This window comes from Lissotriton vulgaris, chromosome 3_1, assembly GCF_964263255.1.
Source record: "Lissotriton vulgaris chromosome 3_1, aLisVul1.2, whole genome shotgun sequence".
Lineage (NCBI taxonomy): Eukaryota > Metazoa > Chordata > Amphibia > Caudata > Salamandridae > Lissotriton > Lissotriton vulgaris.
The window spans coordinates 385134772-385206860 of record NC_141689.1 but is presented as its reverse complement, the minus strand read 5'-3'; positions in this window follow the sequence as shown (position 1 = coordinate 385206860).

Below are 72089 nucleotides of genomic sequence, written 5' to 3'. Positions count from 1 at the left end.
CATGTATCAGTTCTGTTCCTATTGTGAAGTGCTCTGATGCCTTCGGGTAAAGTCTGCGCTACATAAAAACGCATGCATAAATAAATAAATAAATAAATAAATAAATAAATAAATACCTTCCTATCAAAAGTAGTTTGTAGGCTGGGTTGCTAGTTCTACCAATCCGTGGATTGTAAACTGAAGATTGAGCTTGAGGGTCTGACTCTGTGAGGGGGTTACTTAGCAAAACCAAAGGGGATGATGGACGGAGTGTTGAACATTGCAAGCACTCACTCCCTGTCAACTGATCTGGGTTTAATCCATCCTTATTCTTTAGCTCACTCCACCACCTCTGTTCAAGACATGGCCATATGCAAATCAGTCTGACCCTGTGCCTCATGGGAACAGTCCAGCCCAAACTGTCAAGATTTGTCTTCCCTGGATCGGAAACAAGCATCCTGAGACAGGTTTTGGGTTCATATCGTCATCAGCCAGGCTGTCTTGAATCCAGTGGCAAAGGGAGCAAGGGACCCACGTCTAGGCATACCCTGCCAACTTAGGGTGAACTTAGCAAAACCAAAGGGGATGATGGACGGAGTGTTGAACATTGCAAGCACTCACCCCAAGTCAACTGATCTGGGTTTAACCCATCATCATTCTTTAGCTCAATCCTCCACCCCAGTGCAGACATGGCCATATGCAAATAAGTCAGACCCTGTGCCTCATGGGAACAGTCCAGCCCGAACTGCCAAGCCATGTCATCCCTGGACTGGAAACAAGCATCCTGGGACCGGCGGTTTCAGGTTCATAACTCTCATCAGCCAGGCTATCTTGAATTGAGTGGCAAAGTGAGCAAGGGACCCACGTCTGGGCATACCCTGCCAACTTAGGGTGAACTTAGCAAAACCAAAGGGGACTATGGATGCTGTGTTGAACATTGCAAGCACTCACCCCCAGTCAACTGATCTGGGTTTAATCCATCATCATTCTTTAGCTCACTCTGCCACAGCAGTTCAGACATGGCAATAAGCAAATCAGGCTGACCCTGTGCCTCATGGGAATAGTCCAGTCCAAACTGCCAAGCCATGTATTCCTTGGACCAGAAACAAGCATCCTGGGACTGGTTTCGGGTTCATAACCCTCATCAGCCAGGCTATCTTGAAGGGGTTATCTGCCTTGGGGATAGCTGTAGTCTGAAGTGTTTATACTCCTGGATGGTTAGAAAGCTGGCTGATAGTGAGTTCCAGAGCTTGGTGGCTTCTATAGAGAAAGAAATGCTGCCTCCTTCGGATTTGTTTTCGTAAGGTGGTATGTTGATAAGTGGTCCAATCCTGGAGCGCAGTGCCTCATTTTGGTTGCATTGTTTGAATTTAGCTTGTAGGTATATCAGTCCTTTTCCTTGAAGGCTCTCCAGACAATATAAAGTGCCTTGAGCCTTGCCCTTCTTGCTATAGGTAGCCAGTGTAGTAATTGGAATACTGGAGTCATGTATTTTATTGTTTGATGGTCAAGAAGACATCTTGTGGCAGCATTTTCGATGAGTTGTACTTCGTGTATGATGAATTCAAGTGCACCACGGTATAGGCTGTTGGAAAAGTTAAGTTTGAAGGTCACTTGCAATTTCTATTGGCATTCAAGGTGTGGTAGGATGCAGCATAGTGTTTTCATTGTGCAGAAGGCACTCTGTTTGACATTATTAACCCCTTCGGCGCTGCACACATTTTCGCCCTGTGGGGGCGATTTAAATAGTGGCCGTCCTCCGCACACGCCCACTGGGACGCATGGCGGCTGGGGGCCGTCATGCCCACCGAAGGGGTTAACATATGGTATCAAATAGGTATCTGAATCCATGGTTACCACTAGGTTTCTGACTCCGCTTGTGGAACAGGAGCCCATAATTCTATCGGTGCCCAGGCCGCTGGCGCAAACCGCCTCTTAGTTCCCATGTTGAATAGTTACCAAAATAAAGAGACGGGCGCTGGAAGCAGGAATCAAGAACAGAGTTTAATTCTCATGAGGAGAGCCAGTCATTTCGGACACGAAACACGGTGTCTTTCAGGAGGTGCTCTAACAAGTGAGCTGAGACTCTTTCTTTTATACCTTACAAAACACTTGATAGTACAATCAGGACAGTGTGACGCAAAGGAAAAGATATCCCTATAATCCTCGTGTCAATCCTACCCCACATATGTTCACAATAGGGACCCTTGACCTGCTGATAAGAGGGGAGGGCAATCACGCAGCTGAGTGTTCCGTCAGCTGTTTAGGATGTGTGCGCCTGATCATAGCCCAGGGGGTGGGGTGGCTAGGATCAATAGTGGGTCTTTTGAAGAGGAGTGACTTCATACAATAAGGGCAGTAAATGGTATCTCCTGGCTTAGGCGATGGCCTCGGACATGTGTGGTCAGCCGGACTCGGGGGAAGGGGTCATCAAAGGAGTGGTATTCATGCTGCGTGGACAATCGAGCGCGGAGGGAAGGCTTGTCAACAGAGGGGCATTCATGGAAGGGAAGGAGGTGTTGGTCAGGCGCGGCCGTGGCTCTCAAGGACAGGGTCTTGCAGAAGAAGAAGGTTAACGGCTTGCCCATGTGAGGAGAAGGGAGGGGGAGCCAGGGTGGACACGGGGACAGAGTCACATAGAGAGAGAGAGAGATCTTATGACCCGTACATGAGAGAGCGGGGGCAGTCAGGTGCAGCTGGGGAGGGCTATGTCAGCTAAGGCGAAGGATGCCTCTTCAAGAGGGAATGGGGGGGGGTTTGTGCGGGTCAAGCAGGAGAGTTGCCTTTCACAGCAGGGTCGCGCAGCGGGAGAGGGTTTCATGGTCTATGCATGAGAGAGGGGGTTTAAGATACGCGCAGGAGGGAAGCCGGGGATTCCAATGGGTAAAAGGCCATGGTGCCTAGAATGGCTGTACATATGTATATAGGTATGGGCTCTTACTGGCAGAGTGATACGGTCAATAGTGTACGGTATTCATGGTGCTCACAGGGAGAGGAGTGGGAGAAGAAGGGAAATGAATGCTGTTTATGTACATCAATTTCTTCAATTTTCACAGTCGCCCCTTTTTACATTACAGCAGTCATTTTTGTAATTGATGGGGTTACAGGTAGACAGGTATCGTTGATGAATTAGCATTTTGTCGATACTAACATTTGGCGTACAATCATAGACAGTTGAGGTGATGGGCAGAATGCAGCACATAGGAAATTGCATTTCGTTGAATTCCTAACAATTAAACGCACTACATAGCATAAATCTTTCTGACTTAAAAATGTGACCAATGAACAGTTTCGACCAGGTAGTTGAGAGCGGAATTCAGTTCAATACACAAGATTTCTTCGTCACAGTGTCTTTTGATCAGTGAGCCATCACTGGTAGGCTCTAGTCCGTGTACTTTCGTTGGCGCTGTTGAGCACCGGCGGTGGAGCTATAGGTCCAGCTCGGTTCTATCCTTACGCGTTGCAGGGTGCGGTCAGTCCTCTGCTGTTAGACCACAGTCCTGTTCCCTAAACAATCCGTTTGGCGGCGCCTTATGCTCAGCACCTACATTTTCCGTGGCAGCACCCTATTCCCACTGAAATGCAGTTCTTTCCTTTGGCAAAAAGTCACGTGGAAAAGAGGGTGAGTGTGGTTCAAATAGTCGATAGGAGAGGGCGGAGTTGGGCCAGAGTTCCTGGGACACACAAAAGGGACCAAGGGAGCAAAGGATAACAAGCAGGCAGGCCCATCAATCGGGCCCAAAGAAGGGGGACGGAGACTCCAGGCACACGTGGGTTAGCAGACGGAGGGCTTCAAGGCGGCCCGTCATTTTTCATTTTCCACGTTGAAATTGCGGTCTCGTCCCGTATCTTGTCGTTCTGCAGCTCCACCTTTTGTCGAGGTCACACGTGTCCCAAGATCTGCAGTCAGGCTGTACGTCACATCTGACCCATCTCCTTCGGTGATCGTGAATCTTTGAATAGGTACAAAACAAGGTTTTAGAGAAATGGCAGAAGAAGATATCTACGTATGTGAATTCCTCCCTCAATTCTATGCATTTGGGAGATACGCTCATTGGTCACAGTCAGAGGTCCATTACCAAGCAGTGCATGTGTCAGCATTCCTACTGAGTTCATGGCAGGTTTATTCATCGTCCTATTTATAACTCAAGTGAGGATAAATATGATTCCCATCAACTGTGCATTTCATCATATTCAACATTACGGATCATTTCCCTTCAGGACTGGCTAACCTTTTCAAACAGGGCGGGGGTGCCATCATCGAGAGTCAGGCAAAACAAGGTTTTCTCGAGGGTCAACAGTTACTCATGGTCATCATGTTTATATCCGGGACAGCAACTGGGGTCTATCAAAATGGGGTGGGGATGCTTCGGGCGCTCGCGCTTGGGTGCAAAAGGGGGGTGGGGCAACCTGAGCATTGGGGGTCAATCTAGACGTTGGCGTTCGTCTCTGAAGAACAGACATAAGGTGCCATTGACATACAGTTCCCCTATAAATGGCCAGATTTGGGGGACTTTAGTCGTCTTACCTGTCCTTTCCTTCTCAGCCAATTCAAGTTCATTCATTTTGCAGAAAGGAGAGGCAGTAATATGGCGAGATACAATCATTTTAGTTTCGGTCAATTTCGCTGAACACCTTCGCGTTCAATATGTATCAAATCAGACTGGTGCCGGTGGGGCACAATTTTACCACAAAGAGGGAGAGAAAATAGGAGACTCTCATAGAGAGTGAGAGTCGTCCGCAATCTAAACGAGCCATTCGGTACACGTATGACATGTAGAGAGAGGGAGAGAGAGAGAGAGAGAGAGAGAGAGAGAGAGAGACGTGTACGAAAATAGGTCATTTAGTGCGCTCACAACACAGAACAGCAAAGGTCAGGTAACACGCGAATACAGACAGAGGGAATGTAGGAGAGTAGGGTCTGCTATCCTATGGTCACCCCAAATTTTTGCTTTTTGCTTCACTGGTTTCTGACTTAATGTGGCTGTGGGCCTGCTAATCAGACCCACAGCCTGCTGTTCTCTCTCTAAATTACTGCCAATGCACTTTAGGTGCATTACGAATTGGAACTGGTTCACCTTATGAGCCCCTGTATTAGTGCACCCTAGGTGCCCAGGGCATAGGTGTATCCAAGGCCTACCAGGGGCTGCAGCATGTATTGTGCCACCTTGTGGGACACCCCCGCGCCGCACGGCCACCAGCTGCTGCGTGTGTTCCCCTCTGCCTGCCTTCTGCCTCGCCGCCGGCCTCGCTGACGCCGTGGTCGCTCCCCTCTGGTTTCCCAGTTGTTTTGCCCTAAATTTGTGCTTGTCTGTTTCTGCCGTCTGCTCGCGTATTTTGCTGTTTTTCCTTGTTTTGCCCTAAATTTGTGCTTGTCTGTTTCTGCCGTCTGCTCGCGTATTTTGCTGTTTTTCCTTGTTTTGCCCGTAATTTGTGCTTGTCTGTTTCTGCCGTCTGCTCGCGTATTTTGCCGTTTTTATTTGTTTTGCCCTAAATTTGTGCCTGTTAATTTCTTTGTATCCCCTGTGCCGTGTCCTGTTTCCTTCCTGATTGGCCGCCTACCTCGCCGCCCTCCGCTCTCGCTTCCCGCCACCGACATTGGCCCCGCCCCTTTTTCTCTTCTGTTCCCTCCCCGCTCCCGCCTCCCAGCTGCTCCGCCCACCCGCGCACTTGGCCTTAAATGGCGACCGTGCAGCGCAGGTGAGTGTGACCCACTTGTGGGACACCCCCGCGCCGCACGGCCACCAGCTGCTGCGTGTGTTCCCCTCTGCCTGCCTTCTGCCTCGCCGCCGGCCTCGCTGACGCCGTGGTCGCTCCCCTCTGGTTTCCCAGTTGTTTTGCCCTAAATTTGTGCTTGTCTGTTTCTGCCGTCTGCTCGCGTATTTTGCTGTTTTTCCTTGTTTTGCCCTAAATTTGTGCTTGTCTGTTTCTGCCGTCTGCTCGCGTATTTTGCTGTTTTTCCTTGTTTTGCCCGTAATTTGTGCTTGTCTGTTTCTGCCGTCTGCTCGCGTATTTTGCCGTTTTTATTTGTTTTGCCCTAAATTTGTGCCTGTTAATTTCTTTGTATCCCCTGTGCCGTGTCCTGTTTCCTTCCTGATTGGCCGCCTACCTCGCCGCCCTCCGCTCTCGCTTCCCGCCACCGACATTGGCCCCGCCCCTTTTTCTCTTCTGTTCCCTCCCCGCTCCCGCCTCCCAGCTGCTCCGCCCACCCGCGCACTTGGCCTTAAATGGCGACCGTGCAGCGCAGGTGAGTGTGACCCACTTGTGGGACACCCCCGCGCCGCACGGCCACCAGCTGCTGCGTGTGTTCCCCTCTGCCTGCCTTCTGCCTCGCCGCCGGCCTCGCTGACGCCGTGGTCGCTCCCCTCTGGTTTCCCAGTTGTTTTGCCCTAAATTTGTGCTTGTCTGTTTCTGCCGTCTGCTCGCGTCATTTGCTGTTTTTCCTTGTTTTGCCCTAAATTTGTGCTTGTCTGTTTCTGCCGTCTGCTCGCGTATTTTGCTGTTTTTCCTTGTTTTGCCCGTAATTTGTGCTTGTCTGTTTCTGCCGTCTGCTCGCGTATTTTGCCGTTTTTATTTGTTTTGCCCTAAATTTGTGCCTGTTAATTTCTTTGTATCCCCTGTGCCGTGTCCTGTTTCCTTCCTGATTGGCCGCCTACCTCGCCGCCCTCCGCTCTCGCTTCCCGCCACCGACATTGGCCCCGCCCCTTTTTCTCTTCTGTTCCCTCCCCGCTCCCGCCTCCCAGCTGCTCCGCCCACCCGCGCACTTCGCCTTAAATGGCGACCGTGCGGACGCGCAGCGGTCACGCGCAGCGGGCGCGCCGATTGTGCGCCGAAGGTGCACCAAAGGTAAGCCCGTCTACGCCCGTCCGCGACCGGATCGCGACCAGCGCCAGGACCCCTGGCCCACGAAGACCCCGACCGACCCGCCTGACGTACTCCGCCGCCACCCTCACCGCTCTCAACACCGGCCGACTCCCAGAATGCCATCAAGCCTCTCCACGACGTACCCACGGACCCTTCAGCTGCCACGCCTGCAAGTTCACCTGCATCCGGACCTGCCTCGCACCAGCACCCACCAAGCCGAACACCAGCAGTACCCACCTCAAGTGCATCCTGCTCAACACCCGCTCCATCCACAGACATGCCATCGAACTCTGGAACCTCCTCGACACCACAGCTCCAGACGTTGCCTTCCTCACGGAGACCTGGATGAACGCCTCTTCAGCTCCCGACATCGCCATCGCCATCCCAGAGGGCTACAAGATCGTCCGGACGGACCGAAACGCCAACCAGATGGGAGGAGGCATCGCCATCATCCACAGGAGCACCATCCGTCTCACGACCAGCACCGACAACTCCCTGACCACCGCCGAACACCTGCATTTCCAGATCCACACCAACCCGAACACCACCCTCAGAGGCACCCTGATCTACCGACCCCCTGGACCACGCACACAATTCAGCGAGGACATCGCCGACTTCGTCAGCCCACATGCCCTCCCCTCCGCTGACTACATCCTCCTGGGAGACCTCAACTTCCATCTGGAGAACAACAACGACCGCAACACCAGCACCCTGCTCGACAACCTCACCAACCTGGGACTCAAGCAACTGGTGTCCACCCCCACCCACCTCGCCGGACACACACTCGACGCTGTCTTCTCATCCAGCAAGGACATCAACTTCAGCCACACCACAGAGCTTCAATGGACGGACCACAGCTGCGTCCACTTCACCTTCAAGAAAACAACGACCCACCACCACCAGCAACAGACCGCCCGCAGAAGCTGGAACAAGATCACAGCAGACCAGCTCGCCACCTCCCTGAGCCAGCACCCTCCTGCCAGCTCAGCGAACCCCAGCCAGGCCGCCGACAACCTCACGAAGTGGATCAGCAACTGCGCGGACGAACTCGCCCCACTGAGGACCCCGCCCAGCAGACCCGGCAGCAAGAAAGCCCCATGGTTCACCGACGAACTCAAGAGCTCCAAGAAGAACTGCCGAGCCCTCGAGAAAGTCTGGAGAAGGGAACCGACACCGGACAACAGGACCTCCTTCAAACTTGCCACCCGGAAACACCACCAGCTGATCCGCGCCGCCAAGAAAACAGCATTCAAGGACCGGTTGGACAACAACGCACACAACTGCAAGGAACTCTTCAACATCGTCAAAGAGCTTTCCAACCCCAGCGCAGGAAACAACGACATCACCCCATCGCAAGACCTCTGCAACTCCCTGGCTTCATACTTCCACAACAAGATCGCGGACATACACAACAGCTTCAACAACCAACCAACGCACACCATGACCGAACAACCACCCCCCACCACCACCCTCCACGCCTGGACCCCGATCAGCACCAAAGACACCATCCGCACGATGAACTCCATCCACTCCGGATCACCGACCGACCCCTGCCCTCACCACGTCTTCAACAAAGCCGACGCTGTCATCGCACCCCACCTGCGAGACATCATCAACACATCCCTCGACACCACCATCTTCCCCGAGAGCTGGAAACACGCCGAACTCAGCGCCCTACTCAAGAAACCAACAGCGGACCCCACCGACCTCAAGAATTACCGCCCCATCTCGCTCCTCCCGTTTCCAGCCAAAGTCATCGAGAAGACCGTCAACAAGCAGATGGCCGCTTTCCTCGAGACGAACGGATCCCTCGACCCCTCACAGTCCGGCTTCCGAGCCAACCACAGCACCGAGACCGCCCTCATCGCCGCCACCGACGACATCCGAGCCCTGATGGACAATGGAGAAACAGCGGCCCTCATCCTCCTAGACCTCTCCGCGGCATTCGACACGGTCTGCCACCGCACCCTAGTACGGCGCCTCAGCAACGTCGGAATCCAGGACAAGGCGCTGGAGTGGATCACCTCCTTCCTCGACGGGAGAACACAGAGAGTCCGCCTACCACCGTACAAGTCAGAGGCCACCGAAGTCATCTGCGGCGTCCCCCAAGGATCATCTCTGAGCCCCACCCTCTTCAACGTCTACATGAGCCCCCTCGCGGCCATCGTACGCAAACACAACCTCAGCATAATCTCCTACGCCGACCACACCCAGCTGATCCTCTCCCTGACCAACGACCCCGCCGCCGCCAGAGCCAACCTGCACGAAGGGATGAAAGAGGTAGCCGAGTGGATGACGACCAGCCGCCTGAAACTGAACTCGGACAAGACGGAGGTCCTCATCCTGGGCTCCTCTCCCTCCGCCTGGGACGACTCCTGGTGGCCTCCCGCCCTGGGCACCGCACCCAAACCGACAGACCATGCACGCAACCTGGGCTTCATCCTGGACTCCTCCCTCTCCATGACCAGGCAAGTCAACAACGTCTCCTCGGCATGCTTCAACATCCTACGCATGCTACGGAAGATCTTCTGGTGGATCCCCACCGAGACCAGGAAGACCGTCACCCAGGCCCTCGTCACCAGCCGACTGGACTACGGCAACGCCCTCTACGCCGGGACCACCGCCAAGCTCCAGAAGAGACTCCAGCGGATCCAGAACGCCTCAGCCAGACTCATCCTCGACATCCCACGAACCAGCCACATCTCCGGACATCTGCGAGACCTTCACTGGCTCCCCGTCAACAAAAGAATCACCTTCCGCCTCCTCACCCACGCACACAAAGCCCTACACGACCAAGGCCCGAGCTACCTCAACAGCCGAGTCAACTTCTACGCTCCCAACCGCCACCTCCGATCAGCCAACCACGCCCTCGCCGCCGTCCCCCGCATCCGAAGAGCGGCTACAGGAGGAAGGTCCTTCTCCCACCTGGCCGCCAAGACCTGGAACTCCCTCCCGACCGACCTACGCCTGACCCAAGACCACCTCTCCTTCAGGAAGAAGCTGAAGACCTGGCTGTTCGAGCAGTAGCGGCTCCCCCCCCCCCAGCGCCTTGAGACCCCACGGGTATGTAGCGCGCTTTATAAGTGTCACTGATTGATTGATTGGCCTGGCCTCCATATTTGACACAACTGGCTGATCACTCAGCTGGGGTAAGTCGGTGTAACCACCTCTTACTTAGGTACAGTATGTCTGTGCCTAACCCTAAACTGGACACATATGTTCCTATCAGCCACTCCTATGGAAGGCCTCATCAATCCTGGAGGCAGAGTGCTTGGAAATATGTGAGATGGTGCTCTAGCATGAGCTGAGCCTGTCTGCAGCTGTCGGGAACAACTCCCTAAGCTGTTCCGGGATATTGCCATACCATATACTCTTAAGTGCATTATAATCCTCGCGGTTAAATGCTATCTTTGGTTTGGCTTTATCAAAACATGTCGAGTAAGGTGTCATACGAATTGGAATACTATCCCCTCGCCAATTCTGGCGACGGGGATAGCATTCCACCCTTCTAGAGGGACACGACATGTGTGTAGCCTTAACCCCGGTTAAAGTTAAACAGAGCCTCAGCTTCACAAAATGGACGCTGCCACCACAGACACAAGTCTGGCCTCCTGCTGCTGACCGAAACTCGGCAGATGGTGGCCTGGACAAAGGGTTTCCTGCCTTGGGAGGTGCGAGCACCACCCCAGACAGGATTTTGTGTATTAGGTAGGACAGGGCTGAATAGAATCAGACATGCCCGGGGCACACAAGGTGTCCCCGTGCATAGGCCAGTCCAAACCGGTTCTGGGGCCTTCCAGCCCCAGTCCTGGCGCGGAGCTGGACAAAGGAAAGGGGGTGTAACCGCCCCCCTTCCTGGTTCCTCCCAGAGGAGGGACCTAGTAGGTGATCCACCCCCAGTTTGGGAATAAGAGGGGGAGCAGTGCCATTGCACAGGAGATCATCCCGAAATCAACTTTAAACAAGAAGAAGACTGGACTTCGACATTCTGCTGCACAGAAGACTGAAGAGAATCTCCCTTGTGGCCTAGGAGTGGCCACCCTGTGAACACAGGTACCAACCAGCAACTCGACGTCTGCTTTGCCGCCGCCTCCCGCCGGAGACCGAGCCCAGAGCCCGACAAGAACCAGACTCCCAGACCTCTTAGAGCCCGATCCACAGTCCCTGCGAAGAAGGGACCCGTGGAGGCACCGAGTGACGTGGGACCGGACCTCTTGAAAGACACTCGAAAAGCTGACTGCGCAGCTTCTGAGGCATCCTCGACGTTGTGCTTTGGGGATTGAGAACCCCCACCACCGAGCAGCCCTTGCACCGAAGATCAGCCCTCCAGCATCTCCACGATCTGCGTGGGGCCCTTTTGCATTGTGCCACTCGACGCGCCATCCCGGCCACTAGCCACGCGGCCAGCGGCCATCTTGGCGACGAACCCGAAGATTTACACAGCAGGTCTGGTTGCTCCAGACCTACCCAAGCTCCTGTAAAAAGGAGCACCCGCTCTGACCTTGCTGGTCCGAGTGAACAGCATCTTTCAACTTCTGCGTGGCTTGCATTTGCCAAGGCCTGTTTGCTCCGATCAGGTCGCCGACACCGCCAACAGCGAGAAGCCTACGTGGGACAGCTCGTGACCGACTCCTGGACGTCCTCGACCCCGGGTATCCACGTGGCTGCAGAGAGAAGCTACCCGACAACGCCTGTTTGCACCCGACATCGCCTGGTTCCAATCTGGTTCCACAGTAGTCACTGGCTAGTGACTTTGAACACTGTCCCCTCTGCTTTCAGGTCTTCACATCTTCAGATCCACCCTTGGATCCACCGGAACTCTTCTCATCGAGCCGCCTGCAGCATCTTCAGCTCCAAGCACCATCGACCAGCGTGACGAAACCCGACACATCTTCGACCCTGTGCACCCGCTTCCTGTGGGTGAGGTAACTTAGCTCCGCCGGTGCTCCTGCACTGGTACACATCCCAAGGGCCTGTGTTTTAAGTTTCAGCTCCGTAGGTCACTCGGAAGGTTCCTAACTTTCTAACTTTGTGCTTTTTACGCACCATAGACTTTGTATTGAGAAGTGCGTGCACTTTGAACACTGCACCCGAGTCCCGTGGGCCTTTCCCGACTTAGTCATTGCCAGTCTCGAATAGCTCCAGCGATTCCCAAGGCCCTAGGCCTCTTCACTTTCCTCCTGGTATCTCTTATACCACTTTCTTAGTATATGGTTTAGGTGGCCCCTAGGGCTCATCCATATTGTGCAACTTTTGTGTATTTTAAACTGTCTTGTGATTTAACGCTTGTGCTTCTGTGCTCATAAAGAGTCCAGGGGATTTTATAGTTAATAAATCAATATATATTTTCAATATATATCTGTGTGGTGTCCCTTTCATTTGGTATTCAAGGGGGTTGTGTATGGTATAACAGCTGGCTTCACATGCCTTTCAGAGTTTAGCCTAAGACTGCTTTGTCCACGTTACCACTAGGATAACTGGTCTACAAGGTTGAATTACAACCATCATCATAAGGGTTGCTTGGCATGGTACAAAGTGATCACTAAGAATTAGTGAGCATTATATACCAGGCCAACTTCTCACATTGGTGAGCAGCGGATTGGGATCTGAGCTTGCTGTTGTTTTACCATTGCAATCTTTGAGATTATCATTTGAAAGATCATACAGGTACCTGCTAGGTACATATAAAACAAGACTAGTATACTTAAGTTCTACTGAACTTAGTTGTTGTAGAGCAAAGGGAGTAGCACACCCTAGCTACAACTACTAGATAGGTTTAGTAGGTAAACACCAGTGTAGGTAGATTGCAACACATCCACCCACACTAGAGCAATGTCTGGAACAGAGGGGTCCAGTGGACTTACTCCTGTTGAGAGTGACCCTCCAAGGGCACCATCCCAGTTTGCTATTTTTCCCTTTAAGGAATTAAGACAGCTTTGTGTCTTAAGGGGTCTGAAGACAGGGCCTTCCCCTACTACAGACCACCTAAGAGAGCTCTTGGATCAGTCTGAGGCTCTAAAGACCTCTAAAGCAAACCCCACAGGGGATGCTGAAGGAGGCCATCCTTCAGAGGATGACACTGTAGACCCCCCTGCCCCTATCATCCTGGTAGATGAGGAAGCCTCCACCACTGGAGCTCCTCAGGTAGATGAAGAGGAAGAAGAAGAGGAGGAGGAGGTGGAAAGCAGTGAGTCAGATGATGACAGAGATAGTCAGGTGCTGGTCAGTAGACTGAACCAGGCTAACTTAAGTCAACTTGGGAATGAATCAGGTAACAACCCATTCAGACCCCCAGGTGGACTTAACCAGGAGCCTAGGAGGAGAAGGATTCACTCAGGTGACTCTGACAACTCCTATGCTTCTAGAGGTTCTCATGGTCACTCCAGAAGGAGGATGACTAGCCCTCAGAGAAGGGAACATGAGACCAAATTGAGAGAATCTCAAATTAGAGAGGCTGAATTGAGAGTCCAGAGACAAGAGTTAGAGATTGCCCTGGCCCAAGAGAAACTTGCTAGAGCAAGACAGCCTAGAGAGAGTGGGGTAATAGAACCCACTGGTGGCAGCAATATCCACAAGGATAAAGACAGGTCTTTTGATAATAGAAACCTGAGTAAGATTGTGCCCCCCTACAAAGCTGGGGATGATATCCATAAATGGATTACTGCAATGGAGAGAGCCTGCAGAGTACAGCAGATCCCTCAGGAGCAGTGGGCAGCAATCTTGTGGCTCTCCTTTGAAGGTAGAGGCCGAGACAGACTCCTCACAGTTAGTGATGGGGATTCTAGAAACTACCTGGTCCTGAAGAGTGCTCTGATTGATGGGTTAGGCTTAACCACTGAACAGTACAGGTTAATGTTCAGAGATACCCAGAAGACACAGACTCAGGACTGGTCTGAATTTGTTGAGTGTGCCACTAAGGCTCTGGAGGGATGGTTGCTGGGAAGCAAGGTTACAGACTATGAAGGATTGTATAATTTGCTGATGAGAGAACAAATTTTAAATAATTGTCAGAACCAGCAGTTGCATCAACATTTGGTTGACTCAGATTTGACCTCTCCCCAAGAATTGGGAAAGAGGGCAGATAAATGGGTAAGAACCAGAGTTAAGCAAAAGAACCAGAACCAGAACCAGGGTGGTGACCAGAAGAAAACAGACCAGAAGGGTGGGGAGCAGAAAGCTAAAGACCAGAAGTCTTCAACAGGGCCCCAAACTGAGACAGAGGGTGGGTCCCAAACTTCCAAGAAGAAGAAGAAAGAAGGTCAGAAGAAACCCTGGTGTAAAACTTGTAAGAACACCTCTCACTGGACAAGTGAGTGTAAAAAGGGTGGAGCCCCCAGCACTGCAGCCCCTAAGGCACCTGCACCCACTAGTACAGTTAGCAGTGTTGGTCCTCAAGCCAAGGGATTAGTGGGAATCACTTTGGGAACTGAAGGAGATTCTGACCTAGTCAGAACTCTTACACAGGCTGTTCTGGTTTGTGAAGGGGACATAGATTTGACCCCTGACATAAGTCCCAGTAACCTGGGCAAATACAGACAGACACCTTTGATTAACAACAAAGTGGCTCAAGCTTACCGGGACACATGTGCCAGTGTCACTATGGTGACACCTAACTTTGTGGACCCTGGACAATACATGCCAGGCGATGATTACCTGGTGACCAATGCCAGCAATGTCACTACTACACATAGTGTGGCACTTGTTAACTTTTCCTGGGGAGGGGTAACTGGCCTAAAGAAAGTTGTGGTTAGTGCTGATCTCCCAGTAGAATGTTTGTTGGGCAATGACCTGGAGAACTCTCTATGGTCAGAAGTTGAGTACAGGACTCATGCAGAGATGTTAGGGATATCATCACATGTCCTTGCTGTGACCAGGTCACAGGCCAAAAAGTGCCTCTCTGAACCTCAGGTCTTGGATCCTGGAACAATGGACCAAGTACCTCCCAAGAAGAAGAACAGGAGGGTTAAGGCTGCGCCTTCCCAACTGCCTACAAGTGAGGATCAGGCTTCACAGGAAACTGATCTGGAGACCCCTGAAGGAACTGTCCCTGAAGAACTTGAACCTGATCAGGTTGAGTTTCTGGGGACAGGGGGACCTTCTAGGGCAGACTTGGGGCAGGCTCAGTTAACCTGTCCTTCTCTTGAACCCCTCAGACAGCAGGCTGCTGCTGAGGCTGCTGGGAATGCTCAAGGTGCCCATAAAGTATATTGGGACGATGGACTCCTTTATTCAGAGGCTAGAGACCCCAATCCTGGTGCTACCAGGAGGTTGGTTATACCTCTGCAATTTAGGGGCTTCCTACTCACCTTGGCCCATGATATTCCTTTAGCAGGACACCTAGGCCAGAACAAGACTTGGGACAGGCTTGTCCCTCACTTTCACTGGCCTCACATGTCTGAAGACACCAAGGAGTTTTGTCGCTCCTGTGAAACCTGCCAAGCCAGTGGTAAAGCAGGTGGAACAACAAAGGCCCCCCTGATACCACTACCTGTGGTGGGGGTTCCCTTTGAGAGAGTGGGGATTGATATTGTTGGTCCAATGGATCCCCCTACAGCATCTGGGCACAGATTCATACTGGTGGTAGTGGATCATGCCACCAGGTACCCAGAGGCAATTCCCCTTAGGACCACAACAGCTCCTGTTGTGGCCAGGGCCTTACTTGGAGTTTTCTCCAGAGTGGGGTTTCCTAAGGAGGTAATATCAGATAGAGGTGCCAACTTCATGTCTGGATATTTGACAGCTATGTGGAAGGAATGTGGTGTAAACTACAAGTTCACCACTCCTTATCACCCACAATGCAATGGGCTTGTTGAAAGATTTAACAAGACCCTAAAGGGCATGATTAAAGGATTACCTGAAAAGCTCAGGCGAAGATGGGACATCCTTCTGCCCTGCCTTTTGTTCGCTTACAGAGAGGTCCCTCAAAAGGGGGTTGGCTTCAGCCCCTTTGAATTGTTGTTTGGGCACCCTGTAAGAGGACCCCTGTGTCTTGTGAAGGAAGGATGGGAGTTACCTCTCAAAAAGCCTAAACAGGACATAGTGGACTATGTACTTGGTCTCCGCTCCAGGATGGCAGAGTACATGGAAAAGGCATCCAAAAACCTTGAGGCCAGCCAAGAATTACAAAAAGCTTGGCATGACCAAAAGGCTGTCCTTGTTGAATTTCAGCCTGGACAGAACGTATGGGTGTTGGAGCCAGTGGCCCCAGCAGCACTCCAAGACAAATGGTCTGGACCCCATACAATTCTGGAAAAGAAGGGAGAGGTTACCTACTTGGTGGACCTAGGAACTCCCAGGAGCCCCCACCGGGTGCTCCATGTGAACAGATTGAAGGCATATGTCAGCAGGGCAGACATGGGCTTGCTCATGGCTACAGATGAGGGACAGGAGGAAGAGAGTGACCCTCTCCCAGACCTGCTCACTCAGAACCCTGAGGATGGCTCAGTTGATGGTGTGGCCTTAGGTGGCAGCCTCACTGAACATCAGCAACATGACTGCAGACAAGTTCTACAGGCATATAGGCATATGTTCTCCTTGACACCCAGTCAGACTAACTGGTGTACACATGTGGTGGACACTGGTGACAGTCTTCCTGTAAAGAGCAAAATTTACAGGCAACCTGACCACGTCAGGGACTGTATAAAGACTGAGGTGCAAAAGATGCTGGAATTAGGTGTCATTGAGCCTTCAGAGAGCCCCTGGGCTAGCCCAGTGGTTCTGGTCCCCAAACCTCACACCAAAGATGGCAAGAGAGAGATGAGGTTCTGTGTGGATTACAGAGGACTCAATGCTGTCACCAGGACAGATGCACACCCTATTCCAAGGGCAGATGAGCTCATTGACAAGTTGGCTTCTGCCAAATATTTGAGCACATTTGACTTGACAGCTGGCTACTGGCAAATCAGGTTAGCTGAGGAGTCTAAAGCCAAGACAGCATTTTCTACCCCTAGTGGGCATTATCAGTTTGTGGTGATGCCCTTTGGTTTGAAAAATGCACCTGCCACCTTCCAAAGGTTGGTGAATCAAGTCCTCACTGGGTTGGATGACTTTTGTGCAGCTTATCTGGACGATATTGCTGTCTTTAGCTCCACCTGGGAGGATCACCTGGTCCACCTGAAGGAAGTGCTTGAGGCTCTGCAGAAGGCAGGCCTCACTATCAAGGCAACAAAGTGCCAGATAGGGCAGAGCAAGGTTGTATACCTGGGCCACCTTGTAGGTGGAGGCCAAGTTCAACCACTGGAGAGTAAGATCCAGACCATCAAGGACTGGTCCCCTCCAACTACCCAGACTCAGGTCAGAGCTTTCTTGGGCCTGACTGGGTACTACAGGAAGTTTGTTAAGAACTATGGGTCCATTGTGACTCCTCTTAATGATCTGACATCCAAGAAGATGCCCAAAAAGGTTCAGTGGACAGAAATCTGTCAAAAGGCATTTGATGACCTGAAGAAGGCCATGTGCTCTGCACCTATCCTGAAGAGTCCTGACTACTCAAGAGAGTTCATTGTCCAAACAGATGCTTCTGAGTTGGGAGTGGGAGCAGTGCTTTCACAGCTTAATGTAGATGGCCAGGACCAGCCCATTGCTTTCATTAGCAGAAGGCTGACCCCCAGAGAGAAACGTTGGTCAGCTATAGAGAGGGAGGCCTTTGCTGTGGTGTGGGCCCTGAAGAAGTTGAGACCATACTTATTTGGCACTCACTTCAAGATTCAGACCGACCATAAGCCCCTCCTATGGCTTAATCAGATGAAGGGTGAAAACCCCAAACTACTCAGGTGGTCCATTTCCCTACAGGGGATGGACTTTACAGTGGAGCACCGCCCAGGGACTGACCATGGCAACGCAGATGGTCTCTCCAGGTACTTCCACTTAGAACATGAAGACACAACTGGTCAAGGTTAGTCTAATGTCCCTGCGTTTGGGGGGGGGGTTATGTAGGAGAGTAGGGTCTGCTATCCTATGGTCACCCCAAATTTTTGCTTTTTGCTTCACTGGTTTCTGACTTAATGTGGCTGTGGGCCTGCTAATCAGACCCACAGCCTGCTGTTCTCTCTCTAAATTACTGCCAATGCACTTTAGGTGCATTACGAATTGGAACTGGTTCACCTTATGAGCCCCTGTATTAGTGCACCCTAGGTGCCCAGCGCATAGGTGTATCCAAGGCCTACCAGGGGCTGCAGCATGTAATGTGCCACCCCTGGCCTGGCCTCCATATTTGACACAACTGGCTGATCACTCAGCTGGGGTAAGTCGGTGTAACCACCTCTTACTTAGGTACAGTATGTCTGTGCCTAACCCTAAACTGGACACATATGTTCCTATCAGCCACTCCTATGGAAGGCCTCATCAATCCTGGAGGCAGAGTGCTTGGAAATATGTGAGATGGTGCTCTAGCATGAGCTGAGCCTGTCTGCAGCTGTCGGGAACAACTCCCTAAGCTGTTCCGGGATATTGCCATACCATATACTCTTAAGTGCATTATAATCCTCGCGGTTAAATGCTATCTTTGGTTTGGCTTTATCAAAACATGTCGAGTAAGGTGTCATACGAATTGGAATACTATCCCCTCGCCAATTCTGGTGACGGGGATAGCATTCCACCCTTCTAGAGGGACACGACATGTGTGTAGCCTTAACCCCGGTTAAAGTTAAACAGAGCCTCAGCTTCACAAAATGGACGCTGCCACCACAGACACAAGTCTGGCCTCCTGCTGCTGACCGAAACTCGGCAGATGGTGGCCTGGACAAAGGGTTTCCTGCCTTGGGAGGTGCGAGCACCACCCCAGACAGGATTTTGTGTATTAGGTAGGACAGGGCTGAATAGAATCAGACATGCCCGGGGCACACAAGGTGTCCCCGTGCATAGGCCAGTCCAAACCGGTTCTGGGGCCTTCCAGCCCCAGTCCTGGCGCGGAGCTGGACAAAGGAAAGGGGGTGTAACCGCCCCCCTTCCTGGTTCCTCCCAGAGGAGGGACCTAGTAGGTGATCCACCCCCAGTTTGGGAATAAGAGGGGGAGCAGTGCCATTGCACAGGAGATCATCCCGAAATCAACTTTAAACAAGAAGAAGACTGGACTTCGACATTCTGCTGCACAGAAGACTGAAGAGAATCTCCCTTGTGGCCTAGGAGTGGCCACCCTGTGAACACAGGTACCAACCAGCAACTCGACGTCTGCTTTGCCGCCGCCTCCCGCCGGAGACCGAGCCCAGAGCCCGACAAGAACCAGACTCCCAGACCTCTCAGAGCCCGATCCACAGTCCCTGCGAAGAAGGGACCCGTGGAGGCACCGAGTGACGTGGGACCGGACCTCTTGAAAGACACTCGAAAAGCTGACTGCGCAGCTTCTGAGGCATCCTCGACGTTGTGCTTTGGGGATTGAGAACCCCCACCACCGAGCAGCCCTTGCACCGAAGATCAGCCCTCCAGCATCTCCACGATCTGCGTGGGGCCCTTTTGCATTGTGCCACTCGACGCACCATCCCGGCCACTAGCCACGCGGCCAGCGGCCATCCTGGCGACGAACCCGAAGATTTACACAGCAGGTCTGGTTGCTCCAGACCTACCCAAGCTCCTGTAAAAAGGAGAACCCGCTCTGACCTTGCTGGTCCGAGTGAACAGCATCTTTCAACTTCTGCGTGGCTTGCATTTGCCAAGGCCTGTTTGCTCCGATCAGGTCGCCGACACCGCCAACAGCGAGAAGCCTACGTAGGACAGCTCGTGACCGACTCCTGGACGTCCTCGACCCCGGGTATCCACGTGGCTGCAGAGAGAAGCTACCCGACAACGCCTGTTTGCACCCGACATCGCCTGGTTCCAATCTGGTTCCACGGTAGTCACTGGCTAGTGACTTTGAACACTGTCCCCTCTGCTTTCAGGTCTTCACATCTTCAGATCCACCCTTGGATCCACCGGAACTCTTCTCATCGAGCCGCCTGCAGCATCTTCAGCTCCAAGCACCATCGACCAGCGTGACGAAACCCGACACATCTTCGACCCTGTGCACCCGCTTCCTGTGGGTGAGGTAACTCAGCTCCGCCGGTGCTCCTGCACTGGTACACATCCCAAGGGCCTGTGTTTTAAGTTTCAGCTCCGTAGGTCACTCGGAAGGTTCCTAACTTTCTAACTTTGTGCTTTTTACGCACCATAGACTTTGTATTGAGAAGTGCGTGCACTTTGAACACTGCACCCGAGTCCCGTGGGCCTTTCCCGACTTAGTCATTGCCAGTCTCGAATAGCTCCAGCGATTCCCAAGGCCCTAGGCCTCTTCACTTTCCTCCTGGTATCTCTTATACCACTTTCTTAGTATATGGTTTAGGTGGCCCTAGGGCTCATCCATATTGTGCAACTTTTGTGTATTTTAAACTGTCTTGTGATTTAACGCTTGTGCTTCTGTGCTCATAAAGAGTCCAGGGGATTTTATAGTTAATAAATCAATATATATTTTCAATATATATCTGTGTGGTGTCCCTTTCATTTGGTATTCAAGGGGGTTGTGTATGGTATAACAGCTGGCTTCACATGCCTTTCAGAGTTTAGCCTAAGACTGCTTTGTCCACGTTACCACTAGGATAACTGGTCTACAAGGTTGAATTACAACCATCATCATAAGGGTTGCTTGGCATGGTACAAAGTGATCACTAAGAATTAGTGAGCATTATATACCAGGCCAACTTCTCACAGGGAAGACATAAATCCGTACATTACACACACAAACTCAGACAGGGAAGACGGCACATTCATTACACATATATAAGACATTCACGACAAAACAGAAAACAACAGGTGGCCAACAAAATCTATATTATATCCTACGTATCTTTACTATCCTATTTATCTATGTGCTTAGCTCTTTCTACCCTTCCCTCCTTTTCCTTCTCGCTTGTTATGTCTGCGAGCGTTCTCAATTGCCAATACTTACACCTCGGTTAGTCGATCAGAAATTAACCTGGTCGCGCTATTTACCCATGGCTGGATCTTAAACCATTTTTCAGTTCCTTCCTTTGGTGGGAAGTTCTCCAGGCTGAGGCAACGGCAAGTATTGATCGGGAGAGCAGTCGGACAGCTTGGCTATATCTATAAGAGTGTGAGAAAGGGGGGGCAGTGCATTTTGAACATCAGCAACATTTCTAACTTCCCAGACGGGTGGTGCCGTGGTAACCCTTACCCGTATATTTCTCTTTGTCCTTTCCCTACCTAGTCAAACGTCCAGTTACATTATTTAACGCGTCATTTCTAGTCAATTTTCGTCATTCAGTACCTGTCCAGTTTCTATGTCAGTCCATCCTCCCAGTCGCTATGTTCTAAGGAGGAACAGTCACGTTTAAGTCTACGTTTTTTTTTTTTTTTTTTTTTTAAACTTATCGTTATGAGGACTATGCACATATTCCCTCCTTCCCTTTTCGTCGGTGGTTCGACCATCGCTCTTCTATACTTCAGCCGACGTTCTGACGTGACCTGCAGAAGGGAGGAGAAAGAAGGGGTGGGGGGCAGCATTCAAAGTACATCAGCATGCAGTAGTCCGAAAAATGTTTTTACCTACCACATACTCGACCTATCTCCACGTACTGCATTTCTTTACCATCTCGGCGTTTAAGCCCAGAGGGACCAGTAATGTCAGATAGATAATCATTGACGATCTGCGTATCTACATGAGTTACTTGGTCGTAACCCTCTTTTGTTGGGTGCAAGGGTGACGGTCAGGTGGCATTTCTGTGGTGTCGTTTAAGGGTGTCTAAAACTCTTTTCCGGCTGCCCGTGACACATAATGTAGCTGCTAAATATCTGAACCTTTTTAACCTTCAGCTTTCATCATACTTATTCTTCGCTCACAGTAGTAAGACATCCAAAACTCATTAATGCAACTGCTACAACCATGCTTTCTTTTTCAAAATACTTTTAATAAAAAGTGTTGAGGTACAAATACAGGCCTACAACTCAGTGGGCCGGCTACGAAGCAGATTGAAACTGTACATAAGAAGAACGAGGTTGGTGGCAGTTCATTGCATAAAGTGCAGCAGTGCAATAAAATCGTATTAAACTTCCCTACAGAGCAAGCATGATGCATGTCAGTAATTCATCTTTAATAAATTCATAAATTCATTATCCAAGTTCATTCATTACCTAAATTACACCAATTCATTTTCCAAATCATAATCAGTACCCACCCTAAATCAGTTCATTGTCCAAGCACATACTCAATATCCTTCGTATCTACTTTCATTATCCAAGAAAACTACATACATATCTCGGGGCAAAAAGTTGCGTGGTCAGGGTGCAACAAAGTTTATTCAAAAAGTCTCATTTTGTGTCGGCGCCATTTTGGGTGGGGTCAGGCGAGTTCCAGCACAATCAGAATATCTCCAATGACTCGTGGTTGGACCAGAACCTTCCGTTGGAAGTTCAAAAAAGTTTTGCACAATGTGGTAACAGTCCAACAACAGTCAAAGAGTGGAGAGGGCGGCAACAATTTTCCTACCGGGTCATTCTGGTGTTCCTCCGGAACTGAACAAGTCTGTACCTTGGCGGTGTTTTTAGCCATTTCCAAACTGAGGCCGGCGCCGGCAGGAGTGCGCCGATGTCGCTGTTCCAGTGAGGGGGGCGGGGGCACCCATGCGGAGGGATCGGGGTGTCATAGAATCTTCAAGGTTGAGGAGAGAAGGCATGGGGTGCGTGCCCGTCCTGGGCAAAAGACCGCTTTTTGATGTTGACCCTCTTTAAGTAAGAGCATTGGGGTGTCGCTGGAAGCCTCCACCTGGAGGGAGGTGGGGGAGGCTCGTTCGCGTCACCTCCCCCTTCCAGCGACCCCGCGCCGTTCCTCGGCTCCGTCGCTTCGATGTTGGCCGTGCTGGCTATTGAAGATGGGGGGGGGGTGGTCGGCGGCTGAGGCAAGACAGCCCCCCCCTTCCTTTTTGACAGGTGGCGGGACTACCTCCAACTCTCCAGGGGTGGACATGTGGCGGGACTACCTGTAACTATGCAGTCGATGGCATGTGGCGGGACTACCTGCAACTGTCAGGCGTTGGGCGTAGTTGCGGCCATTATAGCACAAAGAAGTGCCGCCATTCTTGCCTTGGCTTCGCCCATCAGCGAAAGCCGGATCGGGTGAGAGAGAGGGGTGGTCGGTGGCCGAGGCAAGACAGACCCCTCTCTCCCCGCGGCCTGCAGGGCGGCAGAAGAGAAGAGATGGAGAGGTCCTTGTCATTCTTTGGACCGCCTGCCCAACATCATCTCCTACTGACCGCGGCCAGGCGAGCCATTCATGCCTCGAGGCCTCGCCTTCCGGATGGGCGTAACCGCGGACCCGTTGTACTTCGGGAGCTTCCGGAATGGGGGTAGGTACCTATTGAATTGTTTCTATTTCATGTGACCGTTATTTGGGCGTGGCGGGCAATGAGGCAGACATGTTGGGAGCAGGAATAGGCAGTAGAGCCTAGTTACCTCGTGGCTATTTTTGCTGTCAAACTTTTCGCCATTTTATATTTCTTATTACGAACTATTTCTAATGTTTCTTATTTTTAGTGAAGTCAAAAGCTCATCAGGGGGTTACTGACTTAGCCTGATTTCTTTTTATTTTTCTTTCTCTTCCTTAGCGTGTTTCGAGCTAAAGCTTTCTGTTAGTAGGGAACGGTGATCACTTCATATTTTTATGTGTCCTTTTCACTAGGGGGTACTTCTGGACGGACCAGACGAGTTCCCTCCAATAAATGGTCCGGGGTGGAACGAGATTATCGATCAAAAGGGGAACATATATTCCTTCATTAGGGTATCATCCTGGACAGACCGAGCGATGTACTTCCATTTACTAGGGTAGCCTCCTGGACGGACCAGATGGTCTACTACCACTAAATGGCCCATGAGCGGGGAGCATATGTCCTCCATAAGGGTAGTCTCCTGGGCGGACCATGCGAGCTACCCCCCAAATAACCAAACAGTGGGGAGTGGGTAGGACTGACGAATTCACAAAGGGGCATAACCTACCCTTTACTACTTGCAAAGACTAGATAGAATATTTCTATTCCACGTTGTTTGCAGGCAGAAAATACCTCAAACGAAACAATTCCTGGAACAACAATGTCCAGGCAACCAACCAATCAGTGGGGAGAAAAACAGGCATGACGGATTACAACGGGGACAAACGTCTGCATTACCTGCCCTTCGCTATCCAGAAAGGAAGACAGAATATTTCTACTCGTCTCAGTTTGTAGACAGGGAAGATCTCAAAGAGCAACAATCGATTATTAATCGATTTCAAACAATCCAGTGGGGAGAAAAGTAGGCATGACGGATTACAACGGGGACAAAAGTCTGCATTACCTACCCTTCTCGATCTGCAAAGAGGGACGACGTTCCTATTCGCCGCTGTTTGCAAACAGAGAATGTCTCGTTCTCCAGAAGAGAACCAATATGTCAAGTAGCCTTCAAAGCTAAATGAACCAATACCAACAATATCAGTATACAAATACCGATTTCAATACAATCAATCAATCAATCAGGTGGATAGAACCACCCTACCAATCAGGCGTAAAAAACACCCTACTTAATCTTACCCGGACCGGACCATACGGACAGTTCTTCGACTTCCTCCTCCAGCGCCCGATCGTTCTCTTACTCCATGTAGCATTCCTGTGGGATTCCAGTCAGGACAATAGGTCACTCAAGAGAGGTCCGTTCAGAATTGGTGAAGTTCTTTTGATCGGCAGCCGGGCTAGGGCCCTCTCAAGGCAGGTATACTCCGATCATTTTAGATGTTCACTTCTTCGTCTGGATCTCTCTTACCGAACCTTATGTCACTGATGGACCCCGCGTTGGGACGCCAATTGTGGAACAGGAGCCCATAATTCTATCGGTGCCCAGGCCGCTGGCGCAAACCGCCTCTTAGTTCCCATGTTGAATAGTTACCAAAATAAAGAGACGGGCGCTGGAAGCAGGAATCAAGAACAAAGTTTAATTCTCATGAGGAGAGCCAGTCATTTCGGACACGAAACACGGTGTCTTTCAGGAGGTGCTCTAACAAGTGAGCTGAGACTCTTTCTTTTATACCTTACAAAACACTTGATAGTACAATCAGGACAGTGTGACGCAAAGGAAAAGATATCCCTATAATCCTCGTGTCAATCCTACCCCACATATGTTCACAATAGGGACCCTTGACCTGCTGATAAGAGGGGAGGGCAATCACGCAGCTGAGTGTTCCGTCAGCTGTTTAGGATGTGTGCGCCTGATCATAGCCCAGGGGGTGGGGTGGCTAGGATCAATAGTGGGTCTTTTGAAGAGGAGTGACTTCATACAATAAGGGCAGTAAATGGTATCTCCTGGCTTAGGCGATGGCCTCGGACATGTGTGGTCAGCCGGACTCGGGGGAAGGGGTCATCAAAGGAGTGGTATTCATGCTGCGTGGACAATCGAGCGCGGAGGGAAGGCTTGTCAACAGAGGGGCATTCATGGAAGGGAAGGAGGTGTTGGTCAGGCGCGGCCGTGGCTCTCAAGGACAGGGTCTTGCAGAAGAAGAAGGTTAACGGCTTGCCCATGTGAGGAGAAGGGAGGGGGAGCCAGGGTGGACACGGGGACAGAGTCACATAGAGAGAGAGAGAGATCTTATGACCCGTACATGAGAGAGCGGGGGCAGTCAGGTGCAGCTGGGGAGGGCTATGTCAGCTAAGGCGAAGGATGCCTCTTCAAGAGGGAATGGGGGGGGGTTTTGTGCGGGTCAAGCAGGAGAGTTGCCTTTCACAGCAGGGTCGTGCAGCGGGAGAGGGTTTCATGGTCTATGCATGAGAGAGGGGGTTTAAGATACGCGCAGGAGGGAAGCCGGGGATTCCAATGGGTAAAAGGCCATGGTGCCTAGAATGGCTGTACATATGTATATAGGTATGGGCTCTTACTGGCAGAGTGATACGGTCAATAGTGTACGGTATTCATGGTGCTCACAGGGAGAGGAGTGGGAGAAGAAGGGAAATGAATGCTGTTTATGTACATCAATTTCTTCAATTTTCACACGCTTGGTATAGTTAAGGGGGCCTCATGTTCTTTTGGCCATATGGTGGTAGGCTGGTATTTTTCCCATTGTCTGCAGATCATAATCTCTGTCTTTGTGGTATTTAGCATTAGGTGGTTATTCATCATCTATGTGTTTATGGCCCAAAGGTAGTCATTAAGTTTTAAATTGTGGTAGTCTTGCTGACCATTTGTTTTTAAAATAATTTGGTTTTGTCTATAGGGTTATTCTGAATGATTTAATCAGGTTAGGTACGGGGGTTAGGTAGATATTGAATAATAGAAGGGATATGATGGAACCCTGAGGGATGCTTCAGTGTTGTATTTGAGAAGGGTTGTAAAAAGTTACAAAACATACTGTTGTAAAACATGCCTTTACCACACATGCATTACAATGCAAATGCATATCCATGCATCACCTTTACCAAAAAATATCCATTTACCATGCATGTCTTTATAACATATGTCATTGTAAAAGCATCAATGTTAAAGGCATATTTGTGGGAAAGGTTTTCCCTGACCCGTGGCCTGAATTCTTAAATTGATCTGTTGCACTTCCACCAGCCCTTTTTAAAAAATACCCTTCCCTGAGCCCTAGAAGAGAACTTCAGTGCCACTCCCCTGCCCCAAGAACTTCTAAAATATTTCCCTCCTGTGTCCTGATCCCTAAATGTAGACACATGTGCGATTACCACTGGCCTCCAGCACTTCTAAAAACTACCACTCCCCTGAGCCCTAGAAGTGGACCTCTGCATGACTCACCCCAAAAAAAATAAAAAAATAACCAATCCCAGCCCAAAACTATATCCGTAGGTCCCCTGCTCCAGGGCCAAACCCCTTACCTTTCCACAATGTTACCTCCTCTTCAGCTCTTCTGAGGCAAAGTGCACATCCTAAAGAGGAAGCGGAAGGGTCCCTCCCTCTCCCTCTACCATACATATACCTTTACAATGCATACCTTCACAACAAATTAGGTTGTAAAGGTATGCATGGTGAAGGCTATGGGGCCAATTACGATGGCGGGCGGACTTGAGTCTTCCTGCCATCGTAGCGGGGACTGCCCACCTGTAAGCTGGCTGCAGCACCCCCGCAATGCTAAAACAGTATGTCATGCATTTCACTGCCCTATGTGGCAGACACAACATGGTGCAGGGAAATGTAGGGGGTACCCACCCCCCATTCCACCCCCCCAAAAGAAGTGGAGCCTGCAACGGGCCCCCGAATCCAATCCACACCAGCCTTTCCATGGCGGTTTCACCGCCATGGAAAGTCTGGCTTTAGCCTGGATTGTAATTTGGCGGACTTTGCCTGCTAGGCACACCACCATTATGCACATGCTGGCTGGGTCTGCCAGGCAATCGGAACGATTGCCTGTGGCGGAACCGTGGCAGGCCTTCTTTGCAACCGCGATGCTACCCCAATGTTTCCCCTGCCATCGTAATATGGCGGGGGGAAATTGCAGTTTGATGGAAGAGGGCCCGCCACCATTGTAATCAGTCAATATATGTGGTAACGGTGCATGCATTTTTACACATGTGGTAAAATCTATGCATGGAAACAGCTGCAAAGCTGATGTAAAAGGAAATACCAACACTAGTTCACAGCTACAGCTGAGAGGCCAAGTAATCAATGGGGATTAGCTGAACCCCCTTACCACATTTCACATACGATACTTCAAACAAGAATTTGCTGTGTGAAAAGTTATCACCATTTTACAGCACATTGAGTAATGTTATTTATGAGCCAGCAACTATCAAGATGTTTCCTATTCCTGATGCAATGTCCGATCAAGAAAATCCATATTCCAATATGGCATAATATTTTGATTAGCCTATTTTTCTGGGGCAGACTACTTTTGACATGCAATGTACACTTGACTGGCCTTGCTCCACCCTACACCGGCCTGTTTCAAAATTTAGCCTGGTAATGTAATGTATCTGCTCTAGAGATATTTATTTTGTGTGCAGGAGCCATATAGTTTGTTAGGGTGATGAATACAATACCCTAAGTAGCAGTAGTAACTAGCAGTAGTGAGAATGTGAAATGACCCAATCTAACATAACATAATAAAACATACGTATTTGGAAGGCACACATGGGCATTTTGGCACTGAATAGTAGATGTTTGTTGTTAACCAGTTCAATTGTACTATGTGTATATATATATATATATATATATATATATATATATATATATATATATATATATATATATATATATATATATATATATATATATCTCTCCACCAAGACGATCCAAAGGCTCCGGGCGCACAACTGTGGGTGCTCTGCAAAGGGGCCGGATCAGGGCCCTTTTAACAATTTTCTCCCCAATGATGCGGCACTCAGCGTTTATGGGTTTATAAACAACAATTCCTTTATTTCTCCAGCTCGGACCAACGCGTTTCAGCCGTCACAGGCTTTGTTCACGGTAAGTGAGCTTTACTTACCGTGAACAAAGCCTGTGACGGCTGAAACGCGTTGGTCCGAGCTGGAGAAATAAAGGAATTGTTGTTTATAAACCCATAAACGCTGAGTGCCGCATCATTGGGGAGAAAAATATATATATATATATATATATATATATATGCATATATATATATATATATATATATATATATATATATATATATATATATATATATATATATATATATATATATATATATATATATATATATATATATATATATATACTCGTGAACAAGGGAAAAGGATTCCAGAAACGCGTAGAGTAGAGTGTTTGCCGTTTTAATGGAATAAAGGCTACCTTTTGCAATTGGGAGTTCGTGTGTTTACTGCTGCTACAAGCTATAAGCAACAGTATTTCGAGTTGATATATATATGTGTATATATATATATATATCACGCTCTTGAGGTAGCCACACAAGCAGGAAAGCACACGAACAACAGGAAGGTTCACCTCTAAACCTTTAATCTTCGGTACAGGCGAGTAGGCATGCAGGTAAGTTAAACAGTTCCAGCTCTTTGCCTGACGCGTTTCGAATGTCTCTTCCTCAGAGGCGTGGCATGGAAAACGTGCAGCGGTGGACGCACCCCCATAGATATGCTTGCATCAGTATTGGTGCGTTATGGGAGATGTAGTCCGTTATCCCCTCGTGAATCATGGCACTTTTATATCTGCTGTATTTCAAGGCTCAGCAGGAGCCCCCCCGCTTGCCTTCTCGTCTTTATCCTTTGCCTGCTGCTCCACAACGTGGAGGGTGTATAAAATACTGTTGAATCACAATATTTGATGAAACATATACAGGATATATGTACACATGAAAACTTTTGCGCAAGTCCCACCATAAATATCTGGGGGCTGCGTGAGTTATCACGCCCGTAATGGGCAACAATGGTCAAAAAGTCCTTCTTTCACATAAACGCCCTGGATGGGCAAACCAACGAACAGGTGAACAGTACTGCATATTAGGGTGCAGATAAAATAAATCAAACATTCAACGATGCAAGGACCTGTGTGAACACATATGGATACATGAATGTAATATGCGAGAACGCGAGTAAAAATACTCTTCATACAAAGGCATACAGAGCCAGGCCTCCTGTAATCGTGTGAAAACGCACTCGTAATAACATTGCTAAGATAGCAATCATGAATAATGCCCTAGATGGGCCTGAGTACTGCACCTGTTCAAGGGAAATCAAAAATAATAACATGGGATGTAAGAACTAATTCTAAACATAAAATAGCGATATCCTAAAACCAGAAGTACAAATGCATGTTTTGACAAGGAAAGATACCAATCAAGAATACAGTGCTTAAGCCAACATAAATGTCCATCATAAATAGAAATGCATGCAAATTAACCCAAATGAACTGAAAGTTCTTCATGCATATTGAGGCCATTAGGGTGTTTGCTCTGCAAGTCAATAATGTATCTGGACTCTAGCCTTCTGAGTTTAAGAAGGCGGTGGCCCCCCCTGATGTTAGCTGCTACACTATCGAGACAAAAGTATGCTAACAGATCCCTGTTGCTATTGTGTTTCTTTTCGAAGTGCCTCGCTACGGGGTAGGTGACATCTTTTTTGGCAATGGCACGCATGTGCTCTAATATTCTCAATTTAACCGCATTGGTGGTACTACCGATGTAGTTTAAGCCACAAGGGCCACAAGGGCAAGTGAGACAATAGATGACATGTGCAGTTGAGCATGTTAGGAATTTAGTGATCTTTTTCGGTGCAGGAAGACCTGGAACTTTAAAGGCAAGCGTCCGCTTGCTATGTTGCACAGGCCTTGCACCGGCCACATGGATAGAAGCCATTGAGTGCAGGAAGTTTAGGTTTATTGTCAGGAGCAGTATAGTGACTAGAGACCAACTGGTCTCTGAGTGATCTAGCCTTCCTTTATAGTTAGGACTTATTATGCATAGGAAATCTGCAACATTCTATTTAGCGTCGATTGATGAATCTTCTCGAAATGTTTGGCAGTGATTCGTCAAGCGGGGGCCGAGAAAAAAGGGGGGGGTTCCAAAACATGTTTTCCAAATGCAATTTCCCATAGGACCTTTAGCCACTGCTACAGCCCGAACGGCTGAACGGAATTACACCAAATTTGGCAAAGAGGTAGTCCTCAGCTCAGACTTGTGTCTTTTGCTTAAATGGTGTTAATCTGTTCAGTAGTTCCTGAGAAAATTGTGGTTAAATTCATTTATATATCTATGGGCACGGTGGATCCGCGAGGGACCCCTCCAGCCTCGGGGATCATCAGCCCCCGGGGCTAAAAAGAAAAACATGATGGGGGAGAGGTCGACGGTCCTCAAAGCTGTGGGGACCATCACCCCCGGGGCTTTATGTATTGTGGGAGGGGGGGTGCGTGTCCCCCCTCCTGGAGCACTCAAGGGCCCCGTTACCCCCCGAGGCTACAAAAAAAATCATGGCAGGGGAGGGGGGGCTGTCAGGTCTCCAAAGCCCCAAGAACTACCACTCCCCGGGGCTTTATGTATTGTGTAAGGGCCGGCTTTTGCAGTGTCCCGTGGTGCCCATCCCGCCCTCTCATAGCAAGGAAACCTGTTCTCTTTTCAAAATCTAAATCAGATAGCTTGACTCCAGTGGCATGGAGCGTACGAGACCCATGTCTGGGCATACCCGTCCTACTCGGGGTGAGAAATGCAAAAAGAACAATTGATGGACAGAATGCAGAACAATGTCATACTTTCACCCCAGTACAGAAATCTTGGCCTAAATCTTTCGTTTTTTGCTCCACATGCCATTCCAGTTTAAACCCAGCCATATGCAAATCAGTCTTGACCCTGCGCCCAAAGGGAACAGTCCAGCCTGAACTGCAAGACCAGGTCCTCCCTGGACTGGAAACAAGCATCCTAGGACCGGTTTCTGGTTTACATCCCTCATCAGCCAGGATAGCTTGACTCCAGTGGCATGGGGAGAAGATACCCACATCTGGTCATACCCGTCCCACTCAGAGTGAGAAATGCAAAAAGAACAGTTGATGGTCTGAATGCAAAACAATGTCATACATTCACCCTAGTACAGAAATCTGGGTCTGAATCCATCACTTGTTTGCTCTCCATGCCATTCAATTTTGAACCCAGCCACATGCAAATCAGTCTTGACCCTGCGCCCAATGGGAACAGTCCAGCCCAAACTGCCAGGCCAGGTTCTCCCTGGACTGGAAACAAGCATCCTAGGACTTTTTTGGGGGTTATATGCCTCATCAGCCAGGATACCTTAACTCCAGTGGCATGGAGAGCAAGCGGCCCACGTCTGGGCTTACCCGTCCCACTCAGGGTGAGAAATGCAAAAAGAACAATTGATGGACAGAATGCAGACAAATGTCATACATTCCTCCAAGTACAAAGACACGGTCCACGAGTACCAGGGTAAACCTGTTGCCAGAGGGTGTCTTGGGATCCATAGGCTCTACAATGTTGATGACCACCCTTTCAAAGAGGGTGCCAATGACAGGCAAGGCCAGAGCAACAGTCCAGCAGATTCATAGGGGGACTTTCAGCCTCTGCCGTGTCTTCCTGCTGGCCTGGCTGTCAAGGAAATCCCGCAGAAAGTATCTGAAGAAATCTTCATCCGGGGCCAATAAAAAAGAGGGGGACAAGGCAAAGATCTTCTCTTGCCCCAGATGTCCTGCCAGGAGCCATCTCCAGTAGTAAAAGGTCCTGCAGCATTGAGGAATGACCAGTGGTCTTGTTGCTCCATGCACAGGTTTCTTAGGCTCACCCCCCCCCCCCAGTAAATACGGTGATCTCCAGAGGCATCACCTGCTCCCCGGGCTTTGGTTTGTTGCCTCATGCCCTCAAGGGTTGGGTACTCTCTCTGTGCCTTGCAGAACTCCTGCCTGGTGGGTCCCCCCTCTACTTGCCATCCAGCAAGAACAGGCAGGTCACCAAGGGAGGCAATGTCCTCCTTAATAGGTTCTGGCCTGGCCTCCCCTGATGCCACATCAACCTCAGTTGGGAGACATTGAGAGGCTGGTTTCCCTCGCCCTATGCCCTTTTCTCTTTTGGCAGCTGTCTAGACCATTCTTCCAGGCTCCAGTCATCCTTGACTCCCTTCCTAGGCAGACATGAACATGATGGTAGCACATATCCACTTAGGCAACCCTGATATTTCCATGTTCGACTTGGGCTCGACTTCCTTCCAGGTAACGTGCTTAAGAGTGTTCCCTAATAAACAGTCCACAGACATGGCAGAGCTCACAGCAACTTTTGAAAGACTTGAGGCCCCCATTCAAATTGACCTAGGGCCACTAGATAGTTACCCTCTGGATTGCCAGCCACCACAACAGCCACCACAACATGGTGGGATGCAGTGGGTATAACTTGCTCTGGAGCCACCCGCTGAGTCCTTACTGTAGTCATTTTGGCTCCTGCGTCCCTCAGAACATCAACACCTTGCCCATTGATGGAAACCCACTCCCCATAATTTGTACTATTGAAGGGCACTTGAGTTTTAGGAGCCATATCAATGTCACCCACGGACACTAGGGTAACCTCCCTGTGCTCCCACACTTACTAGGCCAAACTCCTCTATAAGCACTAAGCTTGCCAACCCTGGTGTCTTACCTCCAATGGGAAGTTGTGTTCTTTTTGGGGCACTTGGTATCCCCCTGGTAATGCCCATGCTTCATTCACTCCTAGCATTTTGGATTCTTTGGCTGACTCTTGTCAGGGAAGCTCTTTTTCTAGTGGCCAGATTAGGAATGAGACCCTTTCCCATGTGGACTACTTTTAGCCTTGAGAGAACTCTTGATCCCCTACCTTTTTCTTGGGAGAACCCTGACCACCCTTTTGGGAGTCCCCACAGATCCCTTCTTAGATACTCTGGTGCTGAACCAGATGTTCGCCTCCTTGGCAAGCTTCCTGGGGTCAGTCAGCTTGCTATCAACCAAGTGTTGGTGTAGCTAGAAAAAAAATATCTAGCAAGTTGTTAAGCCCAGAATAATCATCAGCCTTGCTGCCTCTCACGCAACCCTTCAATGCCTTGCTAGCATAATCAAGCAAGCCCACCCATGTTTATGAAGAGATTTTGTGGTTGCCCCTGACCCTCTATCTATACCTCTATGGGGTCAGTCCAAAACTACTGACTAGAATGTCTCTCATGGGGGTGTACTGTGTTTGATTCTCTACCTCGAGTGTCAGGAATGTGTCCCACCCCACTGTGAGTTTGTATCTCCACAGCTACCCTCCCTCCCCCAGAGCTCCTCGGGACCTTGTGCACCCTTTGATCCACCCCACAGGTGGAGAACCACTTGTCAATGTCATACCCCACAACAAAAACAGGTAACAAATGCTTTGAGAAGCGAACTCTCGCTTCTGCAGCAGACACTGCAGGTATGCTGTCACCATTACTACTGTACTCCACTTTCATGGCTCTAATGCCCAGCTCAGGCTCAGATCATGGGCCATTCTCCTTCCCACCATGGCCAGCCACTTCTCTTCTAGAGTTTGTTCCTCCAATTTTGCAAGCTTTTGCTCGTTCTCTAGTTTTGCAAGGTCTTGTTTCAGCCTCTCCTCCGTCCTGTTCTCTATCTCCTCTGGTGATAGGTTCCTAGAAGACACACTGCTCCCTGAACATGGATGGACTTCCAGTACTAGGAAGATATTCCCTTTCTCCCAACAGGTCACATGGCAAGACCCTCCTGTAGGTCTTGTTCTAATTCTTACTCTGATCCTGATCCTTCCTCCTCATTATCTGTGTGGTTCTGTTGGGCTTCTGTCCATGCTCTTAAAGCTGTTTGGGGCTCCGCTTTCTTAGCACTCCCTTTTGTCTTCTCTTGGCAGAATCCTTTAAGCTGGGACACAGTGTAGTTCTCTAGGTTAGCCAGTTCAAACTCCATCCTGTCAGGTGAGGTCACAGAAACAACAGTAAAACTGGGAATTTGAAAAACTTTGTAAAAATCTAAAATGTCACTCAGGGAGAATTGCTTCGAATTGGTCTAGATATGGAGTAGTAGTGTACACCAAGTCACTGTATGGCACTGAACAAACTCAAGTCCAATCCTCACCATTGATCAACAATGTTAGGAATTGGGTTTATCTCTGGCAGAGGTACGCACTCTGTCTCATCAGGAACCACAATCCTAGTCAGGGTAAGTCAGATATACACCATACATTAACCTGTGCTCACCCTCTTGCAGCTTTACACAGAGCAGGCAGGCTTATTTTAAGAGTCAAAGTGCAAAGAAGTTGTGCAACACTTTAAATAGTAACACAGTGAAACCACAAAAAAGACTGCACACCAGTTCAGAAAAATATATTCTGATTTTATAAATGAAATAAAACCAAAAAGACAAAAATCAAATAAGTATAACTGGAGTTATGAATTTCTAAACACTAAAGAAAAATATAGGGGCATATTATCAAGGGGGTTTATCTCTGCTTTTTTGGCTTTAAAAGCCGAGAAAGCGGAGATAAAATTATCTCCCTATTACCTAGCTGTCGCTAACACCAGTTAGCGACAGCTAGTAGGAGATAGCGACCATCTTGGGCCCCACTTTGCATGTCAGTGATATTTATCACTAATGACATGCAAAGTGGGCGTGCCAAGATGTTAGCGACTGGAAACAGTCGCTAACATCGCTATCTCCTATTACCAACTTTTGGAGATATTCTCGCTAAGTGTGAATATCTCCAAAAGCTAACACCTGCCCTGAGCAGTTCTTAGCCATGTTATCCAATGGGAGGCGGATAACATGGCTATGAGCATTAGTTCGCTAATGCATGAATATTGCTGACTTTTCAGCGATATTCATGCATTGTGGCCGATTTTTATCGCATTTGCGATAAACCTTGGTAATTCCAAGGTTTATCTGCAATAAAAATCGCCGCAGCTCGGCGATAATTTTTTCATGCTAACCAAGCAATAGCGATAATTATCGCTATTGCTTGGTAATATGCCCCAGTGTACTTAAAAGATTAAAGCACCAACTGGGGACATCTGGTCATGCTTGACCAGGGTAAATCCAAAAGTTCAGGCTGCCCACGATGGGGCACGGGTCAGATACAGGGCCTAGCCTACACCCGCTGAAAACTTCATGGGATGTGTCATCGACAGAGTTGAGATGCGTAAGTGCGTGGATGCGTGGATTGAAGGTGCTGTGTTGTCATCGAGCCATGCAAACCGGTGATGCATCGTCGTCGAGCCAAAGGATGTGGGTGGTGAGTCTAGAAATGAAGGCGATGCGCCGAATTTCATCTGTTTATTTGAAAGATGATGTAAAACTGCGCAACATATAATATAGCAATTTTCAGCAGGTACTAAATGCTAATGGTCCTTTAGTTATACCTTCAGCCATGACTTACTTGTAAATACTGCAATATAATTACTAACACATAACGTTTATTATCAATAATGTTTTCCATAAATTAACTAATCCAAATAAAAATAGGGCTGAGGATCTGAAAATAAATTCTTTTGCGAAGTACACAAAACAAAAGCTAAATCAAACAGCAATGGTAAGCATGATCAGTGCCCTGGAGCCGAGTCACCAAAGACACTGGTGCACTTGGCAGTGATAAAAATGCTTGCACATGCAATTTCTGCCCTTTGACGGGTGCGTTTATATTAAAGCTAGAAAAACGGACTGCATTACCAAAAAATTATTTCTTCATTTAAAAAGCAATCACAGACATGGTGGTCAGATGACCCCAGCAGGGAACCATTTCTGTGATTGTAGCCATTCATAATGGGTCGCAAACTGTGACCTGCCTTGTGAATATTGATGAGGCAGGACCATTTGTGACCCACTGTAAATCGCTAACATTGTCAAACCCACTGTTATATATCGCATTTTGCAATTTCCTAATAGCGAATTGCTAAAATTCGCTATTAGGAAATTGTATGATTTAGAAAAGGGGGTGGTGATGAACAGAGTGTCTGAGTTAAACAGACCACTCTTACCCAGTCCAAAGATCAGGGCTTGATCCATCACCGTTATTTATCTCACTGCCCCATCCCAGCTCAGAACCTGGCTATATGCAAATCAGTCTGTCCCTGGCCCAGTGCATCATGGGAACAGGGCAGACTAAACTACCAAGCCAATTCTTCACCAGAAAGGAAACAAGCTACCGGGGACCGGTTTCTGGCATTTCAGCCTTCTTCGGCCCGGCTTGCTTGAATCCTGATGGAGCAGTGAGAAAGGGACTCATGTCTGAGTATACCCTGCCACACCTATAGTGGCCAAAAACGATTTAGAAAAGGGGGTGGTGATGAACAGAGTGTCTGAGTTAAACAGACCACTCTTACCCAGTCCAAAGATCAGGGCTTGATCCATCACCGTTATTTATCTCACTGCCCCATCCCAGCTCAGAACCTGGCTATATGCAAATCAGTCTGTCCCTGGCCCAGTGCATCATGGGAACAGGGCAGACTAAACTACCAAGCCAATTCTTCACCAGAAAGGAAACAAGCTACCGGGGACCGGTTTCTGGCATTTCAGCCTTCTTCGGCCCGGCTTGCTTGAATCCTGATGGAGCAGTGAGAAAGGGACTCATGTCTGAGTATACCCTGCCACACCTATAGTGGCCAAAAACGATTTAGAAAAGGGGGTGGTGATGAACAGAGTGTCTGAGTTAAACAGACCACTCTTACCCAGTCCAAAGATCAGGGCTTGATCCATCACCGTTATTTATCTCACTGCCCCATCCCAGCTCAGAACCTGGCTATATGCAAATCAGTCTGTCCCTGGCCCAGTGCATCATGGGAACAGGGCAGACTAAACTACCAAGCCAATTCTTCACCAGAAAGGAAACAAGCTACCGGGGACCGGTTTCTGGCATTTCAGCCTTCTTCGGCCCGGCTTGCTTGAATCCTGATGGAGCAGTGAGAAAGGGACTCATGTCTGAGTATACCCTGCCACACCTATAGTGGCCAAAAACGATTTAGAAAAGGGGGTGGTGATGAACAGAGTGTCTGAGTTAAACAGACCACTCTTACCCAGTCCAAAGATCAGGGCTTGATCCATCACCGTTATTTATCTCACTGCCCCATCCCAGCTCAGAACCTGGCTATATGCAAATCAGTCTGTCCCTGGCCCAGTGCATCATGGGAACAGGGCAGACTAAACTACCAAGCCAATTCTTCACCAGAAAGGAAACAAGCTACCGGGGACCGGTTTCTGGCATTTCAGCCTTCTTCGGCCCGGCTTGCTTGAATCCTGATGGAGCAGTGAGAAAGGGACTCATGTCTGAGTATACCCTGCCACACCTATAGTGGCCAAAAACGATTTAGAAAAGGGGGTGGTGATGAACAGAGTGTCTGAGTTAAACAGACCACTCTTACCCAGTCCAAAGATCAGGGCTTGATCCATCACCGTTATTTATCTCACTGCCCCATCCCAGCTCAGAACCTGGCTATATGCAAATCAGTCTGTCCCTGGCCCAGTGCATCATGGGAACAGGGCAGACTAAACTACCAAGCCAATTCTTCACCAGAAAGGAAACAAGCTACCGGGGACCGGTTTCTGGCATTTCAGCCTTCTTCGGCCCGGCTTGCTTGAATCCTGATGGAGCAGTGAGAAAGGGACTCATGTCTGAGTATACCCTGCCACACCTATAGTGGCCAAAAACGATTTAGAAAAGGGGGTGGTGATGAACAGAGTGTCTGAGTTAAACAGACCACTCTTACCCAGTCCAAAGATCAGGGCTTGATCCATCACCGTTATTTATCTCACTGCCCCATCCCAGCTCAGAACCTGGCTATATGCAAATCAGTCTGTCCCTGGCCCAGTGCATCATGGGAACAGGGCAGACTAAACTACCAAGCCAATTCTTCACCAGAAAGGAAACAAGCTACCGGGGACCGGTTTCTGGCATTTCAGCCTTCTTCGGCCCGGCTTGCTTGAATCCTGATGGAGCAGTGAGAAAGGGACTCATGTCTGAGTATACCCTGCCACACCTATAGTGGCCAAAAACGATTTAGAAAAGGGGGTGGTGATGAACAGAGTGTCTGAGTTAAACAGACCACTCTTACCCAGTCCAAAGATCAGGGCTTGATCCATCACCGTTATTTATCTCACTGCCCCATTGTGGAACAGGAGCCCATAATTCTATCGGTGCCCAGGCCGCTGGCGCAAACCGCCTCTTAGTTCCCATGTTGAATAGTTACCAAAATAAAGAGACGGGCGCTGGAAGCAGGAATCAAGAACAGAGTTTAATTCTCATGAGGAGAGCCAGTCATTTCGGACACGAAACACGGTGTCTTTCAGGAGGTGCTCTAACAAGTGAGCTGAGACTCTTTCTTTTATACCTTACAGAACACTTGATAGTACAATCAGGACAGTGTGACGCAAAGGAAAAGACATCCCTATAATCCTCGTGTCAATCCTACCCCACATATGTTCACAATAGGGACCCTTGACCTGCTGATAAGAGGGGAGGGCAATCACGCAGCTGAGTGTTCCGTCAACTGTTTAGGATGTGTGCGCCTGATCATAGCCCAGGGGGTGGGGTGGCTAGGATCAATAGTGGGTCTTTTGAAGAGGAGTGACTTCATACAATAAGGGCAGTAAATGGTATCTCCTGGCTTAGGCGATGGCCTCGGACATGTGTGGTCAGCCGGACTCGGGGGAAGGGGTCATCAAAGGAGTGGTATTCATGCTGCGTGGACAATCGAGCGCGGAGGGAAGGCTTGTCAACAGAGGGGCATTCATGGAAGGGAAGGAGGTGTTGGTCAGGCGCGGCCGTGGCTCTCAAGGACAGGGTCTTGCAGAAGAAGAAGGTTAACGGCTTGCCCATGTGAGGAGAAGGGAGGGGGAGCCAGGGTGGACACGGGGACAGAGTCACATAGAGAGAGAGAGAGATCTTATGACCCGTACATGAGAGAGCGGGGGCAGTCAGGTGCAGCTGGGGAGGGCTATGTCAGCTAAGGCGAAGGATGCCTCTTCAAGAGGGAATGGGGGGGGGTTTTGTGCGGGTCAAGCAGGAGAGTTGCCTTTCACAGCAGGGTCGCGCAGCGGGAGAGGGTTTCATGGTCTATGCATGAGAGAGGGAGTTTAAGATACGCGCAGGAGGGAAGCCGGGGATTCCAATGGGTAAAAGGCCATGGTGCCTAGAATGGCTGTACATATGTATATAGGTATGGGCTCTTACTGGCAGAGTGATACGGTCAATAGTGTACGGTATTCATGGTGCTCACAGGGAGAGGAGTGGGAGAAGAAGGGAAATGAATGCTGTTTATGTACATCAATTTCTTCAATTTTCACAGTCGCCCCTTTTTACATTACAGCAGTCATTTTTGTAATTGATGGGGTTACAGGTAGACAGGTATCGTTGATGAATTAGCATTTTGTCGATACTAACATTTGGCGTACAATCATAGACAGTTGAGGTGATGGGCAGAATGCAGCACATAGGAAATTGCATTTCGTTGAATTCCTAACAATTAAACGCACTACATAGCATAAATCTTTCTGACTTAAAAATGTGACCAATGAACAGTTTCGACCAGGTAGTTGAGAGCGGAATTCAGTTCAATACACAAGATTTCTTCGTCACAGTGTCTTTTGATCAGTGAGCCATCACTGGTAGGCTCTAGTCCGTGTACTTTCGTTGGCGCTGTTGAGCACCGGCGGTGGAGCTATAGGTCCAGCTCGGTTCTATCCTTACGCGTTGCAGGGTGCGGTCAGTCCTCTGCTGTTAGACCACAGTCCTGTTCCCTAAACAATCCGTTTGGCGGCGCCTTATGCTCAGCACCTACATTTTCCGTGGCAGCACCCTATTCCCACTGAAATGCAGTTCTTTCCTTTGGCAAAAAGTCACGTGGAAAAGAGGGTGAGTGTGGTTCAAATAGTCGATAGGAGAGGGCGGAGTTGGGCCAGAGTTCCTGGGACACACAAAAGGGACCAAGGGAGCAAAGGATAACAAGCAGGCAGGCCCATCAATCGGGCCCAAAGAAGGGGGACGGAGACTCCAGGCACACGTGGGTTAGCAGACGGAGGGCTTCAAGGCGGCCCGTCATTTTTCATTTTCCACGTTGAAATTGCGGTCTCGTCCCGTATCTTGTCGTTCTGCAGCTCCACCTTTTGTCGAGGTCACACGTGTCCCAAGATCTGCAGTCAGGCTGTACGTCACATCTGACCCATCTCCTTCGGTGATCGTGAATCTTTGAATAGGTACAAAACAAGGTTTTAGAGAAATGGCAGAAGAAGATATCTACGTATGTGAATTCCTCCCTCAATTCTATGCATTTGGGAGATACGCTCATTGGTCACAGTCAGAGGTCCATTACCAAGCAGTGCATGTGTCAGCATTCCTACTGAGTTCATGGCAGGTTTATTCATCGTCCTATTTATAACTCAAGTGAGGATAAATATGATTCCCATCAACTGTGCATTTCATCATATTCAACATTACGGATCATTTCCCTTCAGGACTGGCTAACCTTTTCAAACAGGGCGGGGGTGCCATCATCGAGAGTCAGGCAAAACAAGGTTTTCTCGAGGGTCAACAGTTACTCATGGTCATCATGTTTATATCCGGGACAGCAACTGGGGTCTATCAAAATGGGGTGGGGATGCTTCGGGCGCTCGCGCTTGGGTGCAAAAGGGGGGTGGGGCAACCTGAGCATTGGGGGTCAATCTAGACGTTGGCGTTCGTCTCTGAAGAACAGACATAAGGTGCCATTGACATACAGTTCCCCTATAAATGGCCAGATTTGGGGGACTTTAGTCGTCTTACCTGTCCTTTCCTTCTCAGCCAATTCAAGTTCATTCATTTTGCAGAAAGGAGAGGCAGTAATATGGCGAGATACAATCATTTTAGTTTCGGTCAATTTCGCTGAACACCTTCGCGTTCAATATGTATCAAATCAGACTGGTGGCGGTGGGGCACAATTTTACCACAAAGAGGGAGAGAAAATAGGAGACTCTCATAGAGAGTGAGAGTCGTCCGCAATCTAAACGAGCCATTCGGTACACGTATGACATGTAGAGAGAGGGAGAGAGAGAGAGAGAGAGAGAGAGAGAGAGAGAGAGAGAGAGAGAGAGAGAGAGAGACGTGTACGAAAATAGGTCATTTAGTGCGCTCACAACACAGAACAGCAAAGGTCAGGTAACACGCGAATACAGACAGAGGGAAGACATAAATCCGTACATTACACACACAAACTCAGACAGGGAAGACGGCACATTCATTACACATATATAAGACATTCACGACAAAACAGAAAACAACAGGTGGCCAACAAAATCTATATTATATCCTACGTATCTTTACTATCCTATTTATCTATGTGCTTAGCTCTTTCTACCCTTCCCTCCTTTTCCTTCTCGCTTGTTATGTCTGCGAGCGTTCTCAATTGCCAATACTTACACCTCGGTTAGTCGATCAGAAATTAACCTGGTCGCGCTATTTACCCATGGCTGGATCTTAAACCATTTTTCAGTTCCTTCCTTTGGTGGGAAGTTCTCCAGGCTGAGGCAACGGCAAGTATTGATCGGGAGAGCAGTCGGACAGCTTGGCTATATCTATAAGAGTGTGAGAAAGGGGGGGCAGTGCATTTTGAACATCAGCAACATTTCTAACTTCCCAGACGGGTGGTGCCGTGGTAACCCTTACCCGTATATTTCTCTTTGTCCTTTCCCTACCTAGTCAAACGTCCAGTTACATTATTTAACGCGTCATTTCTAGTCAATTTTCGTCATTCAGTACCTGTCCAGTTTCTATGTCAGTCCATCCTCCCAGTCGCTATGTTCTAAGGAGGAACAGTCACGTTTAAGTCTACGCTTTTTTTTTTTTTTTTAAACTTATCGTTATGAGGACTATGCACATATTCCCTCCTTCCCTTTTCGTCGGTGGTTCGACCATCGCTCTTCCATACTTCAGCCGACGTTCTGACGTGACCTGCAGAAGGGAGGAGAAAGAAGGGGTGGGGGGCAGCATTCAAAGTACATCAGCATGCAGTAGTCCGAAAAATGTTTTTACCTACCACATACTCGACCTATCTCCACGTACTGCATTTCTTTACCATCTCGGCGTTTAAGCCCAGAGGGACCAGTAATGTCAGATAGATAATCATTGACGATCTGCGTATCTACATGAGTTACTTGGTCGTAACCCTCTTTTGTTGGGTGCAAGGGTGACGGTCAGGTGGCATTTCTGTGGTGTCGTTTAAGGGTGTCTAAAACTCTTTTCCGGCTGCCCGTGACACATAATGTAGCTGCTAAATATCTGAACCTTTTTAACCTTCAGCTTTCATCATACTTATTCTTCGCTCACAGTAGTAAGACATCCAAAACTCATTAATGCAACTGCTACAACCATGCTTTCTTTTTCAAAATACTTTTAATAAAAAGTGTTGAGGTACAAATACAGGCCTACAACTCAGTGGGCCGGCTACGAAGCAGATTGAAACTGTACATAAGAAGAACGAGGTTGGTGGCAGTTCATTGCATAAAGTGCAGCAGTGCAATAAAATCGTATTAAACTTCCCTACAGAGCAAGCATGATGCATGTCAGTAATTCATTTTTAATAAATTCATAAATTCATTATCCAAGTTCATTCATTACCTAAATTACACCAATTCATTTTCCAAATCATAATCAGTACCCACCCTAAATCAGTTCATTGTCCAAGCACATACTCAATATCCTTCGTATCTACTTTCATTATCCAAGAAAACTACATACATATCTCGGGGCAAAAAGTTGCGTGGTCAGGGTGCAACAAAGTTTATTCAAAAAGTCTCATTTTGTGTCGGCGCCATTTTGGGTGGGGTCAGGCGAGTTCCAGCACAGTCAGAATATCTCCAATGACTCGTGGTTGGACCAGAACCTTCCGTTGGAAGTTCAAAAAAGTTTTGCACAATGTGGTAACAGTCCAACAACAGTCAAAGAGTGGAGAGGGCGGCAACAATTTTCCTACCGGGTCATTCTGGTGTTCCTCCGGAACTGAACAAGTCTGTACCTTGGCGGTGTTTTTAGCCATTTCCAAACTGAGGCCGGCGCCGGCAGGAGTGCGCCGATGTCGCTGTTCCAGTGAGGGGGTCGGGGGCACCCATGCGGAGGGATCGGGGTGCCCCCCGGCTCTCATAGAATCTTCAAGGTTGAGGAGAGAAGGCATGGGGTGCGTGCCCGTCCTGGGCAAAAGACCGCTTTTTGATGTTGACCCTCTTTAAGTAAGAGCATTGGGGTGTCGCTGGAAGCCTCCACCTGGAGGGAGGTGGGGGAGGCTCGTTCGCGTCACCTCCCCCTTCCAGCGACCCCGCGCCGTTCCTCGGCTCCGTCGCTTCGATGTTGGCCGTGCTGGCTATTGAAGATGGGGGGGGGGTGGTCGGCGGCTGAGGCAAGACAGCCCCCCCCTTCCTTTTTGACAGGTGGCGGGACTACCTCCAACTCTCCAGGGGTGGACATGTGGCGGGACTACCTGTAACTATGCAGTCGATGGCATGTGGCGGGACTACCTGCAACTGTCAGGCGTTGGGCGTAGTTGCGGCCATTATAGCACAAAGAAGTGCCGCCATTCTTGCCTTGGCTTCGCCCATCAGCGAAAGCCGGATCGGGTGAGAGAGAGGGGTGGTCGGTGGCCGAGGCAAGACAGCCCCCTCTCTCCCCGCGGCCTGCAGGGCGGCAGAAGAGAAGAGATGGAGAGGTCCTTGTCATTCTTTGGACCGCCTGCCCAACATCATCTCCTACTGACCGCGGCCAGGCGAGCCCCTCGTGCCTCGAGGCCTCGCCTTCCGGATGGGCGTAACCGCGGACCTGTTGCACTTCGGGAGCTTCCGGAATGGGGGTAGGTACCTATTGAATTGTTTCTATTTCATGTGACCGTTATTTGGGCGTGGCGGGCAATGAGGCAGACATGTTGGGAGCAGGAATAGGCAGTAGAGCCTAGTTACCTCGTGGCTATTTTTGCTGTCAAACTTTTCGCCATTTTATATTTCTTATTACGAACTATTTCTAATGTTTCTTATTTTTAGTGAAGTCAAAAGCTCATCAGGGGGTTACTGACTTAGCCTGATTTCTTTTTATTTTTCTTTCTCTTCCTTAGCGTGTTTCGAGCTAAAGCTTTCTGTTAGTAGGGAACGGTGATCACTTCATATTTTTATGTGTCCTTTTCACTAGGGGGTACTTCTGGACGGACCAGACGAGTTCCCTCCAATAAATGGTCCGGGGTGGAACGAGATTATCGATCAAAAGGGGAACATATATTCCTTCATTAGGGTATCATCCTGGACAGACCGAGCGATGTATTTCCACTTACTAGGGTAGCCTCCTGGGCGGACCAGATGGTCTACTTCCACTAAATGGCCCATGAGCCGGGAGCATATGTCCTCCATAAGGGTAGTCTCCTGGGCGGACCATGCGAGCTACCCCCCAAATAACCAAACAGTGGGGAGTGGGTAGGACTGACGAATTCACAAAGGGGCATAACCTACCCTTTACTACTTGCAAAGACTAGATAGAATATTTCTATTCCACGTTGTTTGCAGGCAGAAAATACCTCAAACGAAACAATTCCTGGAACAACAATGTCCAGGCAACCAACCAATCAGTGGGGAGAAAAACAGGCATGACGGATTACAACGGGGACAAACGTCTGCATTACCTGCCCTTCGCTATCCAGAAAGGAAGACAGAATATTTCTACTCGTCTCAGTTTGTAGACAGGGAAGATCTCAAAGAGCAACAATCGATTATTAATCGATTTCAAACAATCCAGTGGGGAGAAAAGTAGGCATGACGGATTACAACGGGGACAAAAGTCTGCATTACCTACCCTTCTCGATCTGCAAAGAGGGACGACGTTCCTATTCGCCGCTGTTTGCAAACAGAGAATGTCTCGTTCTCCAGAAGAGAACCAATATGTCAAGTAGCCTTCAAAGCTAAATGAACCAATACCAACAATATCAGTATACAAATACCGATTTCAATACAATCAATCAATCAATCAGGTGGATAGAACCACCCTACCAATCAGGCGTAAAAACACCCTACTTAATCTTACCCGGACCGGACCATACGGGCAGTTCTTCGACTTCCTCCTCCAGCGCCCGATCGTTCTCTTACTCCATGTAGCATTCCTGTGGGATTCCAGTCAGGACAATAGGTCACTCAAGAGAGGTCCGTTCAGAATTGGTGAAGTTCTTTTGATCAGCAGCCGGGCTAGGGCCCTCTCAAGGCAGGTATACTCCGATCATTTTAGATGTTCACTTCTTCGTCTGGATCTCTCTTACCGAACCTTATGTCACTGATGGACCCCGCGTTGGGACGCCAATTGTGGAACAGGAGCCCATAATTCTATCGGTGCCCAGGCCGCTGGCGCAAACCGCCTCTTAGTTCCCATGTTGAATAGTTACCAAAATAAAGAGACGGGCGCTGGAAGCAGGAATCAAGAACAGAGTTTAATTCTCATGAGGAGAGCCAGTCATTTCGGACACGAAACACGGTGTCTTTCAGGAGGTGCTCTAACAAGTGAGCTGAGACTCTTTCTTTTATACCTTACAGAACACTTGATAGTACAATCAGGACAGTGTGACGCAAAGGAAAAGACATCCCTATAATCCTCGTGTCAATCCTACCCCACATATGTTCACAATAGGGACCCTTGACCTGCTGATAAGAGGGGAGGGCAATCACGCAGCTGAGTGTTCCGTCAACTGTTTAGGATGTGTGCGCCTGATCATAGCCCAGGGGGTGGGGTGGCTAGGATCAATAGTGGGTCTTTTGAAGAGGAGTGACTTCATACAATAAGGGCAGTAAATGGTATCTCCTGGCTTAGGCGATGGCCTCGGACATGTGTGGTCAGCCGGACTCGGGGGAAGGGGTCATCAAAGGAGTGGTATTCATGCTGCGTGGACAATCGAGCGCGGAGGGAAGGCTTGTCAACAGAGGGGCATTCATAGAAGGGAAGGAGGTGTTGGTCAGGCGCGGCCGTGGCTCTCAAGGACAGGGTCTTGCAGAAGAAGAAGGTTAACGGCTTGCCCATGTGAGGAGAAGGGAGGGGGAGCCAGGGTGGACACGGGGACAGAGTCACATAGAGAGAGAGAGAGATCTTATGACCCGTACATGAGAGAGCGGGGGCAGTCAGGCGCAGCTGGGGAGGGCTATGTCAGCTAAGGCGAAGGATGCCTCTTCAAGAGGGAATGGGGGGGGGTTTTGTGCGGGTCAAGCAGGAGAGTTGCCTTTCACAGCAGGGTCGCGCAGCGGGAGAGGGTTTCATGGTCTATGCATGAGAGAGGGGGTTTAAGATACGCGCAGGAGGGAAGCCGGGGATTCCAATGGGTAAAAGGCCATGGTGCCTAGAATGGCTGTACATATGTATATAGGTATGGGCTCTTACTGGCAGAGTGATACGGTCAATAGTGTACGGTATTCATGGTGCTCACAGGGAGAGGAGTGGGAGAAGAAGGGAAATGAATGCTGTTTATGTACATCAATTTCTTCAATTTTCACACCATCCCAGCTCAGAACCTGGCTATATGCAAATCAGTCTGTCCCTGGCCCAGTGCATCATGGGAACAGGGCAGACTAAACTACCAAGCCAATTCTTCACCAGAAAGGAAACAAGCTACCGGGGACCGGTTTCTGGCATTTCAGCCTTCTTCGGCCCGGCTTGCTTGAATCCTGATGGAGCAGTGAGAAAGGGACTCATGTCTGAGTATACCCTGCCACACCTATAGTGGCCAAAAACGATTTAGAAAAGGGGGTGGTGATGAACAGAGTGTCTGAGTTAAACAGACCACTCTTACCCAGTCCAAAGATCAGGGCTTGATCCATCACCGTTATTTATCTCACTGCCCCATCCCAGCTCAGAACCTGGCTATATGCAAATCAGTCTGTCCCTGGCCCAGTGCATCATGGGAACAGGGCAGACTAAACTACCAAGCCAATTCTTCACCAGAAAGGAAACAAGCTACCGGGGACCGGTTTCTGGCATTTCAGCCTTCTTCGGCCCGGCTTGCTTGAATCCTGATGGAGCAGTGAGAAAGGGACTCATGTCTGAGTATACCCTGCCACACCTATAGTGGCCAAAAACGATTTAGAAAAGGGGGTGGTGATGAACAGAGTGTCTGAGTTAAACAGACCACTCTTACCCAGTCCAAAGATCAGGGCTTGATCCATCACCGTTATTTATCTCACTGCCCCATCCCAGCTCAGAACCTGGCTATATGCAAATCAGTCTGTCCCTGGCCCAGTGCATCATGGGAACAGGGCAGACTAAACTACCAAGCCAATTCTTCACCAGAAAGGAAACAAGCTACCGGGGACCGGTTTCTGGCATTTCAGCCTTCTTCGGCCCGGCTTGCTTGAATCCTGATGGAGCAGTGAGAAAGGGACTCATGTCTGAGTATACCCTGCCACACCTATAGTGGCCAAAAACGATTTAGAAAAGGGTGTGGTGATGAACAGAGTGTCTGAGTTAAACAGACCACTCTTACCCAGTCCAAAGATCAGGGCTTGATCCATCACCGTTATTTATCTCACTGCCCCATCCCAGCTCAGAACCTGGCTATATGCAAATCAGTCTGTCCCTGGCCCAGTGCATCATGGGAACAGGGCAGACTAAACTACCAAGCCAATTCTTCACCAGAAAGGAAACAAGCTACCGGGGACCGGTTTCTGGCATTTCAGCCTTCTTCGGCCCGGCTTGCTTGAATCCTGATGGAGCAGTGAGAAAGGGACTCATGTCTGAGTATACCCTGCCACACCTATAGTGGCCAAAAACGATTTAGAAAAGGGGGTGGTGATGAACAGAGTGTCTGAGTTAAACAGACCACTCTTACCCAGTCCAAAGATCAGGGCTTGATCCATCACCGTTATTTATCTCACTGCCCCATCCCAGCTCAGAACCTGGCTATATGCAAATCAGTCTGTCCCTGGCCCAGTGCATCATGGGAACAGGGCAGACTAAACTACCAAGCCAATTCTTCACCAGAAAGGAAACAAGCTACCGGGGACCGGTTTCTGGCATTTCAGCCTTCTTCGGCCCGGCTTGCTTGAATCCTGATGGAGCAGTGAGAAAGGGACTCATGTCTGAGTATACCCTGCCACACCTATAGTGGCCAAAAACGATTTAGAAAAGGGTGTGGTGATGAACAGAGTGTCTGAGTTAAACAGACCACTCTTACCCAGTCCAAAGATCAGGGCTTGATCCATCACCGTTATTTATCTCACTGCCCCATCCCAGCTCAGAACCTGGCTATATGCAAATCAGTCTGTCCCTGGCCCAGTGCATCATGGGAACAGGGCAGACTAAACTACCAAGCCAATTCTTCACCAGAAAGGAAACAAGCTACCGGGGACCGGTTTCTGGCATTTCAGCCTTCTTCGGCCCGGCTTGCTTGAATCCTGATGGAGCAGTGAGAAAGGGACTCATGTCTGAGTATACCCTGCCACACCTATAGTGGCCAAAAACGATTTAGAAAAGGGGGTGGTGATGAACAGAGTGTCTGAGTTAAACAGACCACTCTTACCCAGTCCAAAGATCAGGGCTTGATCCATCACCGTTATTTATCTCACTGTAAGAATTGGCTTTTGTAGTTTGGTTTGCCCTGTTCCCATCATGCACTGGGACAGGAACAGACTAATTTGCATACAGCCAGGTTCTGAAACTGGGATGGTGCAGTGAGCTAAAAAACGGTGTTGGATCTAGCCCTGATCTCTTGACTGGGTGAGAGCTTTCTGCTTAATTCAGAGACTCTTTCCCTCACCACCCCTTGTTGTAAATATTAGGAAATTGTAAACACACGATTTCGTACACCTGGCCCATTATGACTTGCCACTTGGAACACTTGCCATCGCTCCCCAAGTTTTCAAAGTCCATAAAAGAAGTGAAGGGAACAGAAAGTAAAGATGGCTCTCAAAGCCAGGCATGTGTACAGTATTGTCCACTGCTTCCTTTTCCCTTAGACCCTTAGCCGCAAATAAGAGGCTGTTGTGGATGGGCTTGTCGTGCAACTAGGGGTCTGCTCTATGAGTATATCAGTTATCTAATGCTTCGTTTTCTTCATTCCACTAACAGTGGTATTTTGTCGAATTAACCTCTCTACACGAAGCATCGACTTGCAGTGCCCAGAGGGTGACAAACAAGTTCTCTAAAGCGGCCACGAAGAGATATATCTATGTTCTATTCACCTTTTAAGTAAATAAATTCCTGAGAGCCCTAATTCTCTACCCTTCATTGTCACCGCAGGATACAGTACTCACGTTTCCTCCAAGGATTCTTGGAAAACATCAAAGTCTCTGCAGCCAGCTTCCAAACCTAATCACCCTTTCTAAGAACAAAAACAAAAGTACAAAACAAAGTACAAAGCTTAGCATACAGGTACCCTACTCGTACAGGTTCCTCATTCTGACTCTGGCACTTGACCATATAGTTGTATGATTTGGGGTAAATGTTCTCTTCCTCGGTCTCAAGTTGTAAATATGTACAATGTAGTAACCAATTCTTCAGTTTGTTGTTTTGTGCGTTCACAATTCCATGCCACTGCGCACCGCACACTCTTTTCCAGGTATTGGACCACATGTTTGAGTGGCTCCATCTAAAGTATTCTCTGCACAGCGTTCCAGGACAAATGAGGTCGAATGCCTAAAACAATGGCATGCCACACTACTTCTGTTTCTAAACCTCCTGGTCAAATTGCAAAGGAGGCCGCGGGTGGAACCGCATTTCAAAGACAAGTCACCAACGTGTTTTTTTTATCCACCAAACAAACACGCTGTGGGTCAAACACACACAGCTTTAAGCGAATTAGAGCGATTTGTAGAATTCTCAAAGGAAACGACGCCACTTCCATATATTCTGCATAACTCCATTGCATACTGCAAAATCCTTTGTTTACCCTCGTGCCGTGACCAGTTAAACCTCCGCTGTTATGTAAACAATGTCTCAGTTAATCTTGCAGGAGTGTGGAAAACACGGATTTATTTGGCAGTTTTATCAGTTAACCCTGACACTTGTCCACCGAGTTCATCTGATACGGTGTTGGCGGAGGACCCCGAGGAGATCAAAAACAGGTTAAAGCGTCTCCATGACAAGCTGGCGACTTCTGTGAGAGATAAAAGGAATCTTCTAAATGCTTACAATGGAATCCGATCCAACTCCGAGAAGAATTATCTCGCTGATACAATCTGGAATGGGAGCGGATGTTGTATTGTACTGCAGAAACCTCACACATTCAATTGTAAATTAAAAAAATATTCGAACGAAAAGCAATGTCAGTGAAACCAGACTCTAAATGCAAAATACCACTGGCCACTGTCATACAAAGGCATGGGCTTCCCAAGTCGTGTTTCCAGAATGAGAGACAAATATGCAAATAAACTCCCAGTGGAATTCTTAGCATGTAAATTGCATTATACATAGTGCTTAATCCGAAAAAGTGTGTTCCTTTGATCACCTGCTCACTTCTTTACCAATGCATAGGTATGCATTTGATGTCATGATTTGTATTTGCGAAATATCATACATTCCTGCCAGCCTAAATGATATTTATAATCTTCCAGGCAGCATCTTGAACTCCTTTTTGCTGTCATCTTCCAGTTTTCAACCTCCTGTTCATGTGTGATTTTATTCCTTCATGTACACCCTCCCAAGCCTCATACCCAAAACCTTTCCTTGCATATTCCCTCTTGAACATCTCACTGCCAATATGTTCACACTTGTCCCCCCTTAGATCTGTTCTCCATTCAGCAGCTCGTTTTATTTATGGGGCCAAAAGAAGCGACCACATCACACCAATGTTATCCACCCTCCGCTGGCTTCCCATTGAGGCTAGAGCTATCTACAAGACTGCCTGTATTACCCACAAAGCCTTGTACTCCTCCTCTCCTCGCTACCTGGCGAACAAGCTGAGACTCTCTGGAGGCTCTAGACCTTCACGTAATGCGGAAAATCTACTGCTTGAACCTCCCACTTTCAAGAAGGAAAGATCGATGGCCTAATCCTTTTCAGGCAACGCAGTGAGAGTATGGAACTCACTTCCGCCTCAGCTCCGGACCACCACCTCCTCCCAGGCCTTCAAAACGGACCTCAAAGTTCTCCTCCTTCAAAGACACTTCCTACAGTAATTCACACCCTCTCTATTATCTGAAGGAAGACCTCCCATAACTGAAAACTATTCTCCATGACTATGGAAGTGCCTTTCTAGTGTGTTCTGGTAGTTTGAGTGTTTACCATTTATTGCAGTATTATCCTTGTACCTGTGTATGGTACCCTTTTGTAACTTGCACACGTCACTTTTCTCTTGTAACACACTGCTTTGCTACCTCTCACATTTTGTTTGCTGTTGACACTTGCACAAGTGCCACCATTGCCTACGTAACGTTTGTTCTTGTGCCTCTGTGTCTAGCATATATTGCAGTATTATACCTCTAATTGTACTTTGTTTTCTCTTGTAACCTGCACACTTGTCACTTTTTCCTCCTGTATTGCACTGTTTGCTACCTCATGTATTTTGTTTGCTCACAATTGTCACTTTTACCTCATGTAACTTATCGTCTGCTTTTGTAATTTTGTTCATTTGTAATTTTCTGTTCCTATTGTGTAGAGCTCTGACGCCTTCGGGTAAAGTTCGCGCTATATAAAAACGCATAAATAAATAAATAAAATAAAATTGTCGAATCCACAGCTACATTTACAAGTCTCCCAAAGCCTGTTTTCGCTCCAACCCGTTACCTCTCTTCCCTGTTTCAGCTGCTCCCCATTTTGGTTTATTCCTCTTAGCGCACCACTCCCCTTTAGGTACATCCAATATAAATTAGGTAGGTGTGACTTACTTGTGAAGTAGTTCAGGACTTAACACAATTAACTATTGAGTTCATGTAAAATTAGTGTGTAACTCAACAGGGGGGACGGTGTTATATAAGAGCTCTATACTGCAGCTGTTTGCACTTCCACTGAACATGGCTCCTATTTTTTTCATAAACACAAATGAGTCTAGTCAATTAGGCTTCATTTGGCCTCCTTACAGTCCTGCCACAAGGCTCATTTGAAAGAGCTCGCTGTTATTGTTGGCTACAGTTCATTTATTCTGATAACTGCTTGAGAGTTCAGCTCTACTGCTTCCAAATCCTGCAAGAGGATAAATCTCCTGCCTGTGAGATCACTCCTCATAACTTGCTGCAGCTTTGGATACCCTCCCATTCCCACTTATGTGCTCATGAAAGACAATGAATCATCAGTTTAATTCCATATTTTTCATCTTTTTTTTCCAAATCATGTAAAGATATAGAAGCCAATTCTCAACGGCATGTAAGTGTTAATAAAAGAGTACTCATCTAGTACTATTTTATGAACTTTTTAAGTGCATTTGTGAATTAGCCCCAAAGCATCTAAAATAGGAACTATTTGGAATATTTAAGGTATGTTCATATACCGTTAATGCTAAAAGAGAGCAATGCCATGTTACCGCTTTTACTAATAGGCAGTTTGATTTTTGGGGCCAATTCGCGAAGACATATAGGAGTTTGTAAAAGAGTACTCCTGCAATACTCTTTTTGGTCCTCATAAATGCCATCATGGATCGGCCCTCATAGGAAGCAGGCTTAACAATGATGGCTGAATCTCGCATGCCTTTACCACGCAGGCTTTAAAATGCCTGCACCCTGACAATGCATGCCAGAATTTTACAACAAATATGCCTTTTCTATGCATGCATTTACAACGGAAATGAAAGTATTTCACAGGTAAATGTATTATATATATATAAATTACCTACTGGCGGTCGCCATTAGGTATATATAGTTAGGATTTTTTCTCTATGGGACTTTTAAAAATTCTATGTCTAATAACTTTGGCGTTTGTGGACGGAATCGGCTGAGATTTTCAGAAAAATGGCACATTTTGTTTGTGAGCAGCCCCTGACAATTTGGGGAGGTTTCGTCAAGGGGGGCCGAGAAAAAAGGGGGGTCCCAAAACGCATTTTTTACATTGAGTTTTCCATAGGGCGTTTGGCCTCACTTTTAGTTTGAACGGCTGAATGGATTTGCACGAAACTTGGCAAAATTGTAAGGACTGTTAGCCCAATGTGCCTTTGCTGGGTCTCAATATATGTGCTCCAGTGGATTTTGACAAATTAACGTTTTAAAAAACAGATATATCTGTGACAGCGTCCCGGGTAGCGCTCCGGTTCGCGAACTTTTCGCGTAACGGAACTTTGCGAAGCGAAGCTGATTGGCTCTCCGGTGTCTGTCAACATTCTAAACAGTCCGGAACGGCCGCCATCTTGTCTCTCGGTAGGATCGAGAGACAAGAGGTGGAGAAAAACGAAGGGGGAATTTAATGAAAGGGGGCAAGGTAGACCCTTCTTGACCCCCTAGGAATGATGTTGGGGTTATTAAAGGGTCCCGTGGGGCAAATAAAAAAAAATTGATTTTTTGCGGTAGAAGCGCTTTCCAGTTCGCGAACCGGGTAGCGAACCGGGACGCGAAACGGGAATTCGCCATTTTGTATTTCGTTTTAATTAAATTACAAGATGGAGGAAAAACAATGTGAGAAATGGGTATAAGGGGGTACGGGAGACGTATCCTGACCCCCAATGTTTTCTGAGGGTGGCTGAGGATGCTCATATATGTTGATACTTGTCTTCCAGCGGCTGCGCGTGAGCGGTTTTTTTTTTTTTTTTTGCTGCGTGACGTCTGTTAACGTTCGATTCGAAGGAAATCAGGAAGTGTTGACCGCCATTTTGACACTGCGAGTAAATATATTGTTAAAAAGAATTGTTATAAATTAATCCGTATTGATAAACATTGTCTGCGCCATCTTGCTTTTTTTCCAATGCCACACTTTTGTCGTGCACGGCAGCCATTTTAGATGCCTTGTCCAGACCCACTCTCTGCACGCCGCCGATCCTCAGCATGGCTCCCCACCCTCGCAAGCATCTCCCCCACGCACTGGTCACCCCCGCTCTCTCTCTCATGCATGGGCCATAAACCTCCCCCCATCTGCGCTGCTCTTCCCTGAGAATCACACCCCATGCCCGCCCGACACCTCCCTTTCACCCTATTCACTACCGCACCCTCTGACACTCTTCTTCCTCTGTGTCCGATTGTCCAGGCCGGTCCCAGGCTATCACCTAGCCTTGCGGATGTAGTTTATGGCCTCAACTGTAAAGAATCATCCCTCTTCAAAGGAGTTACAGTAGATCAAGGCCCCCACCCCATGAGATCCGTCACACCACACGTGTTCCTACTATCTGATAACGATCCTGTATTGTGATTGGGGAGGGGATTCTCACTGTGAGGGTGTGTGGGACCGAGCCTGAAGCAGAAGATTCCAGGGATGCCTTTTTGTACATCAAAGTCTTCACAATTATGTGTCACATTAAAAATATATAGCACTCCAACAAAGTAGTAGGATTATAAATATATACAACGCACCAAAAACAGTAAACACGTTAAACATTTTTTTTTTAAACAAAGCAACAATGGGTTGCTGTTTTTGGCGTCAGTAGCGGTCTGTTGTGCGAATAGTCCGAAGGCAGCACAACGCGCTGAGATCTGGACGGCACCCAGGTGATGTCCTTTACTTGCCGCACTGGTCTTGGCATCCTAAAATGCTGCGCCGAAAAATGGCGTGGGGCGCCCCGTGGGGGGGGGGGGAGGCGGCGTGAACGGGCCTCCCCAGGTGGATGCTCCTCTGCTGCAGTGGGGCGCCCCTTTAGCGTTTCATTTGCCATTCAGCGGTTTTCCGCCCGCTTTTGCTGCACTGTGCCTCGTCAGTAGCGGTCTGTTGTGCGAATAGTCCGAAGGCAGCACAACGTGCTGAGATCTGGATGGCACCCAGGTGATGTCCTTTACTTGCCGCACTGGTCTTGGCATCCTTCAATGCTGCGCCGAAAAACGGCGTGGGGCGCCCCGTGGGGGGGGGAGGCGGCGTGAACGGGCCTCCCCAGGTGGATTCTCCTCTGCTGCAGTGGGGAGCCCCTTTAGCGTTTCACTCGCCATCCAGTTGTTTAGCGCCCGCTTTTGCGGCACTGTGCCTCATCCTGCCCACTCTTGCGGTGCAGCGATAGGCGGCTGCCACAGGACTCTTAAAATGGCGGCCGGCTCTTCGGATTTGGGCCTGGTCCACTAAAATGTCCCTGGGACACATTTGAACTCGGACATTTGCCTGCTAGGGCTTGGGCCCCATTCTCGAAAGCGTCCCCTCAGCCTTGAAGATTCTACAAAAGTCATGGGGGCCCCCGACTCTCGCAGGCTTCCGGTGGGGAGCGGCTGCCATGATTGCTTGCGGAATGGCCACGACGGAGCTACGAGATGGTGGTGCTCTCATGCTGACGCCAGCTTCAGTCTGAAACATCCAGAAACACTGTAGACTATCAATTCGATGACTTCCGGTGGAGCCTCAACGTGACCCGGTAGGGAAGAACTTGCCCTCCCCTCTTTTGACTGATGGTTCTTGTTGCCTGTCCCCTCTGTTGTTATCTAACAGAACCTTTTTGGATTGCAGAGTGAGAAAAAAAAAGGTGGGGCTTTCATCGTTTGGGGAAAAAAAATGTTTTAATCCAATGAAAAGTGTTATTTTTAGGTCATATGATCAAGCATTTCATCATTAGGAAACCAAAAGTAAAATGAACCAATGAAAAGTTTTATAAAGAAGTCACATGACCTGTTATGCGGCTTTGGGCTATAAAAAGCCTACAAAATCAGTTGGCCTGTGAGGCGGCGTCAGTAGCGGACCGATGTGCGAATAGGCCGAAGGCAGCACAACGCGCCGAGATCAGGATGGCACCGAGGTGGTGTCCAGCAAGTTGCCGCACTGGTGTGGCCATCCTACAATGCTGCGCCGAAAGACAGCGTGGGGTGCCCGGGGGGGGCGGGGGGGGGAAGGTGGCGCGAACTGGCCTATCTCGCCTCGCCAGGTGGAGGCACCTGATGTGCAGTGCGGCGCCCCTTACTGTTTCACTCGCCATCCAGCTGAGTTCCGCCCACTCTTGCGGTACAGCGTCTCGCCCGCCATCCAGCTGAGTTTCTCCCGCTCTTGCGGTACAGTGACTCAAACGCGCCGAGATCCGGATGGCTCCGAGGTGGTGTCCAGCAAGTTTCACTGGTGTGGCCATCCTACAATGCTGCGCCGAAAGACGGCGTGGGGTGCCCGGGGGGTGGGGGGCAGCGCAAACGGGCCTCTCCCTCCTCCCCAGGTGGAGGCACTTCATCTGCAGTGGGGCGCCTCTTAGCGTTTCACTCGCCTTCCAGCTGAGTTGCGCCCGCTCTTGCCGTACAGTGACTCACCCGCCATCCAGCTGAATTGCGGCTACTCTTGTGGTGCAGCGATAGCCGGCTGCAACAGGACTCTCAAAATGGTGGCCAGCTCTTTGGATTTGGGCCTGGTCCACTAAAATGGCCCTGGGACACCTTGGAACTCGGACGCTTGCCTGCTAGGGCATGGGCCCCATTCACGAAAGCGTCCCCTCTTTTGACTGATTGTTCTTGTTGCCTATTTCTTCTGTTGTCATTTAACTGAACCTTTTTGGACTGCCGAAAGGGGTTCTGGTCCGACCGCTGGTTGGTGGAGACATTTTGACTATATCCTGGACATGCCCGGCCTCGCCCAAAATGGCGCCGGTATAAATGGGACTCGTAACTCCTTGTTGTGTACTGGTTGCCCAACCTTGATATCACGAGATATGTATGCAGTTTTGAAGCACATGGCGGGCGGGGACGAGAATTGATTGAACATTTGGACATCCCTATTGATATTAAGTTATGATGTGTTATTGATTACTGTACTATTGAAAGTTCGAATTAACGTCACCCATGGTACTTGCCCACAAATGTATATCTAGATAATTTTATTGTAACTGGCCCTGTCGTACTTTAATTATAAAATGTACGTCCACCGATTCCGCAAATGTTAGACACCTTAGTTCTTGCAACCTAATGGGTCGCCCGTTACGTTCTTCTACAGTGTAAATGTCCCCTCATCATATACAATTCCAGTTTGCTCTGTGGCCGGCCCACGTGGTTATAGGCCCGTATTTGTATACTGACATTTTCACAATAAAGGTTTTTAAAACAAAACATGGTAGTAGTACCTAGATTGGTAAAGTTTTGAATAATAGCCACTGTTTTCGAATCAGTAAAAGGCAAGTGAAATAAAGCAGTCCAATTTACGGGAGTCGGGGGTCCCGGTGACTGTTGTAGAATCTTCAAGGCTCCCTTCTACTGCACCCCACGCCGTCTCCTGGCGCAGGTATATGTGATGGTCGGACCAGGGCACCACAGGACGTGTCTTCAGGTCAAACGGATTGTGGGACAAGGTGTGGAGCAGGCGCAATTATCTCGGGGGCCTCCGTCAAGCGGTTCAGGGAGGCACCGCATCACATTGTTTTCCAATGCAGTCAGGTCCACAAACAGCCCCAACTTACTTTGATAATAGTGAAGCTGCAGCAGGTGCAAATAAGCTTCAGACAGTGTTACAAGCGCTGCTCGGAACCCTCAACTATGACACCCAACAACCAGGACTTATGCCATTTGTGCAAGGCAGTGACATCGAAGCATCTCAGGGACCAAGCAACATACCATATCCAGAGTCCTTCCCACAACCTCTGCCTTCCTTCTTACCTAGTTATTGTTCTTTCACTCCCACTCCAGGCTTTTAGTCTGTGGATGGAAAACCATGAACCTACACTCACCTATAAAAATCTTACTATTGATTGTTTTTTTTGAGCCCAAAATACAAAGGCTTGTTTGGATCGATGTTGCAGCAGGCTGCCATGTAAATAGTTATTTAATAAAACGTTTTACCCTGTTACTTTGCTGGTGTGTTGTATATATTTAAAATATTTGCATAGTGTTTGTCGTTATTATGGGTGGGGTGGGCAGCGGAGCCGAGCTGTCTTGCAGCTATCATGGTGTCAAGCTCAGTTCCTCTCACTAGTTTCGTATTTGTCATGAGGGGTTGTTCATAATGTTTCTATTTTAGCGAGGTCAAAAAGAGATCCCATTAGTGGCCTACTGATTTTGCTTGATTCATTTTGTTTTTTAAAGACTAAACAGAGTATTGCGGCTCTGTGCTTGTTTGTAAATAGAGAATGAACCAAAGAGAACCAATTCCAAAACAATAAATGCTAGGATAACAATCAATCAAATGGAGAGGGAAGCAGGCACAACAGATTACAACGGGGGCAAAGGCCTGTGTTACCTACCCTTCACTATCTGCAAAGAGAGAATACTCCTAAAAGAAAAGAGGAGGGGGGTGGGGGGGGCAGCGTTCAAAGCACATCAGCGTGCATAAATAGGAAAATGTTTTTACCTACCATGTACTTGACATTTTACAGCTTTTGATATTTGCTATTAAAAAACCATTGAAATTCACTGAAAAAACCATAGGTTATAGACCATATATAGTTAGGAATTAGCATTTACAAAACCTTGAAAATTCACTGAAAAAACCATAGGTTATAGACCATATATAGTTAGGGATTAGCATTTACAAAACCTTAATTTACTCGCAGACAGTGATGTCATCATGTCATCCTTTGGACATTTGTGTGCGCAACACCTGTGTAAATTTGCATTTCAGGGGTGCAACAGGGTGTCCTTTGGACACCCCAGGCACCCTTGAAATCACTATCTTATTTGCGATTAGCAAATTGCTAATCGCAAATAAGAAATACTCCCCATTCATTCCTATGGGACTTTGGCCCATAGGAATGAATGGGGAGTATTCTTTATTTGCGATTAGCAATTTGCTAATCGCAAATAAGGAATGTGTAGGAATCGCAATTTATTTAGCGATTCCTACATGAATCCCGTTTTGCAAGTCCTTAATAGTGATTCCTTAATAATCGCTATTAAGGACTCGCAAAATGGCTCTTTGATGAATCTAGCTGATAGTTTGTAAGTCAATGATACATCTAGATTCTAGCCTTCTTAATTTGAGTACCTTATCTCCTCCTCTGGCATGAAGAGGTACATGATCTAGTCCAAAATATTGGAGTAGATCTCTATTACTCTGATGTTTGATGGCGAAATGTCTCGTCACTGGGTAACTCATGTCTTTATTCATAATTGCACGCATGTGCTCTAGGACCCTCATTTTGACACAATTTATTGTACTCCCTATATATTTTAATTTACAGGGGCAAACTAAGCAATAAACCACATGTGTGGTCTGACATTTTATGAATTTGTTTATGGTTTTTCGTTCTTTCAAACCTAGGATGTCATAACCTAAAACCCTTTTGCTGGATGCACATGCCTTGCATCTTCCACAAGGGAAGAAACCTTTCATCTCGGTTAACATGTTCTGTTTTGGTGCGGGGTTATCCAAATGACTGTGAACCAGTTTATCTCTAAGGGACCTTGCCTTTCTAAAGGTTATTTGTGAAACTGGAGGAATGACCGTTCCAATAATTGCGTCAGTTTTTAAAACATGCCAGTTCTTACGTAAGGTTGTCCTTATCAAATTAGTATCTTCTGAGTAGGTGGTAATTAAACGAAACCTACCCTCACTTACTTTCACCACCTTTTTGTCAGTAAGTAGATTCTTTCTTGGTATTTTGCTGACCTTTCTTAGTGTATTCTCAAGTAGTTCTAAACTGTAACCTCTAGCTACAAATCTTTCCAAGCTCTCTCTGGCTGTTTTTGTAAAATCTCATTCTCTGGAACTATTTCGTTTGAGACATAGGAACTCTCCATAGGGGATGCTATTTTGTAGTTTTACTGGAGGACTGCTGGTAGCATGTAGCATGTAATGTGCTGTTTCCATGAGTTGGCTTGCTATGTAAAGCCGTGATAATTCTGTTTTCCTTAACTTCAATCCTCAGGTCGAGGTAGCTCACTGCCACTGAGGTAATCTTGCCCGAGAATTGAAGGTTAACATCGTTGTTATTTAGATGTTCTACATATTGTCTCGCACTTTCAGCAGACCCCCTCCACACAAGGAAGAGGTCATCGATGTACCTGTGCCAGGTAACAATGTTTTCTGTCCATGATGAATTGGTCGGGGACCAAGCCACCTGCTCCTCCCACCAGCCCACAAATAAAATCACATCCGCCTTTGGCCGATCCACTGCAATATTTTTAGAAGTAGTGTTCCTTAAAACCAATTCTGGTAGTATACGGAATTTCGCGAAGTTGGGCCATTGTACAAAATGTAAATACATTGATGTATATATTGTATATATATTGTATATAGTTATGTAGATATGTATAGAAATGTTTATATATGTATTTATTATTGCGGGTTTTGCACACTACAAGATGGTGCCCACTAACACTTGTGGCGAGTAGTCCTACATTGTTTTCTATATCTGTTACTCGCGGTTAAAAATGTCGCCTCAGTTTACATAAGGTAAACACACTGAAGAAGGTTGAACCCCGAAACGCCTTTGTGAAGCGTTGGAAATAAACTGAAGCTGTGAAACAACCCCGCGAGCGCTGCTATCTTTTCTTCCCGACTGGGAGAGAATACTTTGAGCGCTATATTTACACGGAGCATCAGCGTGTCATCGGCACCCACCTACGAGTGTCCTGTTATTGAATAAGATGCGGAGGAGCGAGGAGATATATCCAAACACCAAAGTTGCCTGTAGTGAGGGGTCCACACAGGTTACTTGCATTTGCCACTTCTTTAATGGGGAAACACAATGCAGGCAGAGAAACGAACTTCGCTTTGCATAAAGTCCTGCCCGACGTGTTTCGTGCGAAGCACTTAATCATGGGCTGCGGGCTTCTAAAAGAGTTCAGTCACAGCTGTTGTTTTAGCACCACCCAAATACTAAGTCCCCGCCCTGGTGGGAGTATCCACTTGCATGGCACACTGGACTATGTAGTGCTATTGTCTTCCCAAGTGGGTCGCATGTGACTGCACCCGAGTTTTCACCTTGTTTTTCCACAGTGGTTAGCGTTGTACCATCTCCTCCGCTGGCGTTGCTGTTCACGATTCACCATTGGGCTTCACCTGCTCCCAAGGCCGTCACGCTGCTTGGCGCCACAGTGGGACTGTACTGCGGTACAGCGGGACCTCCCTCGCGGCTCAGACTGCGCCGCATTAAATCCAAACACCAAAGTTGCCTGTAGTGAGGGGTCCATGCAGGTTACTTGCATTTGCCACTTCTTTAATGGGGAAACACAATGCAGGCAGAGAAACGAACTTTGCTTTGCATAAAGTCCTGCCCGACGCGTTTCGTGCGAAGCACTTTATCATGGGCTGCGGGCTTCTAAAAGAGTTCAGTCACAGCTGTTGTTTTAGCACCACCCAAATACTAAGTCCCCGTCCGGTGGGCGTATCCACTCGCATGGCACACTGGACTATGTAGTGCTATTGTCTTCCCAAGTGGGTCGCATGTGACTGGACCCGAGTTTTCACCTTGTTTTTCCACAGTGGGTAGCGTTGTAACATCTCCTCCGCTGGTGTTGCTGTTCACGATTCACCATTAGGCTTCACCTGCTCCCAAGGCCGTCACGCCGCTTGGCGCCACAGCGGGACTGTACTGCGGTACAGCAGGACCTCCCTCGCGGCTCAGACAGCGCCGCATTAAATCCAAACACCAAAGTTGCCTGTAGTGAGGGGTCCACGCAGGTGACTTGCATTTGCCACTTCTTTAATGGGGAAACACAATGCAGGCAGAGAAACGAACTTCGCTAAATTGAAGCTGTAAAACAACCCCGAGAGCACAGCTATCTTTTCTTCCCGACTGGGAGAGAATACCTTTGAGCGCTATATTTACACGGAGCATCAGCGTGTCAGCGGCACCCACCTACGAGTGTCCTGTTATTGAAAAAGATGCGGAGGAGCGAGGAGATATATATATATATATATATATATATATATATATATATATATATATATACATATATATATATATATATATGTACATATATACATTCACTGAAAAAACATAGGTTTCTGGGACGTTATAGCTAGATGGACATTTCACTCATACAAAACCATAGAAATTCTGCCGTTATAGTTAGTTGAGCTAACTATACCTTGCGCCCCCGCAATGCACTGCTGATGACGTCACATATTACATCATTCATGACATGGTCAGTGACATCACTGATGACATCACTGATGACATCTCAAATGACATCACTGATGACATCACTGATGACATCATCCAGTGAATGTGTTTTTCTTAAAAATGTAAATATGAATTATATATATATATATATATATATATATATATATATATATATATGAAAGCTCTCTCCCTCCCGGTCCCGGGTGGAAATAAAGACAGCACACACGGGGATTCTCGTTGGTAGCAACTTTACTCGCACAGACGCGTTTCGGAAGCAACGCTTCCTTCCTCAATGTTTGTTACACCAGAACGCGCGATTAGGCGCCATTTTATTTCAAAATACACAAACAACTCACGTTGGTAAGCGTAGAGAGGGGACTGACGCGTGAGCGCCATCTTGCTAGTGCATGTAATTCTACAGTAGCATGACTGAGATTAAACAACACATTCTTTTAGTGGTTGTCAATATCCATAAACATTTCGGAAAAACCTCACATATTTACAACGAGGAATTCACAACGTAATATTGCCGTGGATCGGCAGGTAACCCTCTCCTAAATACGGTGGGCAATGGACAGAGTAAGGATACAACCCAGACAGACTTTGTTTGTCAAGAAATATAAACCCATTACCGACATAGAAAAATTCAGGATGATTACATCATACTCTGGAAATTGTCAACAACTGAGGAACATCCTGAAAAGACATTGGCACATACTGCAAAAAGACAATATCATTGGGAGTGATATACCTGTAAATCCCTTAATAACTTTCAGAAGAGCGCGTTCACTGAGGGACACTTTGGTACATAGTCATCTGTCACCAATCTCCACACGCACAGGGAAATTAAAAGATGCTAAAGGCTTCTTCCCATGTGGTCGATGCAAGGCCTGTGCCAACAGTAAAAGGGTTTACTCTTACGAAATTGTGGGTTGTATAAACAAAAAGAAAATCAACCAATTCCTTACCTGTACTTCCCCATTTGCAGTCTATTGCCTCCTCTGCCCATGTGGGCTTAGGTATATAGGCAGCACTATAAACCCTGTGAAACTGCGTATTTTAGAACACATGCGGGCCATAGCAAACAGAGATTTTACATATCCTGTCGCAAGACATTTTTCCATTAAACATAAGAGCGATAGGAATCTGTTACAGTATTTTTGCCTGGACGCAATTTCTGACAACATAAGGGGAGGGGACAAACTACAAAAACTTCGTAGGCGTGCAGTAGCAAGATGGCGCTCACGCGTCAGTCCCCTCTCTACGCTTACCAACGTGAGTTGTTTGTGTATTTTGAAATAAAATGGCGCCTAATCGCGCGTTCTGGTGTAACAAACATTGAGGAAGGAAGCGTTGCTTCCGAAACGCGTCTGTGCGAGTAAAGTTGCTACCAACGAGAATCCCCGTGTGTGCTGTCTTTATTTCCACCAGGAACCGGGAGGGAGAGAGCTTTCACATTTTCAGCGCAAAGCTCCGACGCGCTTGGACTAGCACCCGCTGCAAGAGTGCCCCGAACTTTGGAGCAGTGAGCTTGGATATATATATATATATATATATATATATATATATATATATATATATATATACATATATATATATATATATATATTACCTACTGGCGGTCGCCAGTAGGTAGTTATAGTTAGGATTTTATTCAATGCAAAATCTCAAAATTCTATTGTGAATAACTTTGGCGTCGGTTGACGAATCTGCCTGAAAATTTCCTCAAATTTGCCTCGCGGAGCTCCGGTCCTTCCTTGAAAGTTTGGGGGGATTCGTCAAGCGGGGGCAGAGATAAAAGGGGGTCCCAAAACGTGTTTTCCCCATGGTAATTTCCATAGGGCGGTCAAACTCACTTTTAGCCCGAACGGCTGAATGGATTTCCACCAAACTTGGCAAAATTGTAGGGACTGGTAGCCCGATGTGCCTTTGCTATGTCTCAAGATATGTGCTTCAGTGGATTTTGAGTGATTTAGGTTAAAAAAAATATATATCTGTGGCAGCGCCCCGGTACGCGCACCGGGGCGCGTACTGGGCGCGCTACGCAATTTACGTGCGGAAAGCTGATTGGCTCTCGGGCGTCTGTAAACATTCCAAACAGTCCGGAGTGGCCGCCATCTTGTGTCTCTGTAGGATCGAGACACAAGAGGTGGCAAAAACAAAGGGGGAATAGACCATAAGGGGGCAGAGTAGACCCCCCCGACCCCCTAGGTTTGATGTGGGGGCCATAAAAGGGCTCCGCTGGGCCAAAAAAAAGATTTATTTTTTTCCGATTTTCACGGGGGGAGCGCCCGGTACGCGCACCGGGGAGCAAACCGGGGATCGTACTATGGGGAAAAAGAATGACAGTTTAAAAAAATGTAGCTGTTTTAAAGACATTTTCTTTTTGTTGTTTTTTTTTATTTAAGTACCTACATGTAGGTACCAATGCAGAGACTTAAATTTAATGTACACCGTCTCCTCTGTAGATATCTTGCATGTTGTTATAGAAGTTATTGTGGTATATGGAATCCATAACATAGTCTGTCAGGAAAGCAGAAACAGATCCTTTAAGCACTCCCTGAGAAGTCCTAGGGGATCATGGGTAATCTATCCTGCCCCCTTATGATGAAAAAGAGATGTAAAATACACATAGGAGATAATATAGTTGGAGAAAGGTAGTAACTATGAGTAAACTTACTATGTAACACAAAAAAGTTGCACAGTATACTATAAGTCTCATTTTATAATATAATCATTTTGGTAATACTTCATGAATTACATATAAAAATGAATATTGTCTCAAACAATTTAAAATTATTAACTATAAATTTATTATTCTGATTCTTTTTCATAATTTAATAAAACTTGTAACATAATATTGTCCGGTATTTCCTCATAATTATAAGTACATGATTCCATTTGTTCCAAACATTCTATTAACTGTTGGTCCAAAGAGTCATCCATGAAATCAACTTTATCTTTTTGTTCTTCTGGATTTTCCACCTTTACTTCGATAGAAGTAACATTTGCTTGTTTTTCTCCTTCAATTTTCTTTGTGAAAATTGTAACAAAATTAACTATATTAGTAGAGTTAGGATACTGCTGGGTTTAAGTTTAGACAGGTACTTCTGAGTTTTTAACAGTGAAGTAATTTTTGGGCAGTGTATGGTTTCAGGCAGGAAGTAGAACTATTAAAAAGTGCATGTGATGAAGTCTAAGTAAATTCATAATTATACCAGAGAAGCCTAACTCAATCCATAATTATAACAGAGAAGCCTATCTCAATCTATAACTATTACACAGGGATAGTATATAACTATCAGAAAACGTTTTCCCAAATTAACTTAAAGTGCACAACATAGTTCCCCTTTCAAATTAACAACTTACCTTTTCCAAAGTAGTTGAAGTTTTTTGTCAAAATTCAATCAAAATGTACCTCAGGTAGTATTAGTCAAAATGGCTGTGTTTCCCTGTCATTTTTCTTATATATTCATGTACTTAACCAATCAAATGTCAGCACATAAAAGTACAAAATGTAAGTAATATTTTAATTGGTTGTAAATTCCAACACTTGTGTTTTTGTCATGTAATTTACCTCAGGATATTTAGACAGGGCTACAGCCCAAATGGCTCAATGGAATGCCATCAAATGTGGGATAATGGTAGGGACTGGTATGTAGTAGGGTCTATGCTATATTTGGTGAAAGCCTGTCCAGTGGTTTTTATGTAATTTCGTTTCCCACATTTTTTTTGGGAGCGCTCACCGGTGCGCGCCCCGGTACGTGTACCGGGAGCGCTACGGGAGTCTGTCATTTTGTGTTTCGGTTGAATTGAGACACAAGATGGAGGACAAACAACGTTGGGAATGGGTAAAAAGGGGCACAGTAGACACCCCCTGACCCTCTAGGTTTTCTGAGGGGAGTTTCGGAGGGGCATATATGCCACAAAAAAAATAATAATAATTTTGCGGGGGGAGCGCCTGGTACGCGCACCTGGGAGCGTACCGGGGAGCGTACTCTGGTGAAAAATAGTGAAAAAAGTTAGAGAAAGATAATCATTTTGAGTGATCAGAGGCTGGGTAGCCCTGAAAGGAGCTTTTGGGTTCTGTGGCTGATTTAGGTACCTACAAGTAGGTTCCAATGCACAGTCTTAAATTCAGGAGGAATATTCTATTCCCCTCATCTGAGAAGTGCACACCATCTCCTCTGTAGATATCTTGCATGTTGAAACACAAGTTATTGTTGTATATTGAACCCATTCCATAGTCTCTCATGTAAGCAGAAACAGATTTATTCAAATGTTTCCGTGCTTTCTCAAATTGTGGACAAAATTGGTTCGACCATTTCCATTTCTGTCTTTGACATATATTGGAATATACCAAGGCAGTTTGTGGAAAAAGTGTCATCAATTGATCAAAGGTGTCCTTTAAAAGCATTTCCAGACCTAACCCAGTCAATGCAAAATCTCAAAATTCTATTGTGAATAACTTTGACGCCGGTTGATGAATCTGCCTGAAAATTTCCTCAAATTTGCCTCGCGGAGCTCCGGTCCTTCCTTGAAAGTTTGGGGGGGATTCGTCAAGCGGGGGCCGAGATAAAAGGGGGGTCCAAAAACGTGTTTTCTCCATGTTAATTTCCATAGGGCGGTCGAACTCACTTTTAGCCCGGACGGCTGAATGGATTTCCACCAAACTTGGCAAAATTGTAGGGACTGGTAGCCCGATGTGCCTTTGCTATGTCTCAAGATATGTGCTCCAGTGGATTTTGAGTAATTTAGGTTCAAAAAAATATATATATCTATGGCAGCGCCCCGGTACGCGCACCGGGGAGCGCAGCGTGCGCGACACGCGAGGTCCGCATGGAAAACTGATTGGCTCTCGGGTGTCTGTAAACATTCGAAACAGTCCGGACCGGCCGCCATCATGTGTCTCGGTAGGATAGAGGTGGAAAAAAAAAGGGGGAAATGACCATAAGGGGGCAGGGTAGACCCCCCTGACCCCTAGGTTTGATGTGGGGGCTATAAAAGGGCCCCGCGGTGCAAAATATACATATTTTTTATGATTGATTTGCGCGGGGGGAGCGCCCGGTACGCGCACCGGGGAGCGGCCCATAAGGAAAGAAGAATGACAGAGTTTTAAAAAAATTTAGCCTTTTTTTATAAATTGGAGGTAGTTCTAAAAAGAACTGTTTTTTTTCTTCTTTTTGTTGTTTTATATTTTTTTATTGTTTTTTTAACATTTTTTACTTTTTTGGGGTTTTCTGAACAGTTTTATATTTTTTTTGTATTTTTCATGGGGAGAAACGAAAAAACAGGGAATTGAAAATAGCTCAACTGGAGAAAAAAAAAATTAGGGTTTTTTGGGGCATTTGTGGTTGTCCCCAGCAAGGACGATGAGCTTTATGCTCAGTTCACCATAGGAGATGGTCTTACCACAATGAATACATGTTATTCGGAAATCCGCAAACCGTGGCTGAATGCAAGGCATCGTCTCCCTTGCCTCTGGTCCCGACGGAGTGGGTTGCTTTCTTTTGGAGGTGGTGCTTGTAGATTGGGGAGGGTTCCCTCATCTCTGCAGCAGAATAGTTGATTGGATGCCTGCGCTGCATGTGTCTAATCATTGTGAAAGAATATTTTTTATTAAGGATCCCCCTTGAAAGTTCCATGCCACATTGACTTTTTTCTTGCCCTCTGGAATCGGAAAAAAAACTCCCATACAATGTGTGGTCTTGACTGGTATGGGGTATTATGTTCTTCCAGCCATCTTCTCCTCCCCTCCTCCTCCTCCTCCTCCTCTTCCTCCTCGTGTTGACCACCAATGTAATCTTGTGGTGGTCCTCTTGGTGGTTGTGATGGTGGTGGTGGTGCAGATGCTCCAGCTGCTGCTGCTACTGTAGCCATTTCAAAGTACAAAATATACCTCAAAGATTGCAAAACAGGTCTTCCTAAGTCAAAGGACAAAGTCAGAATAAGGAAAAAAGGTGGGGTCTTCATCATTTGGAAAAAAAAGGCCTGAACCAATGAGAAGTGTTATTTTCAGGTCACAAGACCAGGGATTTCATCATTATGAAACCAAAACTGTTCTGCACCAATAAAAAGTGTTATTTTCAGGTCACATGCACGTCGAATGTTTACGTTGCGCGATCGTAATCGCTCGAGTGCTTCCGGGTGCGCTTACGCCGTGCGTATCACGTGGACGCGGCTACGCGATACGTCATGATGATGTTTTCATTCGCGGCAATAGCGCTAACGGGACGCTCTCCGGAGCGCGCCCTGGGGCGCTTCAAAAGACTACGCTTTCCGGGGCGCTCACCGGGAGAGCTCCAGGGTAAAAATAAATTTTAAAAAATATATACATAAAAAAAATTGTTTTAAATACAAATACAATATAGGATTCATTCATTTTCAAAAATATTACATAGCTATAGACATTTGCTATTAACAAAATTTTGAAATTCAAAGAAAAAAACATAGGTTTGGGGCCTTATATATAGTTAGGAATTAGCATTTAAAAAACCTATGAAATTCACTGAAATTCACTGAAAAAACCATAGGTTTCACATCCGTTATAGTTAGGAATTAGCATTTAAAAAACCTATTAAATTCACTGAAAAAACAATAGGTTTCACACCAGTTATAGTTAGCTGGAAATTTTACTGACATAAAACCATTGAAATTCCCACGTTATAGTTAGTTGGACTCACTATAACTTGTGCGCCTGCAATGCACTGCTGATGACGTCACATATTACATCACTCATGACATGGTCAGTGACATCACTCATGACATCACTGATGACACCATCCTTGTGACAGAGTGACAGACCTCCTTTCAGTGTAATGTAACCCTTGAAACACATATTCAAAAATAGAAACTAACATTTAAAAAAAATGGAGATACCCATACCAGTTACAACAACCAATTCAGTAATTCCACCATCTATATACACATCCTCTCATTCTGCAACAGTTCTATATACTCACTCATACATATACTCACTCATCATATGTAGTGATACACATATACATCCTGTTACACACCGACAGTCATCCAAAAGTTACTCACACACATACTCACACATGCAAATAAACTATTGAACATCCATTTATTTGTATATACAGCTATACACACACTAGCACATTACTTCTAAGGAAACTTACACATACTTACTCTCTTAAACAATCACTTATAGAAACACATACTTATTTAAACAGGAACTCTTTCAAAGTCTCACTCTCACATATACTCACTTATATACATTAATACTCACATATACTAGATTAAAACATATGTAGTTACTGATAAAGACACTAGTGAGACAGTCATTCACTCACTAACACACATATATACACACACATCCACCCATACAGTCCTGCACATACGCTGTCTTAAAAACACATACAATCAGTGAGTCAGTCACCAACCCATGCAGCCACTTCTACACAAAGTGAACCACTGATACATATATTTAAAAATTACTCGCTAATATATGTATTCACTAAGATACACTTTATAAGCCAGTTAACCAATCAATAATTTAATAAAAATAAACATCCATTTACACACTTATTTAACCATTTATTCGTCCATCGACCTTTACAAATACATATATAAAACATATTTATTTTTCAGAAAGACACACATTCACTGGATGGTGTCATCAGTGATGTCATGAGTGATGTCACTGACCATGTCATGAGTGATGTAATATGTGACGTCATCAGCAGTGCATTGCAGGCGCGCAAGTTATAGTGAGTCCAACTAACTATAACGTGGGAATTTCAATGGTTTTATGTCAGTAAAATTTCCAGCTAACTATAACTGGTGTGAAACCTATGTTTTTTTCAGTGAATTTAATAGGTTTTTTAAATGCTAATTCCTAACTATAATGGATGTGAAACCTACGGTTTTTTCAGTGAATATATATATAGATAGATAGATATATATATATACCAAGCTGTTTTGAAGAATGAGTAGATGTATAAGTGTCTACATGGAGGATTTAGTAGGTGTGCGACTGACTGTTTCAGTGAGTGATTAATTATGTCTTACTGAATACATGGGTTAGTGACTAAATTGTGTGTATGTCTGTATCAGTCTGTCTGTTGTTGTATAGCCTGCTGCATCGATTGGTCAGTAGCTACAAGGGTGTTTATATGGGTTATTGAATAGTTGCCTGATTATTTGTATTATTTGTATGGGAGAATGAGTATGTGTGTGGTTGGGTGGGGGGTGACTCTGTGCATAGATGTGTGAGTGGTTGAGTGACTGGGTATATGAGTTTAAGAGTGCATGTGGAAACAGTTGTATGGGTGAGTGAGTGTGTGTATGGATGTGTTGGTGAGTGAATGGATGTCTCAGTGGTAGATGTCCAATTAAGTACAAAAGTAAAAGGCAGTGTATGTGAGAGTTGGTATATAAAAACAACTATACATGAGAGTCAGTGATTGTGAGAGTGGCAGAATACTTGCATTAGTGATTATATAGAAGAGTAAGTATGAGTTAGTATCTGTATGAATACATGAGGTGGTGTGTTTATAACTGTGTAGGTGAGTAGATGGAACTTTGATTGATTCTTTGCATGACTGACTAGGATGAGTGGTGGTGTGTCAGAGTCTGTATAGGTGTATGAGTGCATATGATAGTGTTGTATTGATCAGTGACTACATGTCTGAATGGTTGTCTGGGTGAATGAGTGGATGTGTGTGTAGACCTAGGAATCAGTGAGTGCGTATGTAGTAACTGGTATTGGTGTGTCGATGGTTTTGAAAAAGGAAGTCCGTATTTTACAAGGGGTGTATCAAAGTTTATATTAGGGTGTAAGGAGGTGCATCAGATTTTCACGTGGATGATGTCATCAGTGATGTCATTTTAGATGTCATCAGTGATGCCATCAGTGATGTCATTGACCATGTCATGAATGATGTAATATGTGATGTCATCAGCAGTGCATTGCGGGACGTGAGTTATAGTTAGCTCAACTAACTATAACGGTGGAATTTCTATGGTTTTGTGTGAGTGAAATGTCCAACTAACTATAAGGTCCCTGAAACCTTTGTTTTTTTCAGTGAATTTCAAAGGTTTTTTAAATGCTAATTTGTAATAATAACGTCCCTGAAGCCTGTGGTTTGTTCAGTGAATTTCAATGGTTTTCTAAATGCGAATTTCTAATTATAATCTTCTTTAAATCTATGTTTTTTTCCTGTGATATTAAATTATCATTTAATTCTCAACCTAGTCAAAACTAGGGGTGTGCGGAATTTGCGTAATCGCGTAACTCAAACCTTCGCGAAAACGTCAAAAATCTCTGCAAGCACACGGAAATATCGCGAAGACGTGAAAGTGCTTGTACCTTCTGTTTGCAATGTTTTTTTGTGTGATCGCATTGGAAATGTGTTGCCAACTTGCCCATGCGGTCGCTAATGGGCGTGGGATGCTATTTCCTGTTCCGGGTCGAGCAATGTATGCTCGTGCCCGTTCGCGATCAGTGTTTCCTGTTTGGGAACGCGTATTACGTGTTGGAGATGCTTTCTGCGTGCTCAGAGGAAAATATCGCGCAAAGTTGCTGATGCGGTCGCAATGGACGCGGCCATCTTGTTTTTAACTCTATTGCTATGGTTCTGGGGCCTGCTTTTCAATCCTCCCTCTATCTTTTCAATCCTTTGCTTCTGGAAACTTTTTTTTTGATCTTTTTTTATTTTTTATCTCTCTCTCTATTTTTCTGATTCTCTATTTTTTGTTTTTGCCTACTTTTTGTGTGTTTTAACTACTTTTTCACTCTTTGTCCATAACCTGCTTTTTTCATTTCTTTTACTTACTTTTTAAATTTTTACCTTTTCTGTTCCACCCTGCCTACCCTAGAACCATGGCAAA